At 39.3% G+C, this 72,089-nt stretch overlaps 2 protein-coding genes and 1 pseudogene across 4 annotated transcripts in view; 2 read left to right on the forward strand and 1 right to left on the reverse strand.

Moving 5' to 3' along the window:
• The window catches only part of LOC121329546 (transmembrane protein 33-like), a 15,481-nt gene extending 12,985 nt beyond the window's left edge, over nucleotides 1–2,496 (forward strand). For both annotated transcript variants that reach the window (XM_041275186.1, XM_041275177.1), the window contains exon 8: nucleotides 989–2,496. In XM_041275186.1, the coding sequence (XP_041131120.1) occupies nucleotides 989–1,118 (130 nt within the window). In that variant the 3' untranslated portion in view covers nucleotides 1,119–2,496. The remainder of the gene's footprint in view (nucleotides 1–988) is intronic.
• Nucleotides 2,497–8,342: 5,846 nt separating this feature from the next.
• LOC121328765 lies at nucleotides 8,343–21,830 on the forward strand (annotated as a pseudogene).
• Nucleotides 21,831–30,019: 8,189 nt separating this feature from the next.
• LOC121327469 (BEN domain-containing protein 4-like) lies at nucleotides 30,020–59,157 on the reverse strand. Of its 2 annotated transcripts, none has more exons than XM_041271550.1 (5): nucleotides 58,680–59,157; nucleotides 39,550–40,104; nucleotides 38,276–38,367; nucleotides 32,285–32,525; nucleotides 30,020–31,053 (listed from the first exon to the last, which is right to left on the reverse strand). In XM_041271550.1, exons 1-5 carry the CDS (start codon nucleotides 59,104–59,106, stop codon nucleotides 30,833–30,835), a joined length of 1,536 nt encoding a protein of 511 aa, XP_041127484.1. In that variant the 5' UTR covers nucleotides 59,107–59,157; the 3' UTR covers nucleotides 30,020–30,832. The 2 variants fall into 2 exon arrangements, with proteins under 2 accessions (XP_041127484.1, XP_041127474.1); XM_041271540.1 differs by having other exon boundaries at nucleotides 38,255–38,367.
• Between the last annotated feature and the right edge of the window lie 12,932 nt (nucleotides 59,158–72,089).

Genomic DNA, 72,089 nt, shown 5'->3' on the forward strand with positions numbered 1-72,089 from the left:
ATTTTGATTTGGAAAATAAATGTGTGTATATATATATATATATATATATATATATATATATATATATATATAGTAAAATATGCTTTTGCTGTTCAGATGTTTGTGCCGTACTCAAAAAAAACAAACAAACAAAAAAAACCAATTACTTCTGATTGTTTCTCCTTTCTGCTGTGGGGCTTCTAGGTATGAGTATATCTCCGGTCCTTCTAGTGTTAAAGTAGCTTCTTATTTCTAGCACAATACCTGGGTTGGTTTACATTCAAGCATTGGATTTTTTCCTATTAATTTTTTTGATCATTTTGTTGCAATATAGAAATTAAGACATGCATACATGCATGCATGTTTGCTGAAGTATTCACCCCCTACCAATAACGTCACATTTTGTTGAATTACAACAAAAAAAATCTTTGCGCCTCTACCACTTTATCCCTGACTTGGTCTTCATGGTTGCTTTGTTGGATCACTATGTGAGTTGCAGCTTGAAAGTATTTATATACCTGAGGGAAATGATCTACAAGTTAAACCACTTTGAGTATACACAGGCTGAAACCATTTCACTAATTTTGTGACCTTTTTAAACAAATCATTTGCACCTGAGCTGATTTAGGGCTGCAGTAATAAAGGGGTTGAATACAACTGAGATTAATCTGATTTTTCTCTGTAAATCTTATTTATTTATATTCTGTATGCATTTTTTAACTTTGTCAATGTGGAGTAGTGCTGCTGTGATGACTTAGCAGATAGTGATAGAATAAAGGTCTTTAGCATGTTCTGATAGAGTAAAGGTCTTTAGCATGTTCAAACCTTGTTTCAATTTTGGTCTTCACACAGATTTTATTCTGGAGGTAGTTTCTGTAAATATATTTCCTCATGTGATTCACAAAATGATTACATTATCACAAGCTTAAACACGACTTGCTTGCAAAGGTGTATTAATCCTAATTTTGACATTAAAGAAAGTAAATAAATGTTTTGTTTGTTTTTGTAGAACTCTTTTCACTGAGATGAGGATCCTGATTGAACACCTTACAATGAAGCCTGCCTGCCCCGTGTTCCTAAGAAGAATGTTTCTCAATAGCATTGCCCTTATTAGCCGGTTGGCACCAACAGGGGCATAATGAGACTGGGATATTGTCTGGTTATGGAAAACATCCTGAATGTTTCCAGCAGCTGGTCCTTCTGCTAAATACTGTATTGCTAACAGTTTATTCCATAATGCACTGAATCGTTGTTTGAGTAGGAACCTTTCAAAATACAGGTCTATATTGTTTATCTCTTAAGTCTTTTAAGGTTTGTAATCCTAAATGCTATGATCCCAATCAGCCCTAAGGATTTTTTAGTTTTTATAAATCAGTGGCAGTCCCCTTTTCTTTTAGGTATGAGGGAAACAATAAAAATCCACTGTATCAGTAGTTTTTTCTTAAATGTGTGTTCTGCATAAATGCAACTTTTTTGTTTGGATAATTGAGTTTTGTTTCCAATGTACAGTAGCAACTGAATGATATATTGATTTAATCATCATTATACTGTATTATACCAGCCAAAATTATTTCAAAGGAGTCAACATATTAATATTTTGCCATGCCAATAACACAAAATATGAATTTTTAATCAAAGTTAGAAATACAGAAAACATTGCACACCATTTTATCAACAGTAGTTTCTTCTGAAATATTCTTTAAAAAAATCTTTAAATACCATTTGAAGAATTTTATTTTTCAACGGAATGTGCGTGATCTTTGATGTACCATATATTTAAACTGCATTTCAATATCCCCTTTCATCTGTGTTCAGCATGTGGTTTTCAGGAATTAAAATAAATACGTGAATGTGTGATTACAAGATGTACAGCCATGGAGTCAGTATGTGGTCATGTAGCTGGACCATACAAAGACTTTGATAATAAATAACTTGTATTAAAACAAAAAAGGTTAAGTACCCCATTAGATTATTGATGGCTTTATTTTAATGTGTTGGCGTGGTTATGATAACATGATTTAAGTTATATAAAGCGTTCTGTATTTCCATGTTGCTGTTATAAAAAAAATCTGCATAGCCAACATGAAGGAAGCTTTTATTACTTATAATCTGGTACTATCCTACAACATGAAAAAATTAGCAGTTACGGTTCCATTACTATACAAGAAATTCAATAATTTCTGTATATCTGTCTGTAGTGCATGTTAATTGTTGAAAGCATCCTTGTTACTTAAATATGGGTAGCAATGTGTTCAGTGTAGAAGCCTTGAGCTCTAGGTACACATTTAGAAATACTATTAAATCTATTTCAGTTTGGTATTTATTTTCCATATATTAAAACTTTTTCAAAGCTTGTTATTTATCAGCTTTTTAATGAGCTATTTCTGCTGTTGCAGATATAGCGGCTTGAACTTCTGTCGTATAATTTTCCTTGGTTCAGGTGTATTCTATTCTGCATTGTGTCATGGGATTTTATATTGGCAACGGTTTCTAATTGAATAAAGTATATGGCTGGGACTTGTTTCTGAATGTTTGAACCATTTCACAACTGTTTTTAGGAAAATTAAGAAGACACACATCATTTATTGTATATAGAGTGTATACGTGTATTTAAAGGAAAAAAACATATAGTACGTATATAGATAAAATATAGAGAGAAAATGTCATCAAGTTTATACCAAGTAATAGAAAATGGCTTTTGTATCTTGGTAAGTTCTGTGGTTTCACCAAAATCGAAAGTTGTTGAGACCTGAGTGACTATATGGAATTATCCTGGCATCACTTTCTAGGCTATAGGTAAGATCCATGGTGCCAGGCTCATTACTTACACGTCTGGTTTCACCTAATGAGGTCTTAGTTAATGCAGAACAATATTAGTGGTATTTAAGGTCTATGAAAACATGTTTCAGTGAAAAACAAGCAACATAAGGGGACCATGTTCAAATCAAGGGATTCTATACTCTTCACTAAGCATATTTTGAGATTGTTTTGTGCTTCGAACTGAAGAGTCAGAACAGTACACAAGCATTTGTTTGACATTCAGTTTTAAAAAATAAAAAGTGAATGGGTTGGTAAATAAATTGCAACGCGAGACTCATTCAGAATCTTTAAATATAAGTAATAGATTTGGTAGTGAATCTGCAGCAATATATGTTTGTCTGAGATTGCATCCCTTTTCCAGTATATTCTTGGCTTGAACTTGAATTTCTTTAAATGTCTACTTCATGCAGTGCTGGTACAGTGTTTGACACTAGGGGTGTGTGAACGTGAGAGAATGAATCTGAGCTGCAAATCTACCTCCTGACCAGGAACACGCCAAGTAAGTTTGGTGGTATGCCTTCACAGGCATAGAATATATAGAACTAGACCCTCCATCAGCTGAGTTTGATTGAGCAGTTGTGCCACCAGTAATTGATAATAAGAGGGAGAACAGCAAAGAGACAGGTAAGTTTTACAAATATATTTTTTAACTAGCTGAAATATACATACCCTTGATGAATAAAAGTTGATTTAGCAAGAAAATGCAGGTGTTCTAAATACACTGTTCAGATTTATTCATACCCTGTAAATATGTCAGAAATACTTTCAATTTAATCCTGCCATGCCTTTTACTCATCTGGTAGTTTAAAAAAACATCAGGAAGGATATTCGGCCACTGTGTGTGTGTGTGTGTGTGTGTATATATATATATATAGGTAGAAACAGAAATTGCAGAGTAACAAGCTTACATACTGTATATGTTTTGACTTTTGCTTTCACAGCTGAATAGACACTAACTAGACACATCAAGAGTTGGAGAGTAATTTAATACTATAATATCAAAGTTTAAAAATACCCTTTTATTGAAGTTAAATAAATTAAACCCTGGAAACGCTGCATGTATCTGCATGTATCTGCAAGTTTACTTTGGTTACAGCACTCTCAGCAGCATGATTATTATCACCCAAGATGGCGGGCAGAAATCTCACAAAACTGGACTGTAAAGTCATCTTATTGGTAGTCTAGTTCTAGATATGGCTATGGGGCGTAGCTGTAAGATTGCTGCACAGCTCTATTGTGATCACCTGTGTTGTGCGGCGATTGGGTAGAGAGTGGTGTCACACAACACTCACGGGGAGGAGTTTGGCAGTACAAAAGGGACACAACTATGTGAGTACGGCCGCTTACGCTAACACGCTGACAAGCCAGAGCATTGCTTGCTTGCTTGCTTGCTTGTTTTGTGTTGTATTTGGCAGACGAACACCACGGGCGCTGAAGCACGGAGCCTGGTTACAGCACCACGGGCGCTGAAGCACGGAGCCTGGTTACAGCACCACGGGCGCTGAAGCACGGAGCCTGGTTACAGCACCACGGAGCATAAGCACACTTGCACCCTGGAAACTGTATTTATTGTTTTATTGCTTTTGGGATCTCATTGTTTAAATCCCCCATAACATTGCTGGTAGAGGGGAGAGTTGTTGAATAAATGGGACACTTACTGTCAGCTGCCTGACGATGAGCAGCTTGGTCTTGAAATGAACAAAATAGATTGAAAAATGTATAATATTCTTATATTACAGATCACAGCACATAGATACTAATTTAGGCCTCAGTGGGGAAATATAGTCCTCTTGCATATTTCAGAAAAATGTGAAACCCATTCAATAAAATCCAATAAACATAATAATCACAGCCTGCTGACACTAAGAAAAAGGGCCTCATTTGCTTCTTCTTTTAAGCAGCGATTTAGTGTGTCCCTGTAGGTTTTCAAATCAGATCAGCACAGTAATTTAGCCTTTACTGCGCTGGTAAATGAAAGCCCACAGATCCATATGTGTTTTGTGTTCTGCTAAATCAGCAGGAATGATAAATTTGGTGGTTTGAAATTGGACCCGTCTAGGGCTTGCTGCAATGGTTGTGTGCGATAATGTCTTCAGCTGTAATTTACTGTGACCTTTTGCATGTGTGCTTTGTATGACAACTATAGTGTAATTCCAACAAAATTGTTTTGGGTTTTGTTTTGACAGCAGTTTTATATGTGTTATCTGCAATATAGACAAATAAGCCTTTCTTTTCTTGAGTTGAATACATTGTACACTGTTCCCTATTGAAAGGGACAGCACTTTCCCTGCATTGTGTTTGTAACATAAACAGCATAGTTCATGAATGAACACGGAGAGCTGTGGTGATTTCAATGAAGATAGCCGGGTGTAACAGGGCGTTCCCAATAAAGTTGCCATATCATAAATTCCTTAAGATTCCCTGTGCACCATTGTGGTTTATATAACTTGCTACCTGCATTCTGTTTTTGGATTTCCTAGTGACTTTCAGACATTACAGTCCTCTGCAGCTGTCATCTTCCCCTTCAGTCTCCAATTGTCTCCGAATGGATTTTCTGGGGTGTTTGCCATTCCTTAACGATGCATGACTCAGTGCTTTTCATTTGCCTCTTGCAGAGCAGTTACAATTAGACACCCACTATCACGCTCCTTTCATAAACAATTTTTTCCTTCTACCAGTTTTACATCCAACAACCAAAGGCTTTAGGCATGGTATTACACATTTCATTACTTCACAAAGATACTTTCCTATAACTACCTTTTTAAAAACTTTGTTTACTAGTAATTCCTCTTAATGTCCATAGAGATGGGCTAGCACAGATATTCTTCAGATGTGAGCAATGGGTTTCTGAAGTGAGGGCCAAAATAAGTAACAGGAACAGACATTTCTCTGAAGGGAAGGAAGTTGCACCTGTGTAATAAAAATGTAAATGACTTCTAAAAAAAAAGACAGCTGCAAAATATACAATGGCTCTCAAAAGTACCACAGCTTGGACTTTTCCACATTTTAATGTGTTACAACATGGAATCAAAATGGATTTGATTAGAAGTTTTTGCCAATGGTCAGCACAAAAAAAGTCCATTGTCAAAGTGAAAAATAAAATCTACAAATCGTTCTAAATTAACGTTGGTTCCAGACTCCTACAATTTTCTGTGGGAAAAAAATAAAACTGCCTCCTATTTTCTATTCTAAATGCTCCTTTATCTAATCTCCATTTGTGACCCCTGGTCCTTGTGTCTTTTTTCAGGTCGAAAAAGTCTCTTGGGTCGACATTGTCAATACCTTTTAGAATTTTGAATGCTTGAATCAGATCGACGCATAGTCTTCTTTGTTCAAGACTGAATAGATTCAATTCTTTTAGCTTGTCTGCATATGACATGCCTTTTAAACCCAGAATAATTCTATTGCAAAGTTTTAACATTACTTCCCTTGATTTAAATTCAACACTTTTCACTATATATCCCAGCATTCTTTTTTATAGCTTGCCCACATACTAGTATGCTGTAGATTCTTTGGTGGACTGAAGCATATTTGTTCTGTGCAGAATTTTAAAAAAGCATGTTTCTCTATGTGAATATTTACCCTACTGTGTTTAAGACAGCCATATTCATGGTGGCTGTTCTAAATACTGTATTACTTTGAATTACTGCCGCCCTTGAATAAGTGGCACAATCAGATCTCAGATTTGTAATAGACACCGCCCTCAATAATGAAACTTGTAAATTTTTTTTTTCCTTACCCTAGCTCAAATAAATGCAACACTTAATAAAGAAACACATTCAAAACATAGTATGGCAAAACATTACAAATAGAAACAAAATCAATTGAATAAACTTGAATAAAGTATATTTCAAAGAATACAATTACCCAAGCAAAAAATTGAATCGCGCAGTTACACAGCACTATATACTGATACAGCAGCACTAAAATAAATATATGTATATATTTAAGAATTAGCAAAAGAAGTAATAGATTTTAGTTGTAATGCAGGAGTGTTGTCTCATCATTTAAGCTTCTTGAATGCATTTGTGTTTTGGTTGTATGCATTGTATTTTGGCTAATAAGAGGTGCTGCAGAATCCTGATCCAGCCAGGAAGTTCGGAGAGTGGGGGGTGTGGTGTTCTGGGGTGTCGGCAGGCTAGTGGCTCTTTCACTGTAGCGTTGCTGTTTAGGGGATAACCACGGGATGAATTCATCTTAATATATATTAGAGAGTTCAGCCCTGTGACTTGTAGAAACTGCTGTAAGAAAATAAAGGGAAAATAAACCGACCTGCTCGGTGTCGAATTGACATTTGTCTCGTTATTATTTCCCTCTCCACGCTACACTGGTATGTGTCCTCACCTATTCAAACACTGATCTGCGAGATCAACAGCTTTCAGTTGAAAGTTATAGAACTTCTTCACCGTCCTGATCAAGTTGTATCCGCAGAAATAAACTTCAATATACCCCTCCGTCAAATACCGCAAAGTTTTGAAAACCATAGTACTTCTAATTACCGTCGCCCTTGAATAAGCATTGCAGCTGTTTTTAGCAATTTAAAATAAATGCTGCAGCGTTAATTCAAAGTAATATGGTAAGCATTGTAATGATTTAATTCTAGCTTGTGTTTGATGTACCGTGCTATAGAAATGGGAAGAGCTTGTGGAAGGGTGGTGGGTAATTTACTGACACAGGAGACAGACAGGTGAATTTGGCAACACCGCACAGGTGCCCAGTTTTATTTCAGGGTGCTATTTTTTCTTTAATCCGGCAGATGGCGCTGTGGGTTCGTTGTCTGATTTACCAATGATGGTAAACAGAACCACGGGCATACCAAGCGATGGTACACAATACCGGCGCCCTTGCAGGTGCTGGAATCAACTCCCCAGTAATGTTGTTGAAGCTGACACCCTGGGATCCTTCAAGAAGCTGCTTGATGAGATTTTGGGATCAATAAGCTACTAACAACCAAACGAGCAAGATGGGCCGAATGGCCTCCTCTCGTTTGTAAACTTTCTTATGTTCTTATGTTCGAAACAATAATTCAAAACAGAAGGCACAAGGAAACAGGGAAAATAAAACAGTAACAAAACTACAAAGAAAAGGTGCTGCACTTTGCAGCGATATCCTGGTCGCCGCTGCCCGTGCGACCCGGATCACAGTCCTACACTGCCGGCTCACTAGCCTGCTCTGATATACTCATCAGGGGTCTGCCCAAGACTTCCCCGCCCTCAATGTCTCGCTCTGAACCTCCGTTTCTTTCTCTCCCACTGGTTCTCGGTCCTGGACCAGCCCTTCCGCACTCTCGGCATGTTTAACAGGGCAGCCCTGAGGAAACAACGGAGCGTTAATTTATAGGGCTAACAATCTCCCAAGACGCGCCTCTCAGCCATTCAGAGATGGGAAAAGTCCACACACCCACTTTCCCACCTCCCCGTGTCACTGCCATGACTCACAGGTGGTTGTTGGGCGACTGCCGCCCTCTTCCTGCAGCCCTGTGAACACGTCAGCAGAGTCAGCACAGATCTCTCCGTTACAGAGCTGTTAAAGCAAGTGGAATTATGATTTCTGTGTATTGCTTTAGAGAGCTGGAGGTGAGGGGAAGCCATGAGGCGCTTGGCAGAGAACACAAGCTGAGGAAAGAAGTGGAAAGAGAGTATAAAGAAAGCAGGTCCATTACAGAGATCCGAAATTCCTTTAACCCCAGTTAATCATTTTATGTAATAACAAACCTGTCTTTGGAAATGTATATGCCTAGATGCAATATGGTTCATTTCAAAATCCTAGACTGAATTGGTACTTTAGGAAAAAAAGTTGAATCATTGGAAAAGATTTGCATTTGAATTGTGTATGAGGCTTCTATGTAATGTGCTTGGTTGTGATGGTGAGTAAAGAATGCAGAATTTTGGTGTGGTTCTAGAACACAGTCATCAGAATTGTAAATGTACTCTTCTCCTCTAGTAGGGATTTATGTTTCATTGAATACCCTGCTGTTCTAAGGAGTTTTTTTTTTTCTTTTCAAGGCAGATTTGTTTCAAAATCAGAAGCTGCCAAAGGAGTACAATGATTTTTTAGGCGACACTAAGGTAAGGTTCTGTGTCTTTGTTACCATGATAATGAAATACTTTATTTCTTTTGCTTTGTGAAGAAAGTTTTTATAATGTATATTTAGTTTTCTTCATTCCCACAGCCTCGTTCTGGCAAGAGGTTAACCTTTTTACAAGGACCAGGAAAGGTTATGACGGTGGCTATATGCATGTAAGTTATATTCAGTACAGCTATTGATTTAAACATCTTCTTTTGCAGTTTGTACCATTTAGATGTGAAAAGGAAAACCAATAGCAAGTAATTCGAAACTGTAAGAGAACTAGTGTTAATATCTAGATGAGTGTAGCCAGGTTCCTGTGTAATTTGACAACCACTGATCACAACACTCATGCCTAAGCTGAATGGGCACCTCACAAAGTGATGCTGCTTTTAAAACTAGGATATCAAAACACAGACAAAAATAATGAAAAACATCACTGAACGATTCCCTCCCTTAAAATAATATTCCTGCTTTGGGTTTTTCTCTACAGAGGAATTGCTTGCATTGGGTATCAGTCAGCCTGTCAGGAAGGAACCCAGACCCTGGCCATCCGTAAGATGTTTTTTTTTTTTCTTTTCTAGTTACAAATTCTTATTCCACGAGCAGGCAAGAATTGTAAAGCAAAGTTAACCAATTATTGGTTTCTAAATATACCATTGCATTAAGTCATTATCGTTATTCATGAAAAGAAAGCATGTTGGCATACAGTACCTGTAAAACCGGGTCATTTTTAAAGTAATTGCAGCCATTCTTACCACATTGGTACTTCCATTAACTACATAGGTCTCTAACATGCACTTCTTAAAGAATTTTCTTTTTCATTATAAAACCAAGACAGCTAGTAGTACATTAAGTTCTCAGTTGACTTGCCTTGCTTTCCAGGAAGTCTGTTACTGCCTTGGTTACCGCAGCAGCATCTTCAGGGTCAAATTCTATAACTTGTGTTCTAGATTAAAGTGACATAGGTTTGAAATGAAGTATGTTTTATGGTTCATAGGTTTGAAATGAAGTATGTTTCTGAAGTGTCTTAGGCACCCTGTCTACAAAATGTATCGCTAGTATTCTCTGTCTTTTAGGTATGTTTTTTCAAACATGCACTACATTGCATCCCTCATAAGTGGTGTTTGCATCTTCATGATGGGAGCTGGCCTTACGTGGTACCATGGGATTATAGGCCTAACGAACCCTCAGCCTATCGAATCTTTACTTTGCGTAAGAGCAATTTAGTCATGGTATTGTATTTGAGCCCATTTGTCCCTGCTGTTGTGTTTCCTCTTTGAATACCTGGCAGCAGCTTTGCTTCTTATAATGTCAGTGTACCTAGCATTTGTATTCATGGGAGCAGTTTGTGTGGGGCTAGTAGATAATGCCCCAACTCAGTCTTTGCAGAGAGCTGAACATAGTTCTTTAGTGTGCCGCTTCAGCTGTTCGTCTTCCATATTGATCCAGATGCATGTTGCAGAATGATGCTTTACAGTTAAAATAAGGAAATCTGCTAAACACAAGCCTTATTAAAGAGGAAGGTCATATTCTGGCTTCAAGAAATAATTTGTGGATCCCAGGATGAATGAAATGAACTCTGCCTGAAAGTGGGGGTACAGATAAGGCACCCAGGGATCTGCTTCAGCAGTTTCTTTTTTTGGACAAACTTACTTAAGGAATTTTGTATTTACTTTTTATCTTCAGGCATATTGCATTCTGGCGGGGTCACTATTCTCAGAAGAAGGTATGTAAAGATGTATTGTATTACCTTGTTAATCCCATGTGAAATATTCTTTCAGGTGACTTTGATAGGCACTTCAAAAAAGGTTTTAATAAAGCTCAAAGTATTGCTGTTCTTTAATAGTTTTTTTTCTTTTCTTTCAAACAACATTTTGTGGCGATCAATGAAACCAAGAAAAGTGCTGAAATCAGAGGAGTCTCATTTTATGAATATGGTGTGTGCCTGTTTTTCAGAAATTGAAGTAAAATATTCAGAGTGGCTCAAGATACATTATACATCTGTAAAAGCTGAATTTAGTTTATTTTAGTTTTGGTTCATAGCAGGGCACAGATAATGCTCAAACATGCTGATTTGATTGTGATGAGCCCTGTTCACACTTGCATGTTTATACCGGTGTCGTCGTGGAACAGTATCACAACATCTGTTCACACTGGAGTTGTTATTGTTGTGGTAACGGTATAACTGTATCGAAACAAAACCCAGACAACAGCCAGTTTCATACTGACACAGCTGCGATGTGTCTCTGAGTAGTGAAGTGTGACAGGTGGATCTGTACGACAACAGAATGTATTACCAAGATTCTCAACTCTGCCTTTACTTCTGTCATGCCACTTTAATTAATGTATCGGTTGTCTATATTTACAGATAAGTTACACTAGTAAAAATATATACAAACTGACAACTAATACCAATAAAGCTTTATAATTGCACCCATCTGCTTTAGTACTGTGTAACAGGCTCGTCTCTGTTTTCTGCACATTCCCCATCTGTACAGAAAAGTACATTTTTCATTCCTACGGGTTGGGTTTTTCGTCGAGACATCCTGGGCAAGAGTAAACTAGACTTCTCAATTTTTTTTTTTTATTTTTAAACCTGGAGATAATATAAGTTCAGTCCGACACGACTCCATTGACAGTCAATAGAAAATCTTCTCCCGAGCTCTCTTTATCCCACAACCCTTTGCGTACAGTGTGACTGAGCTCCATCGAGTCTCTTGAGTTTAGTATCTTGGTGTAATACAGAACGTCTTTGATATAAGTGTATCGATGTAAATCAGCTTACACGTGGACCAGTATATTGCAACAGTATTGGTCTTGTACTGGTGTTGAAAAGTGAGTTAGGACAGAAAGTGGCATCGTATCGGTATATTGTAAATGCAAGTGTGAACAGGGTAATGGAGAGTAGGGATGGGAATTTTAAAAGTGTAAAATCTAAAGAAGTGGTCAAACGTTTAATAATATGCTAGACATTTCTGTATCTGATGCCGAGAGACTAATGCATGCCTTTGTTTAATCTAGAATGGATTACTGTAATGCACTTCTCTCTGGTATCCCAAAAGGTGTGGTGTCTTCTTGCAGCTCGTTCAGAAAACAGCTGCTAAAAAATAGTGACCAGGTTAGCCCTGTTTTAGCCTCCTTACACTGGTTCCCTGTGCAGTATAGATTAGGTTTTAAGATTTAGCTGTTAACCTAAAAGGATTAGCACCTAGTTATTTGCAGGAGTTACTGACCCCGTATCATCCAAATCACACTCTGAGATCACAGGATGCGGGGCTGCTGGTTATGCCTAGATCAACAAAATCAACATGGGAGGAAGGGCTTTTGCATGCAGAGCCCCTAAATTACGGAATGCCCTTCCTTCTTTCATCAGGGAAGTTGGGACTGACAGTTTTTAAGTCAAGACTGAAATGCCCTGTTCCCTTGTTTGTCTCATGTTACAGTAACTATCATGCTATTTGACAGTGTCAGTCTTCCAGCCGGACTGGCTAACCTGGAATTTCCTTTTTTGTTTAGTTTACCACCAGATGTCATTGTTTTGCTGAACTTACTTCAAACTGCTTCTAAAGACACAGCTGGTGGGAGAAATTATATTTAGAGTACCTATTTTTCACTTACATTCGACCCACGTATTAAGTAACTTAACCAAAGGGAACCCCTGTTGTGATAGCCTGGGGTTTCTGGGTGTGGGAACACTTTTAGGAGCAGTGTCTACATTCCTAATATACACCAATACCGAGGCACTTCTGGGAAGACCTGTCCAGCCAGAGCAGGTACAGAAACTCACTGAGTTCCTGGAGAGCGACCCTGCTGTAAGGTAAGCACGCCACATAGGGATACTCTACTTACTCCGTGGTAGGACAGCTTCTCAAACGATGCCGATAACTAGAAATTAACAACCAACAACAACCTTGTTTCATCATCTCTCGAATGTTAAACAGTGGTCAGTTTTTATAAATATTACCTTATTTAGGGTCAAAAACAATACATTGAAACAGGTGCCTTATTGGTATGCTGCTGTTCATTTTTTGTTGACTATTTTCCCTTGCATCCTGCTACAGTGCTGTACATTGGCTTAAAGCACTTTTTAAATTTCTTTTTTCAGTCATTTCATATGTTGCAAAATCATTCATTTCCTATATGCAACCCAACATGGGACTATTAATCTCCTATTACTGTACATTAAAACAGAATGTGAACTCGTTGTCCCTCTAGTCAAAGTGAAAATAAAGTGAGCCTTCAATGAGTGCTAAGCAAGGTTTTAAAATTCGTTTTATCACCTCTGATTATCAGTAGCAACATTTTACACTTCAGCTTTGCATTTCAAAAGCGAGGCTAACAGAGTTAAAGCTGCTGCTGCTGCTGCTGCAGTTGGTGTCATATCCGGTCCTGTTCTGCAGCTGTATTACTCCAATGCCCAATAAACTATACTGTATTTTTTTACTATTTATATTAAATTTAAATACATGAGTGCATCACTGTAGTGGTACCTCGAACGTATAGAAAAGCAATAGGCTAAGTTCAGAGTGCATCCCTATTATAAAAACAAGCTAGGGGAGGCTAGTTATTTAACTGGTCACTTTCTTCGTTGTACATTTGAACAGTGCTCCTGCAAGGTCGCTTGTTCATCTTAACTGTTTCTTTGTCGATGCTTTTGTTTGTTCCAGGGCTGTGCATGATGTAAAGGATAGACATTGGGTTGAGCAAAGTACGCTTCAAGGCAGAAGTAGACTTCGATGGGCAAGTCATAACCAGGTCCTACCTAGAGAAGCAAGACATTGAACAGATATTAAATGTATGTAAGTGTTGTTTGCATGTGAAGTAAAATATAATTGTAAGTATCAAACTTGTTTAGTTTATACAGAAACAGAAACAGGAGTTTGAAGGTGAATGAAATGGAGTTTCATGTTTTCACGGTGTCAGCATTCAAGATTCCTTATCCACACCCTCATTTGCAGCTCCAGGACCAAAAGGAAGAGACAGCCTATTAGCTTTGCCTATTGCCCAGTCAGTCCTTTTTATTTAAAAGCCCAACCCATCATGCACTTCAGGTAGGGTTGGACGATAATGACATTTTCAGCTATCAATTATCGTCTGTAAATTATGACGATAATCATGTTTATCGGCAGCATAGTTGGCAGTCTAAGTCACTGCTTTTAGAAGAAAAATACTAGACAGTATATGCACAGTTCCTAAATTTCTGGTGGGTGCCCAGAACAAATGTGAATATAAAAATACACCTATTGTAATTTGTCTATTAATAAATTATGTAGTTCATGTTTTAATATACATTTTAACAATATATATATATATATATATATATATATATATATATATTATATATATATATATATATATATATATGATATATATTATATATTATAAGAAATTTGTGCACAATTGTTAATTTAAATGACATTTACTTTCATAATAAGGTGCCACCAAATGTATTACATAACAAAACTAAATTGATATTGTTACCTGGAAGCATTTGTTTTCTTTACTATTGTGGCGAATCTTCCATTAAGAGAATCACACTAGGTTAAAAAAAAACCTGCGTGTGTGTGTGTGTGTTTGTGTGTGTATATAGTTGTATAGGAACATATTGAGTTTTGCACATCACTGCTTGTATGCAAACAGTTAAATCAAATAAACCGCCTCTCCTTCCATCCTTCCATTAAAAGTTAACTCTCTTCTATTTATGCAACTACCCTTTTACAATAGCAACAGACCATGTAAATATAACTATATATATATATATATATATATATATATATATATATATATATATATATATATATATATATATATACTGAGTGTATAAAACATTAGGAACACCTTCCTAATATTGATTTGCACCCCACTTTGCCCTCAGAACAGCCTGAATTTGTCAGGGCATGGACTCTACAAGGTGTCGAAAGCGTTCCACAAGGATTCTGGCCCATGTTGGCTCCAATGCTTCCCACAGTTGTGTCAAGTTGGCTGGTAGTGGATCTCTACTCCGAATAGCTTGTTCCATCTCATCCCACAGATGGGCAGGCCAATGCAGTAAGCTGAATTCACTGTCATTTTGGTGGAACAATTCCTGGACAATCCTAGCCCTGTGGCATGGGGTATTATCCTGCTGAAAAAATCCATCCATACACTGCTGCCATGAAGGGATGCACCTGATTGGCAGTGATGTTCAGATATACTGTGGCATTCAAACGTTGCTCCACTTTTATCAAGGGGCCCAATGTGTGCCATGAAAACACACCCCACACCATCACACCACCACCACCAGGCCGCAATGCTGACACACGGCATGATGGATGCATGTACTCATGTGGTTTTCTCCATACCCTAGACCTCCCATCAGCAAGAAACAGCAGGAACCGGGATTCATCAGACCAGACAATGTTTTTCCAATCCTCCAGTGTCCAGTGCTTTCGTTCCTTAGCCCACTCCAACCACAGTTTCTTGTGTTTTGCTGAAAGAAGTGGAACTCTGTTAGGTCATCATACCCCATTCGTGTCAAGGTATGACGAGTTGTGCATTCTTTTATGGGTCTTTCGGCACCAATGTTGTACTGGACTGTCAGTTGACTAACTGTAGCTAATCTGTTGGTCTGCACAATTCGTGTCAGCCTCCTTTGGCCTCTTTCATCAATGAGCCGTTTCGACCACTGGCCTGCCATTGGCTGGATGTCCTTTGGGTGGTGGACCATCCTTGATAAACACGGGAAACTGTTCAGTGTGAAAAACCCAGCAGCGCTGCAGTTCTTGACACACTCAAACCGGTGCGCTTGGCACCTACTACCATACCCCGTTCAAAGGCACTTAAATGGCACTTTTGTCTTGCCCATTTACCCTCTGAATAGCACACATACACAATCAATGTCTCAATTGTGTCAAGGCTTAAAAATCCTTCTTTAACCTGTCTCCCCTTCATCTACACTGATTGAAGTGGATTTAACAGGTTACATCAATAAGGGATCATAGCTTTCACCTGGATTCACCTCATCAGTCCATTTCATGGAAAGAGCACGTGTTCCTAATGTTTTGTGCAGTCAGTGTGTGTGTGTGTGTATATATATATAAGAACATAAGAACATAGGAAAGTTTACAAACGAGAGGAGGCCATTCGGCCCATCTTGCTCGTTTGGTTGTTAGTAGCTTATTGATCCCAAAATCTCATCAAGCAGCTTCTTGAAGGATCCCAGGGTGTCAGCTTCAACAACATTACTAGGGAGTTGATTCCAGACCCTCACAATTCTCTGTTTAAAAAAGTGTCTCCTATTTTCTGTTCTGAATGCCCCTTTGTCTAATCTCCATTTGTGACCCCTGCTCCTTGTTTCTTTTTTCAGGCTAAAGAAGTCCCTTGGGTCGACACTGTCAATACCTTTTAGAATTTTGAATGCTTGAATTAGGTCGCCACGTAGTCTTCTTTGTTCAAGACTGAACAGATTCAATTCTTTTAGCCTGTCTGCATATGACATGCCTTTTAAGCCCGGAATAATTCTGGTCGCTCTTCTTTGCACTCTTTCTAGAGCAGCAATATCTTTTTTATAGCGAGGTGACCAGAACTGCACACAATATTCAAGATGAGGTCTTACTAGTGCATTGCACAGTTTTAACATTACTTCCCTTGATTTAAATTCAACACTTTTCACAATGTATCCGAGCATCTTGTTAGCCTTTTTTATAGCTTCCCCACATTGTCTAGATGAAGACATTTCTGAGTCAACAAAAACTCCTAGGTCTTTTTCATAGATTCCTTCTCCAATTTCAGTATCTCCCATATGATGTTTATAATGTACATTTTTATTTCCTGCATGCACTACCTTACACTTTTCTCTATTAAATGTCATTTGCCATGTGTCTGCCCAGTTCTGAATCTTGTCTAGATCATTTTGAATGACCTTTGCTGCTGCAACAGTGTTTGCCACTCCTCCTACTTTTGTGACATTTGCAAATTTAACAAGTTTGCTTATTATATCAGAATCTAAATCATTAATGCAGATTAGGAATAGCAGAGGACCTAATACTGATCCCTGTGGTACACCACTGGTTACCACACTCCATTCTGAGGTTTTTCCTCTAATAAGTACTTTCTGTTTTCTACATGTTAAACACTCCCTAATCCATGTACATGTGTTTCCTTGAATCCCAACTGCGTTCAGTTTGAGAATTTATCTTTTGTGCGGGACTTTGTCAAAAGCTTTCTGGAAATCTAAATAAACCATGTCATATGCTTTGCAATTATCCATTATCGATGTTGCATCCTCAAAAAAATCAAGCAAGTTAGTTAGATACGATCTCCCTTTCCTAAAACCATGTTGACTGTCTCCCAGGACCCTGTTACCATATAGGTAATTTTCCATTTTGGATCTTATTATAGTTTCCATAAGTTTGCATATAATAGAAGTCAGGCTTACTGGTCTGTAGTTACCTGGTTCAGTTTTGTTTCCCTTTTTGTGGATCGGTATTAGGTTTGCAATTTTCCAGTCTGTCGGTACCACCCCTGTGTCAAGAGACTGCTGCATGATCTTGGTTAGCGGTTTGTAAATTACTTCTTTCATTTCTTTGAGTACTACTGGGAGGATCTCATCCGGCCCAGGGGATTTGTTTATTTTAAGAGCTCCTAGTCCCTTTAACACTTCTGCCTCAGTTATGCTAAAGTTATTTAAAACTGGATAGGAACTGGATGACATGTGGGGCATGTTGTCAGTATCTTCCTTTGTAAAAACTTGTGAAAAGTAATCATTTAATATATTTGCTATTTTTTTTTCTTCATCTACGATTTTGCCATTTGTATCTCTTAAACATTTAATCTCCTCTTTGAATGTTCTCTTGCTGTTGTAATATTGGAAAAACATTTTGGAATTGGTTTTAGCTCCCTTAGCAATGTTCATTTCTATTTCTCTCTTGGCCTTTCTAACTTCCTTTTTGACTTGCGTTTGCAGTTCTGTGTACTCTTTCTGCGTACTTTCTTTTTGGTCCTTTTTTAATGCTCTGTAAAGTGCCTTTTTTTGCTGAATATTTTTTTTAATTGATCTATTAAACCATTTTGGCAATTTAGTTTTACATTTAGATTTGTCTACTTTAGGGATGTAATTGTTTTGCGCCTCTAGTACTACATTTTTGAAGAACAACCATCCTTCTTCTGTGGGTGTTTTCTCTATTTTACTCCAATCTACTTCTGTTAGTCTCTGTTTCATACCTTCATAGTTTGCTTTTCTAAAATTGTAAACCTTAGCTTTAGTCATTACTTTTGGGGTTTTAAAAAACACTTCAAATGAGACCATGTTGTGGTCTGAGTTTGCCAGTGGTTCTCTGACCTCTGTTTTAGTTATTCTATCTTCGTTATTTGAAAAGACTAAATCAAGGCATGCCTCCCCTCTAGTCGGTGCCTTGACAAATTGTGTTAGGAAGCAGTCATTTGTCATTTCCACCATTTCTATTTCATCCTTCGTGCTACCCACCGGGTTTTCCCATTTTATATGGGGGAAGTTGAAATCCCCCATTAGTATGGCTTCTCCTTTGCTACACGCATTTCTAATGTCATTGTATAACAGATTATTTTGATCACCATCTGAATCTGGCGGTCTATAGCATGCTCCTATTATTATGCCCTTTGAATTTTTGTCCGTTATTCTGACCCATATTGATTCGGTTTTATTTTCTTTGTCCAGGTTTAACACCTGGGCTTCAAGACTGTTTCTTATGTATAGCGCTACCCCTCCTCCTCTTCTGTCCTGCCTATCTTTCCTATATAGTGTATACCCACAAATATTATATTCGTCCCCATCACTCTCAGACAACCACGTTTCTGTAACACCTATCACATCATATTTACCTGTTAGTGTAGTAGCTTCAAGTTCTAGAATTTTGTTTCTGATACTTCTAGCATTTAGATAAATACATTTAATGGTTGTCTTACCTGAGTTGTTGTTCTTGTTTTGATGCGGTCTCCCTTCTGTTTTTTTGTTGATTTCTTCCCCCTTCCTTTCTAGTTTAAATGCTTCTGAACCTGCTCGAGGATCTTTTCTCCAAGTAGACTGGTTCCCTTGTTATTTAAGTGCAGTCCATCCCGTCTATACAGATAGTCCTCATTGTAGAATGTGGTCCAATGATCAAGATAGGTGGAAGCCTTCCCGTGTGCACCACGTCTTCAGCCATGCATTTTGATTAATGTCCATATGGTCCTTTGCAAGGTGCCGGTAGTATACCAGAAAATATCACAGTTTCGGTTTTCTCTTTTAATTTCCTTCCTAGCTCTCTGAATTTGTTTTTGGTCTGCCTCTTCCAATGTTGTTTGTACCAATGTGGACGACTACTGCCGGGTCGTCTCCTGTTCGTTCCAGGAGCCTGTCCACGTTCTCAGTGATGTGCTTGACCGAGGCTCCCGGAAGGGAGCACACTGTTGTAGTAAGGGGGTCCAAACTGCGAATTGAACTTGCTGTGTTTCTCAGTATGGAGTCCCCAACAGTCCTGGATGTTGTTCCTTTCATTCTCTTGTTGTTGGTTCTGCTCATCAAAATTCTGAAGTGACTCAAATCTGTTGGTGTTTTGATTTCTGGTGGTTGTGTTTGACGAAGTTTCTTTTTTTCCCTGCTTCTGCCTACCTGAACCCAGCTGTTCTGACCTTCTATCTCCCTGGTAGCTTTCAGTCTGGTAGCTTTCCAGCTCCATTTCTAGCATACTTACTAGTTTATGCAAGTCCTGGATCGCGTGGCACTTTACGCACACTTGGTTTAGCTCCGCTGGGTTTTCTCGGATTTCCCACATCAAGCAGGTGTCACAGATTACTGGCTTGAAGACCATGTTGAGGGTTTTTTTTTTTTTTGAAGTTTAGTTTCTTCTGCAGCCGTCAGCCTGCTTTCAAACTGCTTCTAAACTGCTCTGTACTTTTCCACGCCTGTACTTCTCCCACTCGCTGTCGCTGGGAAGACTGCCTCGTTTAACTGCGTTGTTCTGCTGTGCTGTTGGCTCCTCCCCTCGCCCATGTCTCAGAACGGCGCTGAATTTGAATCAGCTGCTCCGAGTTTCAGCTTGTTTGTTATCAGAAAAACACACGCGGCTGTTAGACTTTGAGCTGCTGCTGCTGTGTTTCCCCAGTGTCCTCTGTTTTCTGATTAAAGCAATTCAAGATGCAGTTTCTCCTTACTGCTTCTAAACTGCTCTGTACTTTTCCACGCCTGTACTTCTCCCACTCGCTGTCACTTCCACTCGCTGTTGCTGGTGCGATACATTTATCGCTGCAAAAAAATGATTGTGATTATCGATATTTTCGATTATTGTTCCAACCCTAACTTCAGGTACAATGCATCTTCATTCAGCACTTCTGCTATTCTTTATGGACACCAATTATTTCCTTGCTTCATTCCTGATAGTCTTGTTTTACCAACTCTGATCTGTTCTTCTTTGATCTCATCCTTGCACATTTTCACATTTCATTATATGTTCGCCTCCTGTGCCAGGTTATTCCTTTCGCATTCCTGTTCTAGTCTCTGCTATGTACCTAAGGAACAAACACATCTCTAATAACTGGTATTTGTTTTTGGCATTTTGACTTTAGCTCTGCATCCCCAAATCTAATAATCTATCACTTTTTATGCACTGAAGCACCTCAGAGTGCTGTGTGATTCCTTGAAACAGTACATGCTGCAACAATTGTATCAGCACACAGCCGTGAATTCCTTTGTGTTGATCTGTATATGAGTGCAAATTGTGGACCAATTTCATAGCTCAGTGTTCTGTAATGTTTTTTTGTGTGTGTGTGTGTGTGTGTTTTTTTTTATATATATAGTGCATTAATGAAAGTGCATATGTCTTAATTGAAGGACTGGGTTACATTCTGGAAACAATGTGGTCCTCAATTGTTGTGTAGTGTTCAAGGGCTGTAAGGTATTTTTATTTATTTTTTCTGTCCTAACAACTTATTGATATGAAAGGACTCAAATATACTAACCTTGTTTTTCTAATCGGTCGTTCATGTTCTTAATGTCTGCTGTTGGTACATACGTGTGTGTACATACATTAAAACTTGATAAGTTATCTGCTCTTGTCAGGTAGCATACCCCTGATTAGACTGAATTGTTTTTTTTTCACTACAAGAGAATGCAAAAGGCAGCTTGAAAAAGCAACAGCTGCAGTGATTTTAATAAAAAAAAAAATTAAAAAAGGGTTGTTTTCAGTATTAAGTAATGTTGCTCCTCTTTTTTTCCCCCAGGAAATTCAGCAGGTTAAAACTCTAGAGGACTTTGAAAACTTAATTTGAAGCATGGAGAGACTATTATCGACACCCTGGGGGCTGAATTAGACAGGCTTGAGAAGGAACTTAACGTGAGCTAGGACAATTTATCTTCTAACATTTGTATTTAACTGTAGCTCCTCGCTCTCCAAGAATAACAGACCTTAGAAGCCACGTCAAGTATATTTACACTCAGAAGATTAAACATAAAGGGCAGTTTGTTCAAAGAAAATAGAGGCAGAGCAGGTCTGACTAGTTGCTGTGTGCTGGCTGCACGGGTAATTCCTTCTAAAGATAGGAATGTAAACACAGGCAAATAACGATTAATGGGTTTCCACAAAAAAAACTAGATTTAATAACAAAGTTGGTTATGATTTTTATCAAGCAGAATCTGTTTTTTAACTTGATTTTAGTATGCGCCATGTTTTGCAATGTAGTTTTACCTTGGATCTTCAGTAAAAGAAGGTTGATTTTATTAGTGTCCAGTAAGCAAACATTTTAGCTTCTGATGGCATTAGTTTGTCTTCTTGATTTTCAGTTTCTTAGATTTTACCTCAATTATTTAATTATTGAAGGATATGGACACTTTACTAAATTGTCCTTAACCATTTAGGCTAGCTCTGTGTACCTCACAATGTGAGCTCTATTGCAAAACCTCAGAGATTATTGTGTTCTGTTTCGGCAATGTAATCCAGATGTCCGACCCGTATGTCTGGAGATCTTTTAATCTGCCGTGGAGCAGCTGAACCCAACCTCCAGTGCTGGAACTACCAGGATACAGAACTCGCTGACGCACTAGACTTGAATACTCGTTATAAGCATGTGTTAGGCTGTCAGAAGGGCGTACCCTGTAGCTTGTTCCCGGTCATACGTCTTGCACCCTATCACATACTGAAAACACTTGACATCTTTGCTGTAGTGGTAATACTTGTTGACGTCGATTTGTGAATTGCTTGCCCTTCTATTTTAATGTCGAAATCCGATAGAGACTCCGGAGGTAATAAGATACTGTTTTTGTTTTTTTAAATAAATGTAGGTGTCCAGTAAGAATCCAAGTTAAGTAGAAACAGTAACAACTAAGATAAAGACAAGTTTCGACCCCTTGATGAAGTCTGTCAGTTTTAACATGAGTAAAAATAAAGGTTGAAAACGGTAACAGGGTTATTGTTCTTTAGTCAATAGGTCCAATTAGGACAGCGTAGCGAGCAGAGGTTTGTCTACCATAGCATACGACGCAGTGCAAGACAAGGACTGCTGTAACATTGAATTTCTACCTGTAACAATTATAAAAATACTGAGTCTGTTTGCTAGTCAATGAGAGACTACTGTAAGATTTAAAATAAGAAACAATACATGCTGCAATCATATTTATGTGTATTTTAGCAGATACCATTGTCACATTTCCGATTAATTGATTACCCCATATATTGTAAATGACACTGCCCCTTTCAAACAATCTGTCTTTATTTAGAGTTGCTGGTTATATTTATATTCACACACACATAATTTTGCCTAGATTTCTTAATTTGTCCTATTTGTTAAAAGTAAACTTTAGTTTTATTATTATTTAAATTAGGTGGTGACATTTTGGGTGTAATAAACACTTGCTGCCGAAAAGAAATGGCTGTACAGTATTAAAAAAATAATAATTATATTTGTGATTAAAAACAAAGCATTTTTGGTCTTTAAAAAAAAAAAAAAAGGCTTGGTGTGTAAGTTTTATTTAGATACCCTTTTTGTCTTTTCTTGAACCCTTAAAAATGATATGATGGAGTGTATAGGTATATTCTAATAATTGACTAAAGTAATAATAAAAAAAAAGTATTATGTATTACAGTTTCCAGATTCATCATACATGTTCTTTTTTCTGAAAAAAACATGTTTCTTTTTTTCCACGAGGGGCCCTTGAGATGGAACTTTATCCATTCATTAAAAGCAGTCACCTAAAATCAAATCACTTTTTGAGCTTCAGAATAGTTTAATATGGTAATAGGATTATTTTAAGTGTTGCAATAACACATACTAGTACTATAACTCTGAGAGTACCAATATTTCAATGCTTACTTCATCGTGAAGGGGCAGGACAAGCAAATTAATATTTTCCAATTTAATTTTCCAGTATGTCAGAAATGCTGGATTCTAACCTTAATTATGTATAACTGTTATATACAATGATCAAGTACTGCTATTTCTTTGAATTATTTTTCTAATCCTACTATAGATACTGTTGTGACGTTTCTAACACAATTTAGAAGTCTGGAAATGTATAAGGGCTGAAATAATGAAAAAGAAACGGTCACCCAAAAAGAGGACATGTACAAGGTATGTAAATCTATAGAGTATTTCTGCAAGTAAACATGCAAATCGACAGAGAGGGTCTTACTAATACCTCTTTTCCACTGAAAACTGAGCCCTCACAGTGTGGTTAAGGAGAGTGGGTTGTTTTTCCACTGCAGAGACCAGCTGTGTTACTGACGTCACATGCAGTGAAAGACAGTTGTTATTAATTATTGTTATTAACTCAGTTTGTCAAAAGATGCGCAAACAAATGATGGTAAAGACATTAATAGACCAATGGTATCGCTATATTTTGTAAATATATTTAGGATATATTTATATCTTTGTAATCCACAAATTTTACTGATTATATCTACTTACTATAGTTCTGTTGAAGGGGGAAAAAGGTTTTAAAAACTAAGATTTGCCAAAGATACTCCGTTTTAAGGATAGTTGTGTTTTCTAGTTGTTTTTTTGTTGGGTGCTGTGACAAAGTGCCCGCCCCTGTGTATATTATCTGTTATGTGTTGCGTGTGGTGTGTTTAAATGTTGGTGTATAGACATTGGTACACGGGATATAAACGGGTCTGTAACACGAGTGTTTAAAAATGTATATGTGTATTTAGGCACGAGGATTGCACAGCACTTCACGTGCAAGTAAAATGTAGTAATATGTGAGCACGAGGAATTGCACTTTAATTCACGTGCTGGGATTCAAGTGAATAATTAATTGGTAATTGAATCCCAGCACAACAGTATATACAGATGCACGTTGTCACATACTCGAGGTTGGGTGTTCGGTGAGTGGAGAACGGGAGTGTGTAGGAGAATTAAATATTTCAATTGCTATCACGTGCTGGTGGGACCAGCACGATACTTGTTTATTTAAAACTCACCTTGTTTGTGTGTCTAGCTGCTCACCGTTTTTTGTTAAGTATTAGTCCGTTTTTGTTTGTCTGTTTTATTTTGGCTACCAGTGCCGTGTCCTGTTTGTTTGTTTGTTTGTTTAAACCTTTTATTTTCCAATAAACCGGTGCAAGCAAGCGTCATCATCATTTCACATCATCTGTCTTTGTGTTCATTCCTTTTCCTGGGTCTGACATCGCCCACTTCGGCCGTCTCTGTGACACGTGGTGCCATGCGTGGGATAATAGCGCCTCCAAGCGTCAGACCAGGAGAGGTGTTTTGTCAAAAAAAAAAAAAAAAAACATGGAAGGCTGGGACTGGAGAGATGGCTGCCAGGACCTGGAGGAGTTCCTCGGTGGTCTGGAGGACCAGGGCTGGTGCCTTGCCTGTGGGGAGTTTGGGCACCCGGTGGTGCGCTGCCCCTACCAGGAAGGAGAGGAGGAACTGCCGCAGGAGAGGAAGGGGAGGAGGTGGCAGAGAAGGGGAAAGGGGAAGAGGAAGGCAGAGGTCCCATCGCTGTCTCCAGAGCCGCACCAGTCTCCTGCAAGGGAGGGAGAGCCGCACCAGTCCCCTGTAACAAGGGGAGACTACATGCCGCTCCCACCTCCACCGCCAGGAGACTACATGCCACCTCCCACCACCACCTGGCAGAGCAGAGCAGGAGCTGCCACTGCCTCCGCCACCTCCATCGGCAGGAGCAGAGCAGCAGGAGCTGCCTCTGCCTCCGCCACCACCGCCAGGAGCAGAGCAGCAGGAGCTGCCTCTGCCTCCATGGCAGAGCAGCAGGAGCTGCCTCTGCCTCCGGCCTACGCTGCCTCCATCCTCCACCGGCAGAGAGACAGGAGCTGCCTCTGCCTCCTCCACCGGCAGGAGACTACACGCCTCCTCCGCCTCCACCGGCAGGAGACTACACGCCTCCGCCTCCTCCACCGGCAGGAGACTACACGCCTCCGCCTCCTCCACCGGCAGGAGCTGCCTCCACCGGCAGGAGACTACATGCCTCCGCCTCCTCCACCGGCAGGAGACTACACGCCTCCGCCTCCTCCACCGGCAGGAGACTACACGCCTCCGCCACCTCCATCGGCAGGAGCAGAGCAGCAGGAGCTGCCTCTGCCGCCTCCACCAGCAGAGGGTGAATGCCTGCTGGGTCCCTGTCCCTCAGCAGAGGGTGAATGCCTGCTGGTATCACTTCCCCCACCAGCAGAGGGTGAATGCCTGCTGGTATCACTTCCCCCACCATCACGAGGAGAGGAGCTGGAGCTTCCTCTGCCTCCACCTCCATCAGGGGGAGATGAGCAGGAGCTGCCTCTCCCTGCACCAGAAGGACCAGGACTAGATGCTGGCGGTCCTCAGCAGCCCTTGCAGCCCCAGCCCTGAGCACCGGGAAGGAACCTCGTGGCCGAAAAGGGTGGGGCCAACCCTCACCGAACAGGACTTGTCCGTGAGAGCCAAAGCTCATCGCTTGCGCTAAGGATGCCACCGCCCGCCTGGGGTTGCCCGTCGCTCCGCATCACCTGGGGTTGCCCGTCGCTCCGCATCACAGCCGGAAGTACTGTGGCCGGAACCCCACCAAGGGGAGCTGCCAGCACCGAAGAAGGGGGAAGGTCAGGAGACCACACCCCAAGCAGCCTTTCCGCTGCCAGGACTACCCTGGCACGAGAATACTACCCCGCTGTCAGCATTACGACGGGTGGGGTGGGGTGGGGGGTATATGTGACAAAGTGCCCGCCCCTGTGTATATTATCTGTTATGTGTTGCGTGTGGTGTGTTTAAATGTTGGCGTATAGACATTGGTACACGGGATATAAACGGGTCTGTGTAACACGAGTGTTTAAAAATGTATATGTGTATTTAGGCACGAGGATTCACGTGCAAGTAAAATGTAGTAATATGTGAGCACGGGGAATTGCACTTTTTAATTCACGTGCTGGGATTCAAGTGAATAATTAATTGGTAATTGAATCCCAGCACAACAGTATATACAAATGCACGTTGTCACATACTCGAGGTTGGGTGTTCGGTGAGTGGAGAACGGGAGTGTGTAGGAGAATTAAATATTTCAATTGCTATTACGTGCTGGTGGGACCAGCACGATACTTGTTTATTTAAAACTCACCTTGTTTGTGTGTCTAGCTGCTCACCGTTTTTTGTTAAGTATTAGTCCGTTTTTGTTTGTCTGTTTTATTTTGGCTACCAGTGCCGTGTCCTGTTTCCGTTTTCGTGTTTAAACATTTTATTTCCAATAAACCAGCGCAAGCAAGCGTCATCATCATTTCACATCATCTGTCTTTGTGTTCATTCCTTTTCCTGGGTCTGACACCGCCCACTTCGGCCGTCTCTGTGACACGTGGTGCCATGCGTGGGATAATAGCGCCTCCAAGCGTCAGACCAGGAGAGGCGTTTTGTCAAAAAAAAAAAAAAATGTAATTGTTTGACTTTTTTTGTAAATAAGTTTAAAATTGTTTTTTTATTTTTACGTAATTGTTTTATTAATACAATAAAGGTCAAGGATGAGAAATTTGGTAGAATGTTGTTTTTGTGCGTGTGAGTTAAATGTACCCTACCCACGGTTTATATTTATTTGCTTCAAATCGTCAGAAACAAGGGCATAAACTTTTTCATTTCACGACTCCAGATCTTTCTGAACACTTCTAACTGCCCACAGAGAAACTAGAAGCAGCACTTCCTCAGCGTCCCAAGGCTCTACTTTTCTCTCATCACACTCGCTGCCCGCCATGTTTGTTGTTTTTTCTTTCTGGAGTGTACTGACTGATGCAATGTACTGATGAAAATCCTTAACCCCGCCCCTGGCTCGACTAGCAGCCGGATACAGATGTCTTGTGAGGCTGGAGTTCCACGGTTTGGTTCTCGCTCGGCTGGACAAAGAGCCAGTGGAGAAGCACCCACACCCGTGCCGTACCCAACCCTCATGGGTCAGGTGTGCCAGTGGAGAAGGGGTATAAATTATTTAAAGGGAGGCAGATCAATGAATACATCTCTATGTGCTTAACATGAAATGTATTTTTGAAAACTAAATGTGCATAAGGTATTTTCCATGCAAATATTGCTAGCTGTTCAGTTGGACAATTTTCTGCTAAACTATAATGACATTTCCATCCCATAATTTTACATTTATAGAGAAACAAAAAACTTTGGGAACAGGACTTAAAGCACTTTTAATGTTCTTCCTTGAAATGCAACAGTTTTAAAATATAATGTAAGGAATTCTTCAGTTCAATACAATACAGTTTGTGTAACTTTTGATATAACAGACAACAGCAAAAAAAAAAAAAAAAAAAAAATCTTGTACAAAATGGCTATCACAATAAAAAAAAATAGATAAGATTACTATTTGCTTCACAGTGTTTACATGACCAGTCACTTGAGCATATAAAATACATAAATTAAGTTGGACAATTCATTACATATTCACTATTTTCATTCTACCTGGTAAGCATTAATACATTTCTTTTTTTAAATTACCTTGATGTTCAAAGGCAAATCACCTTTGCAACAAATAGATTTACTAACAGACAATTATTTTACAAAGGCGTTTCAAATAGTTTGAGATGTGTTTTTGAATGATCGGAGACCTGCATATTATATTATATTATAATATAATGAATGTTTGATGAATGAAGGATTAAAAGTGTAATGCAATAGTGTGCTCTCTTATTTTGGACTCGTAGAGACACACCAATTCTGAGCAGTCTGGAAGACATCTTGAGATGTCTAGTTTAATATATGCCCTTTGAATCTTATAGATGTGTGCTAATGTTAACTTAAGGTAAAGTTTGGATATGTACAGAGCCTATGCAATAATTCAATCAAGCTTATACATTTTTGTAACACACCATTTTAAAGGAAACTTTTAATGCTGATACTTTTCTTTCTGGTTTAATGTCATATCATATGTCCTAGGTTCGTTTAGTGCCTGTCAATTCTTGATTCTAGGCACAGAGAATGATCTCAAAGCACTTCAGTTCATTAGGGGAAGCCGCTGGCTTGTTAGGGAATAAGACAGAAGGAATAGAGAGGATTTCGCAGTCATCATGCAACCAATTATTTATACTGATGTTTGACGTGCTTTGCAGCCAGTGAGACAGATTTCAATAAGTCGCTAAGGTTCTTCTTTCAAGTAGAATCTGAAGTAGCTTAATTTAGAAAGTACAAGTATTACAGACTTGCTTAAATAAGGGCCAATGGAAAGTTATATTTGAACATCTATGACACAGTATATAACTATTATTAGCTCTAAATCAATTTGCTTTTTGTTGTACCTGTACTCCAATTACAAGGCATATTTTTTAGCATCAGTGGTGGTTACATACTAGCTGAGCTTAATTATATATTAATGGGGGGGGGGATTATTTAATTTTTTCAAACAAATGTAGATCTACCCTTCTGATTTTCTCTTAATGAAGACATTCCAGAATTTTAAAGCACCAATCAAAGCTTACTGTGCATTCCAATGCATTGTATTACACACAGTAGATGTTGCTGTTCCTTTCAACAGAATTTGTATCTCCCTTGATCTTTGAATCTTTCGGTTTTATTTTATTTTGATGATGAAAGCATTGACGTCCTTTATTCTTGCATTTGGCACTTAATACAAATGTCACCTGGCTTTTGAAATGAGTGCTACATTGGATCAATGAATTTACTGCACATTGAAACTGTCTGCTTTTAATTGATGGACTTTTTTCCTCATTTAAATTAGTTTTGCTGAGAGGAATTGTTATTAAATCAATTTAAAACTTTTAATTTCCATACAAAAATCTGTGTATATGTTACACACGGGTTTCATGAAACACATCTTACAGAGTAAATCAACCTATGCACACCTCACCAAAGGCAACCAAGGTAACGTGGAAGAGATCCTCTAGATTTAGATTAAAACAAGTGCTTTGTATGGAGGCAACAGTGGATGAAAACTAAGCAGCTGTGTTCTGTAATAACTGAATACATCATTTCAAATTTAAGTTGCAAACTGAAGATCTTCGTGTCGAAGACACAATGTACCCAACAGTTAGCACTGCTGAACTGAAAGCAGCTTGTGCTGGATGGCACAGGGACAGAAAACAAGATGTGTTTTACAGTAAAGTGCTTCTCTGATAATTCCCTGTTTTCAGGGTGACCTTTCCCCACTGAATCACGAGGAGAGAATTCACCTGGAGATGGCAGGTCTAACGGAGCAGCAAACAATACACTGCCGGGGATACTTCATGAACATGTGTGTCCCCAACACAAATCAGACAATACCGGTTTGTAAAAAGTGCAACTATAGAACACATACTCAGACTGGAAAAATAATAGCAATGGTTTTATGTAAAAATAAAAATAAATTTTAAAAAGGATGAAAAGCCTATTAAGTTATGAAAGCACAATGTTTCTGCATTCTGGTAGCAACCCTTACTCACATACAGCACTTCTAACTATTTGGTCATCCGTGGCTTTCACCCATAAATCATCGGGTGGACTGCATATTGTTTAAGAGTTTAGTTTAGCACACATTATGAGTAATGGCTTGGTTACAGCTACATCATTAGTAAGAAGTAACCATTTGGCAAAACAGTCAGTAATTCTGAGGCAAAAAAAGAAGACAGCATTTAAGAATAGAACTATTGGCAAGTCCAAAAGTATTGTGGTACCGGAGAACACATTGGCCTCTTTTCAAAAAGGAAAGAGAAGTCGGATTAGAGGTCTTGAATAATGACCCCCCCCCCCCCCAAAAAAAAAAAAGAGGCTTTCCGTTATGTTCGGCACTGATTTTGGTATGACTTAAATTCGTCATGGAAAATTTGTACATGTGAAAAGAGGGATCTGGGCAATGTGATTAGAAGTCGATAACATTCCAGGTAAGCAACTGGGTAAGATTGTTGAGATTTTCTGTAGGCCACTGTTTTCGGTAGAAAAGGTTCAGCTGATTGAGTCCTGCGGGTGGTTTTCCTCCCCTTGAAGTCTACAGGAAGTTACAGGGCTTCACATACACATAATGCTTGCTGAGGGCTGTCTCAGCCCGAGACCTCATCCAGACTCAGATGAATGTTACTGAGAGGATGAAGATCGCAGGTGTTTCATCCAGCTCTGAATGATGCAGTCTCTGATGACTCCAACTTAGACGTGCCTCTCAAAAGATCTATATACTGAAGATCCTGCTAGCAGCTCTTCTGGGTTTTGTATTTGAATGGACTCAACAGTTCTGTCTCCTACACAGGCTACAGGAGCCACAAGGCAGTGAGAAATGAGGGACTGAACGTGCAGTGCTTGAAAGCAGCTGGGGACCCCTCTAGCTCTCATTTCAAGACCAATGGCTAGTCACAAAGGGTCTAAGAACAGGCAGAGTTGCAGATACAAAACCAAAAATAATATGACAGACAAGCTTCTAGTGAAGCATCAGTAGACAAGTTAATCCAGAACATATTCTTCCATGAAATATACGGTGCATTGTGCCGCCGAATGCCCAAATAATTGTGTGACTCTGTTTCAGTTTTGTTAAAGGAGAGGAGTGGTGATACTGAACTGCTGCAGAATCTAACTCCTGTTTCAGTCCCCGGACCTGTCTTGGGATCCCTTCAGGAACAAGTCATCCTGTGACAGGTGGCTCTCAAAGCTCTCGTAGTACATGCTGCTGCCACTGCTGAGGAAGGTCCCCACTGCCCGGCCCTGCCGAGCGTGACCGACAGCATCGCTGAACACCTTGTTGATCTGCTCTTCTGAAGGCATCCACCAGTCTGGATTGGAGGCACAGTGCATTCTAATGAACTCTGACAGAAAACAAATACAAATGCAAGAACTCCATTAGGAACACTGCAGCTTGTACAGAAGTAAGAAGTCATTTTGTAAGAAATTATTTTTCACAGATGTCTCTGTAAAGTTAGCCATGCCTCAGTTTGAAAATATGCTGTTAAAACTTCACATTATTTCCAGCATACAGACGTTCCCAATGCTTGTTCTGTTTAAGAATAGTCTTGTATGTTTATTGGGGTTAAGTACCGTGCGTATACAGCTACTGTATATAACCTAAGAATACATACACTATAGGATCATATTACACTACTGTACATTGACAAGTTTAAGGATTGTTTTTAAGGACTGTTTTATGAATCGTGTTTTTAAGGAATAAACAGGGAATATACATTTTTATCAAGCATTGTAATAAAACCTTGCAGCCCTTATAAAAATGGATCATGGTCAATTGCCACTGTAATTTTAAACTTTCAAATGCTCTTCCACTGCATACTGTGCATTTCCAGTGTTTGTATTATTATTATTATTATTATTATTATTATTATTACTTCTTCAGGGTTTTCTAGTTTTGAAGTTAGTCTGCTTGACATGGACTAAACCACTGGTACTCGGCAATTGACCCTAAAAGTTTGTGAATAGCGCACACAGTGGGAAAAAAAAAACCTCTCAAAAGGCAAAATATTTAAAAGGAAACAGCATAAGCCAGTAGACATTAAAAAAAAAAAGGATTCCAACCCACAAAAACGGCTTTGTGTATTTTATAATAAAACCACAGTAACACTACAGGACTATTGAACACTGCAGCGCTTGTCTTTGCATGGTCAGGCACAGTCTACAGCTTTAACACCTACACTATATTCTGAAAATATTGGGGTCAGGTCAGTTGATCTAAAAAAAGAAAAAACAGCAACAGATTCAATTCATTCAAGCATTTAAAAAAAAAAAAAAAGGAAAATTGGGTAAAGGTTAGTGGTCTTGTAGTAGCTTTCTTTTAAAGATTTAACTGGAGACAGTAGTAACTTAACATTTTGTTAGAAATTGAAGGAATTTTCTATTTCGTCTTGTTGTTGCACAACAACCTCTATACTGCAAAACAACAATGTTTTACAGTAGCAGCAGGCGACTGATATTGTTACCCATCAACACTTGTTCTCATTGAGCATTTGTTAATGTGTTTTTAGGTTAATCAAGTGTTGAGTTGCATGAGGCTGCTTGAAACTGAGCCACAGGCCTGTGAGCCTTTCGTACCTCTGAGACAGGTCACTTTAACTGGATTTAGTGGCCGTCTTTCTGGGCCCTGCTCTCCTAGCTGCACAGATCTCTTCCGCTTTCCAAGTCCGCACGAATACTTCAGTTCATCGGTGGTGAACACAAACCGGATCAGGTAGCGTAGCAGCCTGCGGCCGTCTTTTTTGGAAGAGTTCACTGCCTCATCCCACTGCTTGTTGGTGATGTAAACAGGATAGTTGCCAAGCAACTGCTTACTTCCCTTCAAATGAAAACAAGGACTGTTAAAGAAATAACTGATATGACTAAACATCAAAGTCTGCTAAGCAATAAAAAAAAATTAAACAAAAATACAAATAAAAAAGTAAACTAGAATCGTGTACTGTGGTGTATGCGCAGCCTTTCCCTTCCAAGAACGCCAACACAGGCTCACAGAGAGGGTGACAAGCACACCGAGTGAAAGAATACAGTCAAATACAATACAAAGTACATAGCAGACCAGAACTGAATAATACAATTAAAGTTTGGTGAAGGTTGATACAAAGTCAAGGAAGTTATCGTATTCGTTATCGTAGCAGAGTGTTACATGTGGGCCTGTTAAATGAAATGCATCATTTAAATATTAGTAATACTTCAGGTAAGTCATACTAGATACTGTACTTTATAGAACACTGATTCTGTCCATGTAACAGTTTCGGCTGAGATGTATTCTATTCAATGCACCAATCCGAACTTCCTATATACATTCTGAATTGCCTTTGACTATAATCTTTAATTTACTGCACTTGTATTACTCTGTATCTGCACTGGTTTTCATATAAGGTAATGGCTGCTGATACCAGAATACATGATTCTAGTTAAAAAAAGATTTAGATTAATTTACACACACTGCATTAACACACTAGTATGCTATTGTACAAAAACAAACAAATAACAGGCAGGTATTGAGGTTGGCAGGCAGGCATTGAGATTGGCAGGCAAGAAAAAGCAGCTGCAGCACAAAGTATTCATTGTCAAAATTAGATTCATACAGATGGGTATTTCTGCAAGCTAACACTGTACTGAGCCTCTGGAAGTAAGCACTGTATTGAGCCTCTGTAAGTAAGCACTGTACTGAGCCTCTGTAAGTAAGCACTGCATTGAGCCTCTGGAAGTAAGCACTGTACTGAGCCTCTGCAAGTAAGCACTGTACTGAGCCTCTGCAAGTAAGCACTGTACTGAGCCTCTGTAAGTAAGCACTGTACTGAGCCTCTGCAAGTAAGCACTGTACTGAGCCTCTGCAAGTAAGCACTGTACTGAGCCTCTGTAAGTAAGCACTGTACTGAGCCTCTGCAAGTAAGCACTGTACTGAGCCTCTGTAAGTAAGCACTGTACTGAGCCTCTGCAAGTAAGCACTGTACTGAGCCTCTGTAAGTAAGCACTGTACTGAGCCTCTGTAAGTAAGCACTGTACTGAGCCTCTGTAAGTAAGCACTGTACTGAGCCTCTGTAAGTAAGCACTGTACTGAGCCTCTGTAAGTAAGCACTGTACTGAGCCTCTGTAAGTAAGCACTGTACTGAGCCTCTGTAAGTAAGCACTGTACTGAGCCTCTGTAAGTAAGCACTGTACTGAGCCTCTGTAAGTAAGCACTGTACTGAGCCTCTGTAAGTAAGCACTGTACTGAGCCTCTGTAAGTAAGCACTGTACTGAGCCTCTGTAAGTAAGCACTGTACTGAGCCTCTGTAAGTAAGCACTGTACTGAGCCTCTGTAAGTAAGCACTGTACTGAGCCTCTGTAAGTAAGCACTGTACTGAGCCTCTGTAAGTAAGCACTGTACTGAGCCTCTGTAAGTAAGCACTGTACTGAGCCTCTGTAAGTAAGCACTGTACTGAGCCTCTGTAAGTAAGCACTGTACTGAGCCTCTGTAAGTAAGCACTGTACTGAGCCTCTGTAAGTAAGCACTGTACTGAGCCTCTGTAAGTAAGCACTGTACTGAGCCTCTGTAAGTAAGCACTGTACTGAGCCTCTGTAAGTAAGCACTGTACTGAGCCTCTGTAAGTAAGCACTGTACTGAGCCTCTGTAAGTAAGCACTGTACTGAGCCTCTGTAAGTAAGCACTGTACTGAGCCTCTGTAAGTAAGCACTGTACTGAGCCTCTGTAAGTAAGCACTGTACTGAGCCTCTGTAAGTAAGCACTGTACTGAGCCTCTGTAAGTAAGCACTGTACTGAGCCTCTGTAAGTAAGCACTGTACTGAGCCTCTGTAAGTAAGCACTGTACTGAGCCTCTGTAAGTAAGCACTGTACTGAGCCTCTGTAAGTAAGCACTGTACTGAGCCTCTGTAAGTAAGCACTGTACTGAGCCTCTGTAAGTAAGCACTGTACTGAGCCTCTGTAAGTAAGCACTGTACTGAGCCTCTGTAAGTAAGCACTGTACTGAGCCTCTGTAAGTAAGCACTGTACTGAGCCTCTGTAAGTAAGCACTGTACTGAGCCTCTGTAAGTAAGCACTGTACTGAGCCTCTGTAAGTAAGCACTGTACTGAGCCTCTGTAAGTAAGCACTGTACTGAGCCTCTGTAAGTAAGCACTGTACTGAGCCTCTGTAAGTAAGCACTGTACTGAGCCTCTGTAAGTAAGCACTGTACTGAGCCTCTGTAAGTAAGCACTGTACTGAGCCTCTGTAAGTAAGCACTGTACTGAGCCTCTGTAAGTAAGCACTGTACTGAGCCTCTGTAAGTAAGCACTGTACTGAGCCTCTGTAAGTAAGCACTGTACTGAGCCTCTGTAAGTAAGCACTGTACTGAGCCTCTGTAAGTAAGCACTGTACTGAGCCTCTGTAAGTAAGCACTGTACTGAGCCTCTGTAAGTAAGCACTGTACTGAGCCTCTGTAAGTAAGCACTGTACTGAGCCTCTGTAAGTAAGCACTGTACTGAGCCTCTGTAAGTAAGCACTGTACTGAGCCTCTGTAAGTAAGCACTGTACTGAGCCTCTGTAAGTAAGCACTGTACTGAGCCTCTGTAAGTAAGCACTGTACTGAGCCTCTGTAAGTAAGCACTGTACTGAGCCTCTGTAAGTAAGCACTGTACTGAGCCTCTGTAAGTAAGCACTGTACTGAGCCTCTGTAAGTAAGCACTGTACTGAGCCTCTGTAAGTAAGCACTGTACTGAGCCTCTGTAAGTAAGCACTGTACTGAGCCTCTGTAAGTAAGCACTGTACTGAGCCTCTGTAAGTAAGCACTGTACTGAGCCTCTGTAAGTAAGCACTGTACTGAGCCTCTGTAAGTAAAGTAAGCACTGTACTGAGCCTCTGTAAGTAAGCACTGTACTGAGCCTCTGTAAGTAAGCACTGTACTGAGCCTCTGTAAGTAAGCACTGTACTGAGCCTCTGTAAGTAAGCACTGTACTGAGCCTCTGTAAGTAAGCACTGTACTGAGCCTCTGTAAGTAAGCACTGTACTGAGCCTCTGTAAGTAAGCACTGTACTGAGCCTCTGTAAGTAAGCACTGTACTGAGCCTCTGTAAGTAAGCACTGTACTGAGCCTCTGTAAGTAAGCACTGTACTGAGCCTCTGTAAGTAAGCACTGTACTGAGCCTCTGTAAGTAAGCACTGTACTGAGCCTCTGTAAGTAAGCACTGTACTGAGCCTCTGTAAGTAAGCACTGTACTGAGCCTCTGTAAGTAAGCACTGTACTGAGCCTCTGTAAGTAAGCACTGTACTGAGCCTCTGTAAGTAAGCACTGTACTGAGCCTCTGTAAGTAAGCACTGTACTGAGCCTCTGTAAGTAAGCACTGTACTGAGCCTCTGTACTGAAGTAAGCACTGTACTGAGCCTCTGTAAGTTAGCACTGTACTGAGCCTCTGGAAGTAAGCACTGTACTGAGCCTCTGTAAGTAAGCACTGTACTGAGCCTCTGTAAGTAAGCACTGTACTGAGCCTCTGTAAGTAAGCACTGTACTGAGCCTCTGTAAGTAAGCACTGTACTGAGCCTCTGTAAGTAAGCACTGTACTGAGCCTCTGTAAGTAAGCACTGTACTGAGCCTCTGTAAGTAAGCACTGTACTGAGCCTCTGTAAGCACTGTACTGAGCCTCTGTAAGTAAGCACTGTACTGAGCCTCTGTAAGTAAGCACTGTACTGAGCCTCTGTAAGTAAGCACTGTACTGAGCCTCTGTAAGTAAGCACTGTACTGAGCCTCTGTAAGTAAGCACTGTACTGAGCCTCTGTAAGTAAGCACTGTACTGAGCCTCTGTAAGTAAGCACTGTACTGAGCCTCTGTAAGTAAGCACTGTACTGAGCCTCTGTAAGTAAGCACTGTACTGAGCCTCTGTAAGTAAGCACTGTACTGAGCCTCTGTAAGTAAGCACTGTACTGAGCCTCTGTAAGTAAGCACTGTACTGAGCCTCTGTAAGTAAGCACTGTACTGAGCCTCTGTAAGTAAGCACTGTACTGAGCCCTCTGTAAGTAAGCACTGTACTGAGCCTCTGTAAGTAAGCACTGTACTGAGCCTCTGTAAGTAAGCACTGTACTGAGCCTCTGTAAGTAAGCACTGTACTGAGCCTCTGTAAGTAAGCACTGTACTGAGCCTCTGTAAGTAAGCACTGTACTGAGCCTCTGTAAGTAAGCACTGTACTGAGCCTCTGTAAGTAAGCACTGTACTGAGCCTCTGTAAGTAAGCACTGTACTGAGCCTCTGTAAGTAAGCACTGTACTGAGCCTCTGTAAGTAAGCACTGTACTGAGCCTCTGTAAGTAAGCACTGTACTGAGCCTCTGCAAGTAAGCACTGTACTGAGCCTCTGTAAGTAAGCACTGTACTGAGCCTCTGTAAGTAAGCACTGTACTGAGCCTCTGTAAGTAAGCACTGTACTGAGCCTCTGTAAGTAAGCACTGTACTGAGCCTCTGTAAGTAAGCACTGTACTGAGCCTCTGTAAGTAAGCACTGTACTGAGCCTCTGTAAGTAAGCACTGTACTGAGCCTCTGTAAGTAAGCACTGTACTGAGCCTCTGTAAGTAAGCACTGTACTGAGCCTCTGTAAGTAAGCACTGTACTGAGCCTCTGTAAGTAAGCACTGACTGTACTGAGCCTCTGTAAGTAAGCACTGTACTGAGCCTCTGTAAGTAAGCACTGTACTGAGCCTCTGTAAGTAAGCACTGTACTGAGCCTCTGTAAGTAAGCACTGTACTGAGCCTCTGTAAGTAAGCACTGTACTGAGCCTCTGTAAGTAAGCACTGTACTGAGCCTCTGTAAGTAAGCACTGTACTGAGCCTCTGTAAGTAAGCACTGTACTGAGCCTCTGTAAGTAAGCACTGTACTGAGCCTCTGTAAGTAAGCACTGTACTGAGCCTCTGTAAGTAAGCACTGTACTGAGCCTCTGTAAGTAAGCACTGTACTGAGCCTCTGTAAGTAAGCACTGTACTGAGCCTCTGTAAGTAAGCACTGTACTGAGCCTCTGTAAGTAAGCACTGTACTGAGCCTCTGTAAGTAAGCACTGTACTGAGCCTCTGTAAGTAAGCACTGTACTGAGCCTCTGTAAGTAAGCACTGTACTGAGCCTCTGTAAGTAAGCACTGTACTGAGCCTCTGTAAGTAAGCACTGTACTGAGCCTCTGTAAGTAAGCACTGTACTGATCCTCTGTAAGTAAGCACTGTACTGAGCCTCTGTAAGTAAGCACTGTACTGAGCCTCTGTAAGTAAGCACTGTACTGAGCCTCTGTAAGTAAGCACTGTACTGAGCCTCTGTAAGTAAGCACTGTACTGAGCCTCTGCAAGTAAGCACTGTACTGAGCCTCTGTAAGTAAGCACTGTACTGAGCCTCTGTAAGTAAGCACTGTACTGAGCCTCTGTAAGTAAGCACTGTACTGAGCCTCTGCAAGTAAGCACTGTACTGAGCCTCTGTAAGCTAGCACTGTACTGAGCCTCTAGAAGTAAGCACTGTACTGAGCCTCTGTAAGTAAGCACTGTACTGAGCCTCTGTAAGTAAGCAATGCATGGTACCTCTGGAAGTAAACAATGTACTGTACCTCTGTAAGTAAGCACTGTACCTCTGTAAGATGTTCCTCGGGTTGCGGATGCACAAACTGGTTGTGTTGCTGAAGCACTCTTTTGAAATAGTCTAGGACATCCTGACAGGGCACTGAAATAAAAACAGCACTATGAGCCCACGCTGTTTCAACAGCCTTTTACTTTGTGAAAATGTAGGAGGCGTATTGTTTTTCATTCTGAAATAAAATCATGTTAGAAAAGATCATCTTTCCCTTTAATATTTGTTTTTCAGTTCTAAGCAGCCTACATAAAAACATCTACAAAATACCTTTCTTTCTACGGTTCTTTATTCCTCTACACAATGTCTATATTCACATGTTGTTATTGCGACAAAGAAAAGGATGAGCAAAAAAGAGCACACAGGATAGATGAATGCACTCCTAGTTAAAAATATTAAAATAAACCTATGAGAGACACACATATATGCTGCCTCGCCTCACCTTGCACCAGCATAATCTCTCTGATCACAATCTGCTGCAGACACAGATACCAGACTGGTGCAATTAAACACACACACACACTTCTAACCTTGAACATAAAAGAGTGGGGGCTGCTTGTCAAAAAACAGATAAGGCTGTTCTTACCCGAAGATTCACAGGCATTGGTATCCTTCCATAACAGTAAACTATTTTTAGACTCCAAAACACCTGCAGATTTTGAGAAAACAAATCTTTTGTGTTTTTTTTTTTTTTAACTGGTGATGCCCCTATGATTGTGACAGCTATAAAAAAATAAAACAAACTATACTACATATTATACTATACTACATTAGAAATAACAAATCGTTTCTCTTTTGTAAAACTGGTGGTGCCCCAAAATTTCAGTTAAAATTGGTACAGCTATCAAGAAACGCAAGAACAAACACCCTAATTATTGTTTGAAAAAAATCGTTGGAAGACTAGAAGTTTGACGGAATACTTTTGTACTTAAGGTAAGAAAGTGAATGAGTGCACGTACAGGTTAAAAATATTAGTTTATATCCAAAAAAACGTAAGTAACTCTAGCCAAGTACAAACTGAGATGCCTTAGGTGGCTAAGAGTGAATGATAAAAGTCTGGTGAAGCTTAGTGCAAAATCTAGGAAGTTATCGGAAGTTATGTTATCCCGATGACCAGCCCCTATGTAGAAAATGCATAATTCATTTACATTTATTTAGAACACGTAGTATTTTATGTATTCTGATTGGTCCAAATCAACATGCCAAATGGACTCTGATGATATTTGCAGTTATAGTAGTTATGAAGAGCCTTGTTACAATTATATGTTAATATACCTGGCACACTATCCACTTTCCTTCTGAGGTCCTCATTTTCCTGCTGAAGTGACAGGACCTCTTGTTCCAGCTCCAGACACCTGGGGCAGCACCCCTCCTCCTCCTCCTCCTCTTCCTCTGGGAGCGTGGAAGATGGGTGGCCGTGAGACTCTGAGGTGGCTGGTGATGTCCACCCCTCCAGAGTGTGGGCCGGGGAGGTGGGTAAGGGATCCAAGTCGTTGCCATTGTGACTGTAGGTACTCTGAGAGGGCCGGCTCCCAGAGATCAGGTAGCTCTGGAGAGATTCGGTGAAGACGCGGAGGAAGGCGGAGGTCTGGTGCTTCGTCTGTGCGTACTGCAGCTCCATGTCCGGACTGTCTGAAGTCTGAGGTTCCCCATGAGCTCCCTTTGCCAGCTGACACTCACCTGGCCTTTCCCTGTAACACGTTTCTTCTTGTTTTATGAGGGACAGTACTGACTGGGGTGGCTTGGGGTCCAGGAACTTCCCTTTGTTATTGAGGAGACTTAGCACTCGACTGCACTGCTGGGCAAAGGCATCTAAAATCATGCGATTCTCTGCAAGACATAAAGTATAAAACAATATATCAATAAACAAAAATGCTTGCTTCAGTCAATTACCATCCACGTTAAATGACAATACTTCAGAGCAAACAGTCAACATTAAAGCATGCAAGGTTTGCAGTCCCACACAAGTGGTAAACAGTGCTAGTATGGTAGCTCACCGTCACACATGAGACATCTACAGGTACAGATACAGAACTGTCACACAGGAGCAGTTAACAATTACATCCAGCAGCTGACAGTCTGCGTGCATTCTGGTCCTGTTGCAATCCATGTGCGTTTAGATATGTGCCATTTTTATTTTTTAACTTGGTTTTAGAATGTGATCTGAAACTGTATTTTTGCTACACATATTTAGAAGATGTACAATGCCATACATTCAGTAATTACAGTAACATACATCTACTGTACTTTCAATTCCCCTGTTGCATAAAGCACAATCAATTAATGCCACACAAAACAACCCTGATAACTAAGTAATGTCAGAAATAGTATTCTTTTTTCTTTGTTTAAAAGCGTGACTACTTTTTCCATCCCTATGTATGTATTTGTACCCCCATATAAATCTCTCTTCAATTAATATTTTTTTGCTCTTAATTAATGTTCTTCAGTGGTCCAGTCAAAGTCCTGACTTGAACCCAATTGAAAATTTATGGTAAGACTTGAAAATTTCAGTCATCGACGATCCCAACAAACTTATCAGAACTGGAGCAATTTTCCCATGAAAAATGGGCAAAAATTTCACCATCCTACTGTGCAAAGCTAGTAGAGACCTATCCAAACAGCTCTGGAAAAAATTAAGAGACCACTGCAAAATTATCAGTTTCTCTGGTTTTATTATTTATAGGTATGTGTTTGGGTAAAATGAACATTTTTGTTTTATTCTATAAACTACTGACAACATTTCTCCTAAATTCCAAATAAAAATATTGTCATTTAGAGCATTTATTTACAGAAAATGACAACAGGTCAAAATAACAAAAAAGATGCAGTGTTGTCAGACCTCGAATAATGCAAAGAAAATAAGTTCAGATTCATTTTTAAACAACACAATACTAATGTTTTAACTTAGGAAGAGTTCAGAAATCAATATTTGGTGGAATAACCCTGATTTTCAAGCACAGCTTTCATGCGTCTTGGCATGCTCTCCACCAGTCTTTCACATTGATGTTGGGTGACATTATGCCACTCCTGGCGCAAAAATTCAAGCAGCTCGGCTTTGTTTGATGGCTTGTGACCATCCATCTTCCTATTGATCACATTCCAGAGGTTTTCAATGGGGTTTAGGTCTGGAGATTGGGCTGGCCATGACAGGGTCTTGATCTGGTGGTCCTCCATCCACACCTTGATTGACCTGGCTGTGTGGCATGGAGCATTGTCCTGCTGGAAAAACCAATCCTCAGAGTTGGGGAACATTGTCAGAGCAGAAGGAAGCAAGTTTTCTTCCAGGACAACCTTGTACTTTACCTTACCGTTGGCCTCCACCTGTGAACCATTAAAGTTGCTGTCACATTTTTTGGATAAAAACTCCACTATTGAAGGATCATTGATAAGGCTGTGAATCTGAAGGAAAATGAAGACCAAAAAGCATTCTACAGAAGTTAGAGATAAAGTAATACAAATGCATAGATTAGGGAAAGGGTACAAAATAATATCCAAGTGTTTGGATATCCCAGTGAGCACAGTTGGATCAATAATCAGGAAGTGGAAACTGCATCACATCACCCAGGCTCTGCCAAGAAAAGGCCGTCCCTCAAAACTCAGCGCTCAAACAAGGAGACTTGTGAGAGAAGCCACAGAGAGGCCAACAATCACTTTGAAGGAGCTACATAGTTCAGTGGCTGGGAGTGGAGTAATGGTGCACCAGTCAACCATATCAAGAACTCTGCATAACACTGGCCATTACTCAAAAAGTACCATCTGAAAGCACGTCTGGAGTTTGCCAGAAAGCATGAGAGTGACCCAGCTGCGATGTGGGAAAAGGTTTTGTGGTCAGATGAGACCAAGATAGAGCTTTTTGGCCAAAACTCAAAGCGCTATGTGTGGCGCAAACCTAACACTGCCCATGCCTCAAGACACACCATCCCTACAGTGAAGTAAGGTGGTGGCAGCATCATACTGTGGGGATGCTTCTCATCAGCAGGGACTGGGCATCTTGTTACAATTGAAGGAAGAATGGATGGAGCAAAATATAGGAAAATACTGCAAGAGAATCTGCATCAGTCCGCCAAAAATATGAAGCTTGGGAGGAAATTCACCTTTCAGCAGGACAATGATCCCAAGCACAAGGCCAAAGCAACATTGGAGTGGCTCAAGAACAAAAAGGTTAATGTCCTACAGTGGCCCAGTCAAAGTCCTGATCTCAATCCCATCGAGAATCTGTGGCACTATTTGAAAATTGTGGTCCACAAGCGTTGTCCAACCAACCTGAACAACCTGGAGCAAATCTGCCAAGAAGAATGGGCCAAAATCACTCTGACACTGTGTGCAAAGCTGGTACATACTTACCCCGAAAGACTTAAAGCTGTTATTGCAGCGAAAGGTGGCTCTAGCAAATATTAATGTGTGGGGGTTGAATACTTATTCAAGCAGGATATTTCAGTTTTTTATTTTTCTTAAAAATATTTCCCAACATAAAACCAATGTCACCTTACAATAATTGATTTTGAGTTTCAAGTGTTTTAAAATAAAATTTCGAACAGAACGAAATTTCAGTGTACCATTTGTAATTCAGCAATATGAGAAAATTGGTCAGAGGTCTGAATACCTTTGCAAGGCACTGTATATATATATATATATATATATATATATATATATATATATATATATATATATATATATATATATATATTATATAAATTAATAACTTGACTGCAACCTACAAAACAGACAGCTGTCTATCTGCCTGCAGTATGGTAGACAAACTGTTACCAAAAGTATCACAATCCATGTTTTATCCACGTCAAGGGCTGTAAGTAGATACAAAACATCAATAAATATTACAATTCCTAAGAGATGTCAACTAAAGGCACCGACACAGTACAATAAATAACTAATTAGAAGGGGGTTGATGTAGAGTAGCAGGTTAAGTATGTTCATTAATTGTAATGCAATGCACGCACACACAGGTGGCTCAATGTAACTCGTGCTCTATGTACAAAAGGACTCATTCTGCAATGCTTGCTTTCATGAGGGGTACAGCATGTGTTCTATCTGCAAGCTGACAGATCTCTTACCTGTTCCCACAGTGTATTCTGATTGCTATTCTAGATGATATGGTACAGGCTAGTGTGTACGGTACCCGAAAGCAACACATTAATACATGCATACAATCTCATGGGTACGGTATCAACGGCCCTTTGATTAAATGGAGACCACAGGAACTATTCTGGGTGCCTGTGTTAGCAAGGTTTCAACTGTAAGCCAGTGCTGTGGGAGGAAATTAGCTCAGGCCCCAGGTCCTTGTATTAAACAGATGTCTGCCCCAGTAGCTGGTGTAAAGCTGCTGAGGTTTATAGCTGTCGAATGCTACTCTGGCAATCGAATGCTATTTGCAACCTTAAACCCACCCAACCAAACCATCTGTCTACCACAGCTGAAGCACATCTCTTACAGTATGTGTTTCCCATTACCATCACACTGTACTCTTATCTGCTCGCTGCCACAATGCCCCGCCTCAAGTTCATATATGGATCTGTAATTATACTTCATAGTGAAAGAGGGCGCAGTACTGTTGTTTCCGTTATGAAATAACAGGTTTTGCTATAAGACTCTAGTGATTTAAAAAAAAAAAAAAAAAAAACATCTTAATACAGTTCATGGCATCTCAAGTCCTTCTAGTGACTCTAGCCAAGTTAGAAATAGATATATAAAGCTACACAATTTTATTTCTTGTTAAAATGTTATATCCATCTTTATTAAGCTGGACCTTTTCTAGATGTTATAATATCTGTACTGCAGATTTTTGCACTTCTGAAATTTTCTCATCAGTCAGAATGCATCAAAAAAATATTTTCAGCATTTCTTGGGGCATTTCCATCGAGCTTTCCCACTTCTACTATGTGTTTTTACTTACACATTTTCATTTTCCTATAACTTTAAAGGCTCTTAAAATCATGTCAGAACTAAAATGTCTCAGTGTGCATCTTTATCATTTACATCGTAGCAATGTTTTATCAGTAGGGCTGGGATTCATTTTATTGGCAGCGTTACAGCTTTAAAGAAGTACCAAAAAAACGAATGTTTTGTTTTATCAAATGTAACCCTTTTAAAATAACATCAATGGAAATATCTTTTTCACATTGTACAATAAAACAACAGCACACATCATCCACTTTTGGCTGCACATTTTGAATACATTTCAGTTCCTATTAATATTACAGTACCCGTATTAAAAACCCACGCTATAGTGCAGAATGTAAGCCAACTCTTTATTCATTAGTAACAAACTGTACCTTAAAGATTAAATTGTTTCCCACTTCTAAAGAAAAGGCCATTCCTCTTGGAGGCTTTCAGTGCAATTCAGGTGCAATCGATAGCTCCCTTTACAGTGTGTGATACAGAGTTCTTCTTTGATACACAGTTTATATGCACTGCCTCTTCGATACAGTTTATATGCACTACCTCTTTGATACACAGTTTATATGCACAGCCTCTTTGATACACAGTTTATATGCACTGCCTCTTTGATACAGTTTATATGCACTGCCTCTTTGATACACAGTTTATATGCACTACCTCTTTGATACACAGTTTATATGCACTGCCTCTTTGATACACAGTTTATATGCACAGCCTCTTCTTTGAGTTTATGTATACAGTCTCTTCTTTGATAGTTTATATAGACAGCCTCTTCTTTGATAGTTTATATGTGCTGCCACTTCCTTGATACAGTTTATATGCACTGCCTCTTTGATACACAGTTTATATGCACTGCCTCTTTGATACAGTTTATATGTATTCAATGAAAGGAAGGTGTCCTTGATCTTCAAGAAGAGTACCTGTAGTGTATAAAACCGAGTGGACACTAGTGTACATGTTGCTAGAAAAATGTAGAAAGGGATACATTTTTGTAGAAAGTGGCGTGCAAGCTACAAATTTCAGGCAACGTTGTTGCAAGCAACTGTATCAAAGGACTATTGATTTTGTAGAAGCAACATTACGTCATAGAATAAATCAACCTATGAAAGTGGTGTAAAAGTCATGTAACTAGCTTCTTCGCTGAGTCCTTGAAAAAAACTATTATGGACCGTTTTAAACATAATGTTGTGTTGGCATTATAGTCCAATATTTAAAATTAAATGAAAAAAAACCTGGTTCAGTAGCGATGCTAAAGCATTAAAAGTGTTCATGTTAAACTGCAGCAGTGTGTTAACGGGGTGTGTTAACTGGGTGTTAATGGGGTGTGTTAACAGTGTGTTAATGGGGTGTGTTAACGGGGTGTGTTAATGATGTGTTAACTGGGTGTGTTAGCAATGTGTTAGAGGTGTGTTAGAGATGTGTTAATGATGCGTTAACGGGGTGTGTTAACTGGGTGTTAATGGGGTGTGTTAACGGGGTGTTAATGGGGTGTGTTAAAGGGGTGTTAATGGGGTGTGTTAACGGGGTGTGTTAATGATGTGTTAACTGGGTGTGTTAGCAATGTGTTAGAGATGTGTTAGAGATGTGATAATGATGCGTTAACGGGGTGTGTTAACTGGGTGTTAATGGGGTGTGCTAACAGTGTGTTAATGGGGTGTGTTAACGGGGTGTGTTAATGATGTGTTAACTGGGTGTGTTAGCAATGTGTTAGAGATGTGTTAGAGATGTGATAGAGATGTGTTAGAGATGTGATAATGATGCGTTAACGGGGTGTGTTAACTGGGTGTTAATGGGGTGTGTTAACAGTGTGTTAATGGGGTGTGTTAACGGGGTGTGTTAATGATGTGTTAACTGGGTGTGTTAGCAATGTGTTAGAGATGTGTTAGAGATGTGATAATGATGCGTTAACGGGGTGTGTTAACTGGGTGTTAATGGGGTGTGTTAACAGTGTGTTAATGGGGTGTGTTAACGGGGTGTGTTAACGGGGTGTTAACTGGGTGTGTTAGCAATGTGTTAACCAGATGTGTTAAAGGTGTGTTAATGATGTGTTAACGGGGTGTGTTAACTGGGTGTTAATGGGGTGTGTTAAAGGGGTGTTAATGGGGTGTGTTAACGGGGTGTGTTAATGATGTGTTAACTGGGTGTGTTAGCAATGTGTTAGAGATGTGTTAGAGATGTGATAATGATGCGTTAACGGGGTGTGTTAACTGGGTGTTAATGGGGTGTGTTAACAGTGTGTTAATGGGGTGTGTTAACGGGGTGTGTTAATGATGTGTTAACTGGGTGTGTTAGCAATGTGTTAGAGATGTGTTAGAGATGTGATAGAGATGTGTTAGAGATGTGATAATGATGCGTTAACGGGGTGTGTTAACTGGGTGTTAATGGGGTGTGTTAACAGGGTGTTAATGGGGTGTGTTAACTGGGTGTTAATGGGGTGTGTTAACAGTGTGTTAATGGGGTGTGTTAACGGGGTGTGTTAATGATGTGTTAACTGGGTGTGTTAGCAATGTGTTAGAGATGTGTTAGAGATGTGTTAGAGATGTGTTAGAGATGCGTTAACGGGGTGTTAATGGGGTGTGTTAAAGGGGTGTTAATGGGGTGTGTTAACTGGGTGTTAATGGGGTGTGTTAACAGTGTGTTAATGGGGTGTGTTAAAGGGGTGTGTTAACGGGGTGTTAACTGGGTGTGTTAGCAATGTGTTAACCAGATGTGTTAAAGGTGTGTTAATGACGTGTTAATGGGGTGTATTAACTGGGTATTAATGGGGTGTGTAAACAGGGTGTTAAGTTCATGTTCCCAAGTTATGTTTTCATTGGTCATTTTGTCTCAAAAAAGGCTTTCACTTAATACAGCTTAATTAGTAATAGATAAAGTCAGTCCCTACTTTGTTTTAAAGCCGTTTGAACATTGCAGTTCAGCAGACACTAACAAATATTGTCACACAGTTACTGAGATCTGATTTGTAGAAAAAAAATCCTCACCTGGCATAATTAGAATTCTGTTCAAAACAATATATAATATATATAAACTATAACAATAATCTCATTTCAACTTCTCTATTTACAATTAGTTTTATTTACACAAATAAAACAGAAAAACACAAGACAAAAATAACACATTCAGAACAGAAATGATGAATGGTAAATATCACTAATATAACCTTATACATATTTAAGAATAAAGTGCATTTTATTATACTGAAAAAAAAATGCTGGTGCAAATTATGTGGACACTAAAAAAAAATAGGAAAAATAGTCTAGTAAGACCTCATCTTGAATATTGTGTTCAGTTCTGGTCACCTCGCTATAAAAAAGATATTGCTGCTCTAGAAAGAGTGCAAAGAAGAGCAACCAGAATTATTCCGGGCTTAAAAGGCATGTCATATGCAGACAGGCTAAAAGAATTGAATCTGTTCAGTCTTGAACAAAGAAGACTACGTGGCGGCCTAATTCAAGCATTCAAAATTCTAAAAGGTATTGACAGTGTCGACCCAAGGGACTTTTTCAGCCTGAAAAAAGAAACAAGGACCAGGGGTCACAAATGGAGTTTAGAAAAAGGGGCATTCAGAACAGAAAATAGGAGACACTTTTTTACACAGAGAATTGTGAGGGTCTGGAATCAACTCCCCAGTAATGTTGTTGAAGCTGACACCCTGGGATCCTTCAAGAAGCTGCTTGATGAGATTTTGGGATCAATAAGCTACTAACAACCAAACGAGCAAGATGGGCCGAATGGCCTCCTCTCGTTTGTAAACTTTCTTATGTTCTTATGTTCTTATGACTGTTTCTTATGTATAGCGCTACCCCTCCTCCTCTTCTGTCCTGCCTGTCTTTCCTATACAGTGTATACCCACAAATATTATATTCGTCCCCATCACTCTCAGACAACCACGTTTCTGTAACACCTATCACATCATAGTTACTTGTTAGTGCAGTAGCTTCAAGTTCTAGAATTTTGTTTCTGATACTTCTAGCATTTAGATAAATACATTTAATGGTTGTCTTACCTGAGTTGTTGTTCTTGTTTTGATGCGGTCTCCCTTCTGTTTTTTTGTTGATTTCTCCCCCCTTCCTTTCTAGTTTAAATGCTTCTGAACCTGCTCGAGGATCTTTTCTCCAAGTAGACTGGTTCCCTTGTTATTTAAGTGCAGTCCGTCCCGTCTATACAGATAGTCCTCGTTGTAGAATGTGGTCCAATGATCAAGATAGGTGAAGCCTTCCCGTGTGCACCACGTCTTCAGCCATGCGTTTTGATTAATTATTTCCAGCTGTCCATATGGTCCTTTGCAAGGTGCCGGTAGTATACCAGAAAATACCACAGTTTTGGTTTTCTCTTTTAATTTCCTTCCTAGCTCTCTGAATTTGTTTTTGGTCTGTCTCTTCCAATGTTGTTTGTACCGATGTGGACGACTACTGCCGGGTCGTCTCCTGTTCGTTCTAGGAGCCTGTCCACGTTCTCAGTGATGTGCTTGACCGAGGCTCCCGGAAGGCAGCACACTGTTGTAGTAAGGGGGTCCAAACTGCGAATTGAACTTGCTGTGTTTCTCAATATGGAGTCCCCAACAATCATGACCTCCCTTCTTTTTGCTGTCTGGTCACCACTGTCAATAGGGTCCTGGATGTTGTTCCTTTCATTCTCTTGTTGTTGGTTCTGCTCATCAAAATTCTGAAGTGACTCAAATCTGTTGGTTGTTTTGATTTCTGGTGGTTGTGTTTGACAAAGTTTCTTTTTTTCCCTGCTTCTGCCTACCTGAACCCAGCTGTTCTGACCTTCTATCTCCCTGGTGGCTTTCAGTCTGTTAGGGGTGATGCAGACTTCCATGAATTGTGGGTGTGCCAGTTCCTCAAGATCCTGTTGCTGTCTCACTTCTTCCAGCTCCATTTCTAGCATACTTACTAGTTTATGCAAATCCTGGATCGCGATGCACTTTACGCACACTTGGTTTAGCTCCGCTGGGTTTTCTCGGATTTCCCACATCAAGCAGGTGTCACAGATTACTGGCTTGAAGACCATGCTGAGGGTTTTTTTTTTTGAAGTTTAGTTTCTTCTGCAGCTGTCAACCTGCTTTCAAACTGCTTCTAAACTGCTCCGTACTTTTCCACGCCTGTAATTCTCCCACTCGCTGTCGCTTCCACTCACTGTCGCTGGGAAGACTGCCTCGTTTAACTGCGTTGTTCTGCTGTGCTGTTGGCTCCTTCCCTCGCTCGTGTCCCAGAACGACACTGAATTTGAATCAGCTGCTCCGAGTTTCAGCTTGTTTGTTATCGGAAAAACACACGCAGCTGTTTGACTTTGAGCTGCTGCTGTGTTTCCCCAATGTCCTGTGTTTTCTGATTAAAGCAATTAAAGATGCAATTTCTCCTTACTGCTTCTAAACTGCTCTGTACTTTTCCACACCTGTACTTCTCCCACACGCTGTCACTTCCACTCGCTGTCGCTGGGAAGACTGCTTCGTTTAATAAATAATAAAAAAAAAAAAACAGGTCCCACCTAGAGCAATCATTAAAATCTGCATGCAGTGTTTACTAGCAAGGTGACTTTTCTTTCCAAGTGCATTTTATAGTATGTCCTCTAGTTATAACTCTAATTACATGACAAGAACATTTGACCTGCTAGGAGTTTGTCTTCAATTGAATCAGTCTCTGTAACAGGCTGTTGTTTCCAAGCTGTCAATGGACCCCTATGCGAACAGCATGTTTTATTACAGGGTAACATTTAGATTCTCGTTGAAGTGAATGGCAGAGGTGCTACTTGTCATATTACTTACAATAAAAACATATGTGATTAATGGTACTGTTAACATGTATTACATTTGAAACCTCTTTTTCAAACACACTCGTTTTACAGCTGTGTGCCTGAATGCAGGCTGCGGTACAGACTTCATTAATACAAACAATGCACACCAGAGGAAACTATCACAATCTCCCACCCACGAAACACCTTTTAAAATACCGGCATTGCGAAAGTTCTCAACTGAAATTCCACTTGTCGATTTGCAATGACTAGAGATCTGTGAAGACCTCCATGAAAACAAAACAATATTAAAAACAAACAAGCGTGTTTAAGCAACTAAATGCGTGCTCTGGACAACCACAAAACACAATGTAAAGACTTTTGCTCTGCATACACTGAGTAAAAAAAACAAAACAAAAGCAACTTTACAATTATCCATACTGTAAAAAAAAAAAAAAAAAAATAAATATATATATATATATATATATATATATATATATATATATATATATATATATATATATATATATATATATATATATATATAATATATATATATATATATTATATAATATATATATATATAGTATATATATATTCTAACTATATTGATTTAAATTATGATGTGTTGCCCTTAGATTGTGCACTATTTCAGTTTCACCTCTTTTTTTGTTTGTTTTGGTGTGTGTATATCTCTGTTTGGATGGAACGCCAAGAAAGGGACAGAACACCATAGAAAAAGCTACAAAAGGATAAGCTTTGTTTAAAATAAAAACATTAGGTGAATACCTGACAAAAAATATTAACTAGGGAGAGAGACGCAATTAGTGGTAGTTTAAAAAGACAATTGTGATTACAGTAATAATTTGAAACTGTAATTATCGTTCAACCCTAACTGTAGGTAGCATTCTTTCTAATAAACAACTAAGCAGCAATGTAAAATCGAGCAGCCACTACAGTTAAGTGCTCTGAGCAGAAGGCAAAATACAAGGTCAGCTATCTACAGGGATGCTAATGCCCGCACTTCTGGATATTAATGCTATTATGAACCAAACACATGTTTTTGTGTATGAACACATTTTTTTATTTGAATACATTTGTTTTTGGGTTCTAGTATGGTTCACTGAGCATGATAGAAATGCATGGCATTGTTAAAAACATTTCAAAATTCAACTACAAACCTGATAGTATGATATGAACCAAGAGGTTTATAATGTACTGTATAAGCATGACCTGTAATTCAATTATATTAAATATTACTTTTTAGATTTTTATGAATTCCATATTTTGTAAGACAGTATCATATGGAGAACTGATTTATCACAGCTGAAAAAAATCAACATTCTGTTTGTACAGTACTACAGCTGTTATTGCAGGATTGACTACAACCCTTCAAATATTATTTTATTTTAACATTCAATGCACATGTTGCACATCACAATACAGGCCTATATTGGAACACTACTTACTACCTGTTGCTTGCAATGCACATGACAACAGTTGAAGAGAACAATGCAAGATTATTGAACTGTTAATATGTTTGAGCCACTGCTCTGTTACTTAATGCACTTGTTGCGTATGTCCAACCAACGGAAAACCGAGACAAAACTGTTCTTTAACAATGTTTCCATGGCAAAATGCGGGCTTTGCTCTAAGTAGGACAGCAGATGCATTTCACAAGCACATTAGACCCCTTTTTAGCACTGCGAGGTACGCTAGTAAATCAGTTTCCACTGAGGCACACATTACTAAATAGTTATGTCACTACAAGACACGCAGTCAAAGCGAAGGTTGAGCTGTGGTTTCTCCGTACCACTGCACCGGTTTCCTGTTGCTCTGACAGTACCTGATATTAGAGGCTGATAACTCCCAGCACAGCTCAGACGAGCACATTTGATGAATGTTCCAATATCTTCAGCACTGTGTGCTCATATGAACGAAACACACAGGTTATTAAATAAACGATCCTGGGAACAGTTGCTCTTTTACATCTTCCTTCTCTTTTGAGTCATAATTACTTCTGTATGAATGCACCGATGAGCTTGAGGATAGTTAATGACTACATTTATCTAAACTACAAAATGAAGAATCGAGTCAGTCTGTTTTAATGGTCACCCCAAAGCCTAAGAGAAAACACTTGTATAATCCTGAACGCGCTGCGTTAAAGGAGATTAATGCTTCTTAATTAGTCAAAGAAAAAACATCTAATTATCAGGTTTGGCAGAAAACACAGTATGGAAGCATGGTTGGTTATCATGGGTACTGGATTATAGTTGCCATGGTTGCATAGATGTGCCGATTTATGAATATGTATACATCAAGAAATATTTAATATCAGTCTCACTCAGATGCTCATAAAATATCATTAGGAACATGTATTACAGTGATAGATTTTTTTACCACCCTTTATATTATTCCAAGTCTTCGTAAACGCTTTTAAATGCCATGTGCTTTATCACATATAAATACAACAGAAGATTTAGATTTGTTTTGTTTACCAGGATGTTAAATTACAATGCCTGCAATTACTGTTGTCAAGTCATCCCGTGCACTCTGATCATCATAAACACCACTGCTACAGATGCAACTCAGCCCCGCCCTAGCATCTGAAACCATTTTGTCAACATTAATGTATTTACTTCTATCTTTCATGGCCTTGATTTGTCAGTTTGTTGAGGCTTGCTGTCCTGTTTGATTCTTCGATTGGTAATATAAGCATCACTGGGTTCTGATTAGATCTTCAGAGATACTGCTTCTAATTAGCATAATCCTTATACACATAAACACACTAGAAACGTTTTATAAGGCAAAATAAAAACAGGATTGATTTTTTTAAATTTAGTTTATAACAAAAAGGATAAGAACATGTTGTTCGTGCAGTAGAATCCATAATGTTTTTTGCTTTTTTTTGTGACAAAGCTTACTACTTACATTCAGTAAAAGAAACATTGGCATGTATTTATTTTACCACATTTAAATGAAATGTTTTGTTGAAAGATAATAGATGTGACTGTTTTTGTTAGTATGAATACTTCCATCAAAAATCCCTCTCCAATGGACAAAATCCAACTCAACTCGCGAGATTTAGTGACTGATTTCAGGACTCTTATCAAATGCTTGTAAGTACTGTACAGTACCCCTTGAGAACATTCTGTGCCCAAGTACCCAAGACTCACTCTAAACAAGACTGACAGAATGCAAGCTCAGGGGCAGTGTTACCAATTGGCTTACAAATACAGTCACCTGGCATATTATGTTAGTTTCTATTACAGGATGTGTCAGCTGAATATTACTGATCCTTCTTTGGAATGGGCTGTACGGTGTGACGGGGTACACCCGCCCCTGTGTGTATTATATTATTTGTTATATTATTATTTAAAATTGTGACAGGAAAGCTTCTGTGGTAATTTATTAAATAAACAAAATACCAAACACAAAATGAAAAGGCACAAGGGCCAAAACCAGAGGTATAAATGAAACACAAAAGCCGAAGGTCTTCTGGAGGTGCTGTATCCCACAACTAACACCACATGTGACAGGATAGCTTCTGTGGTAATGGCAGGTCTGGGAAAAGTACACAGAACACAGGGAAATGCAGTGCAAAGAGCTGCTACACTCTAATTTATTAAATAAACAAAACACCAACCACAAAGCGAAAAGGCACAATGGCCAAAACAAAAGGTACAGCCTAAATGCAACACAAAAGCACTCTGTCAGGCTGGGTTAAACCTTCACTGACTAGATAAAAAAAACATACAAACACAGGAACAACAAAATCAACACTCACCAACTCCTCTCCTCTAATGGAGCCATGTGCTCTCAATTGATAGGATGTGGCTGCTCCCAATTAGCACCAATTGTTCAATTAGGAGCAGCCACATTCTCACATGTTTTTGGCAGAACAGATACTGAAAGTGAACAATTGCTATTCGTGCTGGCTTTCAACCAGCACGATACTTGTTTGATTTAGTTTTCACTTTGTGTTTTTTTGTCTATTTTGGCCAACGTATCGTTTTGCTTTACAAAAGTGCTTTGTTTTGTTTGTTCAAACTTTTTATTTTGTTTATTTATAATTAAACCATGCAAACAGCGCTTTCATTCACACCTGCTGTTGATTTTCATTCATTTCCTGGTATGATGACACCCACAAAGTCACCTGTCACATTAGGTTAGTATACATTTTTCTTTTTTATTTCTTAAACAAAGACTATAACGTTCCACTTACAACATTTAAAACATTTTTGCAGTTTGCTTGTTTGTTTTCCAAGGTGAAAGACCAACAGACAGAGTAACTGCGTGTTTGCTTTCATAATTTGGAATCCTAATGAAGTTTCTAACAACAGGAAATCTCACAAGGCAGATGATAAGTCTGTGATGTGGTTCTAAATCATACAATCCTGGCGTGCTTTGTCAACGGAGATACTCGTTCTAGGCCATGAAAATACACTCATCTTACAATAATGTCACTCGATGTGTTTTACCATTAATAACATAGTTGAATTGACATCTCCTTGTCCAAGCATCAGGCAGACTACCTGGCCTTAGCAATGTACAATGTCCCATCCTCGCAGTCAACGAATCTGGACCAGGGATCTTATGAAGTATATCTCCATTGACTTTCATTGAATTCTGCTTCCGTATGGTCAGACGTGGCTTCTATCTCATGCTTTTATTTGAATGCTGCTTTTTATTTCTCGTGTTTTGACAAGTACAATATTGTTGCAGGATAGTTTTACTGCTGTTTGATTTTTGTTTTGTTCTTTTGTAATGATATATGTGAAATTTGTAAGCTGTAATGAACAACGTAGCAAGTGTTGTTTGTGTGCAAGCACCCCAGGTTGCTTTGCAAACCAAAAGCAGCCCTGTAATGCTATTTAAGCAAAAGGCACATTATTGAAAAAAATAAGGTGTGAAGAAAACTGGGCAATGCAATCCCCACTCCCATTCTGTACATCATTAGTTGTTTCTATATTTTGTAAGAGTAGTATATTCATACAGATTTATGTGGTCAACATACTGAATTCTCATGTTAACATTTATATATTCTACGGTCAACATATTTAATAGATTTCTATAAATACTGTATCTGTTGATTTTTTTTTTTTACAATAGGATTTCTACAAATGACTATACATCTTTTTTCTTTAGTTTCTATAGATTTTAAGTAGATAAAGTTTGACTTCTGCACTGCATCTGTTCATACATAACTTTAAACACTCAAAATTCTTTAGTCAAGCCGACAAACTTTTCAGCTAATGTCTTCTTCTGGGTTGTTATGACGTACAGCACTTTAAAAACACTAATGAAAGCATTAGCCAGAACATTTCAGTTACTTTTAGTATGACCTCAAAGGGCACTATAAAATATGAGCTTGTTTTTACTGATAAAGATTTGATTAAAAAAAAAAAAAACTGGATTGACCCAAAGATCTCTTCAACACAAGAAAATAAAAACCAGTGTTAATGTAGCTGAATTAGTAATAAGTAAGAACAATTTTCGAGACGTTAAATACCAAAAAAACCAAACATAATAATTATCACTTGTTTCTATATTTACCAGTATAATTGACATTCTAGCAACAATAATGAAATCAGCTACTGTAACACCAGACACATATACCCGATAAATGGGTTATGAAGACACACACTGCTTTTCTAGTAGGACAATGAAAATGAAGCTACAACACTGGAAATATGAAATTGTATGAGCTAGTACATGGATAGTTGCAAATTGCTGAACATAAAGAAAACAACGCATTGCTTCATGGTGACTCAGAAGGTGTTTCTCCTTTAAATTTTTTGTTTTGTGTTCCGTTCAACAGCTAATAAACATACTAACCCTTCTACATGTTGAGTGGCAGAATATGGGGGCCTTAGCACAAGAGAAATTCTTATCACAGAATTTGCAGGTGTTCTTTCTATTTGTCTTAGAATTTACAGCTGCTTTTTTTTTTTTTTTTTTTTTTTCCTTAGCAGTCTCAACAAGGAGATACAAACTGGCCAAAAAAACAAAACAACAACAACACACTTGCACATTTCCAGATAACAATTTTCTTCTCTCTTTTGTGAATACTGTAGGTCCTATTATTTTGCTGTTTAAAAAAAATATAAAAAATACAAATAAAACAGGTGTTTTTTTTTTTTTGTTTTTTTTTAATAGCATCAGGATAAAAGTTGAAACTCGATACTGCAGATTGAATATTTAGTCTGCTTATTAGTTTTGCATTTCAAAAGCAATAAGAAGCTGTCTGCTGCAGGGTTGTTTTCAGTTCAGCTGACATGCTGTACAGTAAATGGTTTAGGATTTATTAAAAACTCACAGTTTCCTTATCAATGTTAGGGCCTGTGTTTGAACATGTTCAGCCTGCACTAAGCCAGGGCATGCATACATTCTACATTCAGCAGTCTTCTTCCTCTACAGTGTACTATTTTGTCCTAAAATTCCATCTTGACAGACGATACACGGTCTGCACACTTTTATGTCTTTGTCTGAAAAGCAACCTCACTGCCACCTGCATAGTGGAGGAAATGACACTGCAGATCTGTAGCTTCGAATAAAAAACCCTGCAAATTCCCTGTCAAGCAACTGCAGTCAAAATTCAGCACGGTTACCCTTAGTTCACTATTGTATATCATGGGAAAATCATAGTGAGGTGTAGTAAAACCTAACAAAGCACTGACCAGCTCTGCAAATAAATAAAAAGTATGGTAAAGCATAGTAAGAATGCACAGCACTATATTTGCACTACACTGGAAAAGCAATGTGAAATGCAATAGCTGCAACAGCAATCAGAATGGGTGCAAACAAATTACTGGGTTCAAAAAGCATTTACATATAATCCTAAACTTAATCACAATTTTATCACAAACATTTAACTACCCTTAAAGTCACTATCAGATTGTAAAGTTAACTTGTGATTCAGAGTGAGACCATTTAATATTCTCCACAGAACAAGTGCTACTCAAAGTGTTGATGCTCCCTGACCATTTCGTAGCGGACGAATCCTGTGCACGTCTAGTCTCAGGCTAATTCACTTTCCATGCACCCAGTCCTGCATTTTAGAAAGTTTCATTGCACTGTTGTAATGCGTCTGCCCTTGGCCTGAGCATGTGCACAGCTGCCTGAATTGCTAGCACCTGATCTTTTTTACATTGAAAGAAATTTAAGTTGACTTGTCCCGCCTTGTAAATGTGGACACTGGCATTAAAAAAATAAATAAAAAAATAAAAAAATAAACAATAAACCTTGCTTTCCAAAACAAGATGGGTCCCATTCACAAAGCTTTCACTCATGAATTATTTAAACAAGTTTTTATGAATGGTTGGTAAAATGTGATACAGCATGTGTTGCTATGCTGGTATCATTATTGTGCTCTTATGTACACAGTATGTTTGTGAACCAATTACAGTAAATAAAATGATGGCACCACAATATGAATGGCCAATATAGTTTTGGTTTGTTTAAAATCTCATTGTGATTGTTATCAGCCAACTAAATGGAACACTGTCATGAATTACTATACAATTGGTACTGAATATGCCACCAAAATCTTACTACTAGCCTGCTCGCATCTATAGTCTTTATAAATGATTCCAAGATCAGCCTACAGCCATATGAAAACAAAAGGCCCTATTTTGAAACGCGCGATTCTAATTTTCTTGTTAGTATGCACATTGACACTCAGCCCTGATCACTAATCACCGATAACTATGGGTCTACCTAAATAGAGGGAAATTTACATATTTCTCACAGGTAGGATATGGAATAAAATTAGAATTTCGCGGACATTTCGCGGATCTGTTTTAAATAAACCTAAGTAGACAATATTTCAGAGCACTATAAATGCCTAAAAATAGTGGTGCTTCCTTACTGAAACAGTGCTGTAATTTGCTAAAGGTAAGAATTCAGCTTCCCCTTGCAGTTGCTGCCGACAGTCTCTGTCTCGTGTGGATTTGCCCATGCATTGAGACTGCAGGTTCTGCATCCACTGAAACGGTTGGAAGTGTGCGGCAAAGCTTTCCCAAGTGAGACAGATGTGGAAATTCATTAGAAATAGTCCCAAAACTTTGTTATCCATGGGCATCTGGCATACTTTAATAAAGCCCATATATGCAGCACGTCCGTTGTCATGTTATTTATCCCATCAAATAATTTATTCCGAGTCAAAGATAACATGCCTATTCCGGTCTAAAATTCTAACTGTTTAAAAAGTAAGTAGCAGGTTGTTTGAAGAGAGGTGGCTTTGCGTGATCGTACCTGTAGTACTGATTTAACTTGGCTACACCCGACAAGAATACATTTTGTCTGCACTGACTTTACAGTTTGTTTTCTGAAAGCTGTTTATTTTCCGTTCTGTTCAGCAGCCTCTAGCAGCCTTTCATTTAATGTGTGATTCTGAAGCTAAACAGCGATCAATTGTACTGTAGCGATCTCGGTTAACGCAGGCAGGCGCATCACACAAGGCGAGGCAATCCACACACTTAAAAAAGAACACGTTTTTACATTAAACAAACGTAGAGGTCTTTACAAAAGAAAATGAAGATCATTTAAATTTAAATGTAACAATCTGTATCGCAGAAAGTTTGTACTAAAAAAAAAAGAAAAAAAGGCTTAAAAAAACTACAAACTGTGTGCTTTCTTAATAGCGTCTTAAAACATGTACAGATAAATAAATAACAAGTTTTTAAAAAAAAAAAAAAAAACTTTGACCAAATATTGAAAAAGACAGACAGGGAGTGAGAGGGCTAAGTAAATACCTGCGCTGAATCCCAGGTTTGAGTCGGCGGTCTCTCGCCCAAGGCTGGCAGTGTACCTGGAGGTGAGATGACCCGCTGGGGCGCCGGTGATCCTTTGCCGAGTGCCGAGGGATGCTGAACTAGGGGATGTTGCTGCTCTGGGCCCGTTCTCGTAGTGGAAACGCTGCTGCTGCTGATGACTTTCGCTGCTGCTGATGATGGAGGGCTGGTGATGCTGTTGTTGTTGCTGGAGCTGATGACTTGGATGATGTTGGTGGTACCCTCCCCCGGCACCCATCAGCGGGATCTCCACCATGGTCGGTCTGTCGTACCTCTTGCCAACTGGCCTCTTGCTGGGGAATGTTTTGAGAGCGCTGTAGGGGCTTCTCTGCCTGCAAATTTTGGGCACGCAGTATGCCACCTCTGCCTGCTGCATCTCCTCCTCCATCGCTGTCTCTCCCTCTCGCCTTTCCCGTCTTCAGTCTTCAGTCCTTGTATGTCGCTCTCTCTATGGCACCTGAGTCGAAGACTGCAACGGGCTCTCGCTTACTGACAGGCTGCCCGGCCAATCCCCAGGCGAGCGACCAGAGTTAATGACCGCAGTGTATGACAATTCTACCAACAGGGGGACATGCGGGCGGGACCTGTCGTAGGATTTATTTTTTATTTTAAATGTCTGTGTTTTAAGAAAAGGGGGTTTCCTCCACCTTAGTCCCTAAGGTAACATGAAAATATGATTGCGAGAATCACAGTTTACAGCTCAGAAAAAAAAAAAAAAAAAAAAAAAAAAAAAAACACCGAGGAAACGTACAGTCTGTATTGAGACAGGCGCACACAGGCTGGCTTTGTTTAAAGCCAAATAAACTGGAGAATCAGTGTGATAACTAGGTGAGAGTTGGCACACTGTCCCTGCCGTCTTTCCAGCCTGGATTTAGGACTGTATATTTAAATGTGCTCACATATTTAATAGTTTGGTACATATTTACTATGTTTTTACCCCTTTCCAAAGATTGCAATTTTTGTTTTTAGATATTCTAGTGCATCATTGTTCTGTGAGATGTGTTAAACCTGAAGCCATTTGGGTTCTTACAAAAACAGATAGAACACATTAACACTGGGATTACCCAGTTGACCTACACAGTTGGAACACTATAGCAGGACAGTTGCCCCTCGGGTAATGCACCCCCCTGCTCTGTTAATAGCATCTTCATCTCACAGATACTGGTCGCTGTTTAGGCACCCAGGCACAGAGTGGTTTTGATTGAGCCACTTGTATTTACCCAGACAGGCGTGCCACTCTAGTCATAATGAGCACCTGCTGTGTTTAATCAAAGGATTGATCAAATTTACTTCATCCTCTTGTGCCACACTCTCAACCTAACTTAAATGTGCAACTGGACCCTACTGCCACTTAACACTCAACCAGCCCTCTTTGAACAGGACAAGCTAAATGCCTTACCCAAGTCTGAATATGGCTACATAGCAGCTTTATGTGCAGCCTGCACCAGGCAGGTTCAAACACCCTCTGTGTAGTAATGTGCCTCAAGAAAGATGAAATTCAGTCAATATTAAATAAACCATCCAATTAACATCAACAGAGACAAGCACAGTGACCTCTGTTAGTGAAGCAGAATGCTACTTACAGTTTGATCACCAATTTGCTATGGATTCTCTGTGATAATACTGAAGATGAACAGGCAGCAACGTGACCCTGAGACAGAGGTGGTGAATAATTGATGTTGACTTAAAAGCAACAGGCAAGCTTTCAGTTAAATACAAAAAATACACAATTGTGTGTACCTGTGAACTTCTGCAGTGATAGGTGTGTGGAAACTGCTGCATTAAAAGGTCTGTTTTGTGTCACGCACAGCCACATTATTAGTTAGACATGCAGAGCTGTTTTCAACGGTTAGTCCTTATTATAAGCAGTAATACAAGACAACCACGCCTTTATTTGAACAGTTTGCACAGCTACGTAATGTATTTTAAAACATATTGAAGTTTGAATTGGAACTATTTATTTTCCTAAATCTCTGGATTACTGGTGACTATTTATTTGTTTTGATCATGTTTTTGTATAGTTTGTAATTGTTTGTCATGTTATGGTACAGCAAACATGGCTTATTTGTTTTAAAAAGCAAATAAATGCAAGGCAAGGTTTCTGTATAAAAGCAGCTGAACCAAAATGTGCATATCAGTAAATGCAGTTTGCCAGCAGCACCTAAGTGCATGTGTGACCCATATACACAGAGTCCTGTAAGTACAGGCCTGAGCTCTGAAAACTGTTATCCCTGTGGTTTTTTGTCTCAGAACTATGTGGTTATGTTGCAGGCTTTTACAGCTCTGAGAGGCTCTGTGAATTGGATTTTAAAGCTTTTGTTTTTAGCAAAAATATTCTTTAAAAATAATGTTCAAAATATGCCTTATGTATTACTGTTACAAATGAAATATAAGCAGCACATTTTACTTCCTATTTAAACTTATCTATTTTGAAAGGTGCTTCTTTGCTCAGAGAGTATTTTTAAAGTGGCAAGACAAAATCAGCTTTAGACTACCACAGTGACCTACTTCTTCATTCGATCAAGACCCTGCGCAATGACCTACTACTTAATTTGATCAAGACCCTGCGGTCGATGGGACTCAAAACTGAACTCTTTCTGAAAGAGGCTCAAGTAAAAAAAAATCTTCAAAGGGTTATACTCTAGCTAGTAGAATCATTTCACAATTACCTGTTGCACATTTAATTTCACTAGGGGTCTCACAAGTGCACGTTTTGAGAATCAGTTTCCACTTTACTGTATGCTATAACAAATGAGCAAAAGAAAAACTTTCCAACAGCTCAAAAAAAAAATACAAGAATATGGGAATACTGCAGGATAGCCAATAGCATCTGTGAACAACCCACCCCTCACCCCCAAAACCCAGCAGTGTTAATATTATGATTAGCATAAGGTTGGTCCTTCTACTCACACTTCTTATGTAATTTCACCTAATGACTGACATGCTTTGCAGCTGTTGACAATCTTTGACTCCAAAGACATTGCTAAGGTAGGAAGATCAAGGGGAACAGAAAGTAAGGCATGCAGGCTAAAAACCTTCTTTAACCTAGCCTGGTATTACATTTTTGTTATAACTAATGTCCCTTGAAGCAAAGAATTGATCACTGGGGGGCTTGTCCTGCAGCCTGGTTAGAATGAAACCTCACCTCAGGTAAAATTCTAAACAAAGGACTTCATCAATGCAGTCTATGTACTGTAATAGATTGGACTCTCAGCCAATTAAATCGAATAGAGAGGCAAATGCAGGACATTAGCTGCTAAATTCACTGTTTAAATACAAGCGTCTATACTAAAGAACAGGTTCTCTAGTCGAGAGGTAAGGACATGTCTCATGCTGATGTGTGCATTATTAACTCATCAGTTGCTTGGAGGAGATCCATTACAGTACCAGAGAGCGAGAGAGTGCTCAGTACCTACAATAAACACTAAATACTTCACTACTAAAAAGTGTTTTTCATTTTGTTGTGTTAAAGTGCGCGCTTATAATCATGTTTTATAGCAGCGCTATACCACAAACACCTCCCCAGAAATGATATGAGGACAGTGGTACCATATTGAATATGTTATCTTAGAACTAGTATGGTACCAGATGCTTACATTCTCTTACTCTTTTTTTGTGAGATCAATGTAAATACCTATGAGCTGCTTAACATTTTCTATTAGTTTTTTCTAATATGGGCATTGACTTGTTCAAATCTTCTCATCTCATTTGGTTCTATACTATATTGCAACTGATGGAACTTTGTGGATAACTCCATACAGCTGTGCTTGATTATGTGCTCTCCTTATCAATTGCCTGAAATGTGCTCCTTACTGTTTATAGTCACCTTCACCCCATCGATCCATTATCTGATCTGTGTCTTTACTCACTCGCTCAACTGAGCTGAATGCTGTCACGAGGCCTGAGGTATTTTCAGCTTCACTGTCGGCAGCCATGTCATCTGTCATACTGGAATGTTAATCCAAACCCTTTACTCACTTTTTACATTTTTTTTTGCATTACAGTAATGCAGTTTACTTAACCCCCTCAGCTCTGAATTATTTTTGTTGAGCTGAAGAATACAAAATTAAGTTATATAATTAAAAAAGGAGCTCCTTTATTGAGTATGCATTTTTTTTTTTTTTAAGGTATAATTTTGGTAAATGGGACCTTAAGTCCTGTTAATACCTTAAAAACTCTAAACGTCCCTAAGACCAGCCATGACTGAAAGGGTTAAAGAAAACTTGACTACTGACATATCACCAGTTTACTAGTTTATTCTTTTTTCTGTATTAAATGTCTCTTCCCTGGAGAATGACAGGTACAGTTATTAAAGAAAGACTGCCATGATTTGGGATAGTAGGCGACTGGAGTAAACCCCAATGTAAATTCCTTTTTTCTATTGGCTATCGCTAATATACCTCTCCCGTCCTCAGTTGATGAGACGTGACCCTTTACAACGCCACCCTCACTAGTATCATTGACACTGTTGCCCTGCTTGCAACCAGAACCGTCAAGAAAGATCGAAACTGCCCATAGTACACCCTCGAACTTCGACTGCTTAAATCTGCCTGCCACAAGCTCGAGTGCAAGTGGAGGTCATTTGGACAGACCATCTTGCAAGCTACAGACGTGCGTTTGCTGTGGCCAAGGTGAAATACTTATCTGAAATCATAAATGGGACACGGTAAAAGCAATGTTCTCTTCAAGACCATTGACCAAATCCTACATCCAGCCACCAAGCGATCCAACTCCCGTCCATCCTCCTCTCTTACCTGTCATGATTTCTCCTCTTTCTTTTAGAACAAAATCAACAACTTCTATTCCACGTTCGACCAGCACAAACCTACTATCTACTATTTGCCCACCTCGACGCTCTTCCGGCTGCTCCTCCTGCCCTCTCCTCCTTCTCCCCTCTCCATTGCTGATGTTTCCGGCTTACTGTTGAAATAAACTACTGCCACGTGCCTCCTGGACCCCTGGTTGACTAACCTTGTCTGTCTCTATGCTTCTGATCTTGCTCCCTCCATTATGCACTACTATCATGTATTATGTACTTTCCACTGTAAATCATGTATTATGCATTTCTCTATCTGAAGTAATATGGATTCTCTTGTATTTATTGCATTTTGTAAAGCACTTTCTGATGGTGTTCCACTATGAAAGGCGCTATATAAAATAAAGATTGATTGATATACGTTTTAATGACAATTTGATTTGCTTCCTGAAAACTGCTGAATAATCACAGAAGGAACTTTCCAAAGTATAACTTGATGTAAAGAAGCTGAAATCTAAAGACTTGTTATTGAAATGCTAGTCAAATAATTGAAATGCTTTCTCGAGACGAATGAGCACGCTGTATGGCTTGTTTCATTAAAAACAGGTTTTCAAAAACTAAAGCCCAGTTTCAAGTAAAAATCAAATATGGACTATGTCTAGCCAGGCTAAAATTATACATTTCTTAACTGTTGATGTTGTGTGGTGTCTTGGTTGCTTTGTGTAATCGTTTGCAATAAGAAAATTCCAGTTTTTCAGCACATTTTGGTTCATTAATGAATGCAACATAAAATGAGGTATAAGTTATAATACATAGTGCCCATCAACTTTTTCAAGCACACCACTATTTCAGATCTCACCATTTGTTAGCCAATTAACACACTGCATATTTTCTTTGCCAAACACATCACTTTATACACCTTATACAGCAAATATGAATTTAGAATCCTTCAACATGTTTGAAAATACTAGACAGTCGCTCACTGATTTCTGTAATAGAAAGAGTGATTTACAGAGATTCAGGAGTATATCCTCAAAACGCAGATAATGGTACAATGTTCTTCATACCATTTGAATTTAGAACACAACAGTCCATCTAAGATAAATACTCGTTTGCTCTTCAGTTATAAGAATACACAGAGGAGGAGATAATAGTATTTCCACTGTAGCTGTGGACTCGCTGTTTGTTTATTCAAACTGAATTGTGTCGTATTATTGCAGTACAACAGCTACATGTGTAGTTTTCAGTTAGATTCTATCTATCTATCTATCTATCTATCTATCTATCTATCTATCTATCTATCTATCTATCTATATATATATATATTTTCACATTTTGTTGGTGCATGGACACAAAGCTTTCAAATTAGACTTTACATGTAGAATCTACACAAACTACTCCACATTAATAAAGTAAAAAAATAAATATATATATATATATATATATATATATATATATATATATATATATATATATATATATATATAGTGCTGAGGTAGACGATCACCACGTTGCATGGTAGTGGAGGTAAAACCATTGTCCCCTTTGTCCTAGTACCTGGGCAGAACAGGATCATGGACCCGTCTGCTCCTGTGGTGGTTCTACATAGACACACACCATGCCTATAGCATGTTATGGGGTCTTGATTTACAAATGGGGGTCCCATGTGTGTTTTTCGCAGGTTTAATATGGGATTATGATAGGAGACTGACTCTTGTGTGGGCGGGATAAGGGAATGATTATATAGGGGTGCGCGGGGTTAATTTTCGTTGTATCTGAACACTGTGGTCTGGAGTGCCTACCTCACGGAGACGTGGGGAATGCTACAACACATATATATATATATATATATATATATATATATATATATATATATATATATATGTTGGTACCAATAGGCATAGGTTTATATATATATATTTAGTATATCTATTTTTAGTATAAAAATTGTAAAAACAATGTATTATGTTAGCCCCCTAATTTTTCTAATAAAATGCAATAGGTTGCAATATTTTAGATCCAATATGTTCTCTGACCTGTTTGCCTCTATATATACTATTGAAGCTTGCAGATTTTACTAATTGTGCCTGTTCATGTTAGCCAAGCAGGACCGCACATTTCCTGATGATATCTGGCTTTGTAAAGGTCTGAATGAAAATGGCTTCATGATTTGGACACATCATTTTCTATGACTACTGCATGGTTATGCCTTTTCCATGATTGATTTTTGGGGGTGCTAGAATGGAGAGATCAGTTACTATGCAGGTGACCATAGCAACAACACCACATAAGGTCAGGATGAAAGAAGCTGGTCTATCGGTGCTTCAACATGGTTCAGTGAAACATACTACAGTGACTGACCAATAAACTTGCCTATTCAGGTCTTTGAGAGCAATCTTTTACCAGGGGGTGTATATTCATTCTTATTGGTTGTAATTCTTTAACATGGCCAATCAAAACTTTTGCCTGTCAAGATCTTTTGACACTAATGAAAGCAAATGTAACTACAGTGATAGGACTGCAGAACAGGTTTTGCATTTTGTATTTGATACCTGCACTGTTTGGCTGCTACTCAGGTAGCTTCCAGTTGAATTATGATTTACTACCTGACTTCATTTCAAGGGGAGACGATTCTGCTCTTTTTAACACATGCATTGGGAGCTGAGTGGACAGTTTTGTTTGTGTGTTTTACTTTATCACCACACTTCCTCCAAATTGATGAGCCCCCCTAAGAATGCTTCCTAGTTCCTTGCCAGGTGTATCCTGTGGTGAACTTGGCAACGTTGATCGAGTTGGTTTAGTTTCTCAAGCACTTGCTGGCTTTCCACTTTACAATAGGGAGCAGATAGTAATAGTGTGAGATGCAGGAATTCTAAGAATCAGTTTGTAAGGTTTATTATAAATTGTAATAATTGTATGTGCACCTTTAAATGGTAAAGAAGTGAGAAACTCTCTCTGAACATTGTGATTTTCCTGTGTTTAATGTAAAGTTTTTTGCTGCTTAGCGATGCCCTGTCCTTGTAGCTATGTACATTTGCACCCAGCTCAAGGTGTCCAGAAACAGTTTTTTCATTACTCATGACTGTACATGCATGAGTTGTTTTTACTTAAAATGCCTGTTTTAATCATAGGTGTGAACCACAATCAACCCAACTAAAATTTATTGTAATACACAAAATTCTGCTAGAAGTGGCGCTCTGTGCCTCCAGGCCCGCGTCTCAGAGCACTGGCTGGTGCGCCTCCAGTTAAGGGGGACCAGCTCTGTTCATTGGTGAAAGTAGGAGCTTTCCACTTCCTGTCGGATGTAATCTGCCCTGTATATTAATGTCTATAACCTGTATTTCGGGGCTCGAATACTACCTGTCGAGACCTGTTGGTTTACCTGCAGCTTCTGCATGTGATAATGTTCTGCACTGTCTTTTGGATTTGCTTTGTTCCTTAATTAAACTCTTTTGATTGACGATTACCTGAAGAAGACTGACTTATTATTTTTAAGAAAACAAACTTATTACAGGTTGGAACCAGCAGTGTTCAAATGTTACCTTTCTACTGCTACTGGGAAAACCTAAAACCCTCCTACACAGAAGAATTGAATTATTTCATTATTCTTGGGAATAAGAAGTGTATTCTAATATATATATATATATATATATATATATATATATATATATATATATATATATATATATATATATATATATATAAAATAAATATATTATAGGTACAGCCTAGAGCAGGGGTGTCAAACTCAACTCCTGGAAGGTTACAATGTGTCTGGCTTTCCTTCCACGAGCTCTCAATTACTCAATTGGCCTAATTATTTCATTAATTAGACACATTTAACACTCTTTCCAGGCCTCAAAATGTTCCATAGGCGGTGTACCTTGAATCAAGTGCATGTTTTAAATCATCAACTATAAAAAACTGTAAAAAATATGAAATATGTCCAATTGAACAAATAATTAGATCAATGATGTTAATTGACAGCTTAAGCTGGAATGAAAATCAGAAGACCATGCGGCCCTTGAGGACTGGAGTTTGATGCCCCTGGCCTACAGAATCCATTGCAGGGACCAAAGAACTATAACAACCAGTACTACAGTTCCAACAGCTCTTTTAATGAGGATACCGCTCGTCTTGTGTGGCAAACACTCATTTTTAGCTTTGCTGTGTTTTCTTTATTAAATCTGACACTAGGGCTGCCACTGCTGGTACCCTGGTGGCAGCACCTGTGTGCCTGTGCGGCGTGTCAACACACAATGCCTTGTGGTTGACATCTTATTATTATTCATGACGACCCACGCATGTAACAGATCCCCCTGTTGCAATGTCTTTATATCTTTGGGCCTTTTCAGGTATTGATAGTTTCCAGTTTAGTTTGTTTTAAAAAAAAACGTAACTGATGACTTTGTTGATCTGTATGATCCAGATCCAGATCCAATGTAAGCATTTCCTGTTTAGACTAGTCTTGCTGACTATAATTAGGAGCACTTGTGATTTTTTTCCGCCAGATAAGTTCATCTACTTTTTGTACTCTGGCTGGGTTAACTGTATTCCGAGAAACGTGCATCTGATAGTAGACCATTTTAAAAATGGTATGAATCGAAATGTGTGAGATTGTATGTCCCATGATGGCTTTGAGTTATTCCAGGTGTGTACTAGTTTAATTGAAGAATGAAATCATTGTTTATACACATTTCTAAATCAACACTTATCCCCACCCCACAAATTAAGAATGAAGCCAATGTCCAAATGAATAATAATAATAATAATAATAATAATAATAATAATAATAATAATAATAATAATAATAATAATAATAATAATGTGTGTCCAACATTTGCAGTCCTAAATGCCATGCCATTTCTGTGAAGAACATTCAGAGATTAAAAAAAAAAAAAGTTTTCACTTAAGAAATCTTCAGAATAGTAAGTGAGGTGAGCATGTTTCTGGTCTTAACAACCTGTAATGTGCTTATACAGTTAGATTACTGCTATTCAAATCACTTGGGACTGAATCCAACCAAGACCACCCTTACTGTCTAGTCAAGCAAAATTCATTTGGGCGATTTTGATCCAGATTTTGACTGGGAGATCTCAGTTGTTAATAACTGTGAAAGATTAGAAAGGTGTGGATGATGATTATGATAGTCTTTAAAATCCTTTGGAACAACATGAATGAAGAAGCATTGCATGCCTCTCTTACAGAACATTGTTTTACTTGCAGTGCTTGGTGTCATCCTGGCTCTTGTATAGAACATTCTTTTACTTGCAGTGCTTGGTGTCACCCTGCCTCTCATATAGAACATTGTTTTACTTGCAGGGCTTGGTGTCATCCTGGCTCTCGTAGAGAACATTGTTTTACTTGCAGTGTTTGGTGTCATCCTGCCTCTCGTATAGAACATTGTTTTACTTGCAGTGCTTGATGTCATCCTGTCGCTCTCATAGAACATTGTTTTACTTGCAGTGTTTGGAGTCATCCTGCCTCTCGAATAGAACATTGTTTTACTTGCAGTGCTTGGTGTCATCCTGCCTCTTGGATAGAACATTGTTTTACTTGCAGTGCTTGGTGTCACCCTGCCTCTCGTATAGAACATTGTTTTAACAGTGCTTGGTGTCATCCTGTCTCTTAAAGAACATTGTTTTACTTGCAGTGCTTGGTGTCATCCTGTCTCTCTCATAGAACATTGTTTTACTTGCAGTGCTTGGTGTCATCCTGCCTCTCGTATAGAACATTGTTTTACTTGCAGTGCTTGGTGTCATCCTGCCTCTCGTATAGAACATTGTTTTACTTGCAGTGCTTGGTGTCATCCTGTCTCTCGTATAGAACATTGTTTTACTTGCAGTGCTTGGTGTCACCCTGCCTCTCATATAGAACATTGTTTTACTTGCAGTGCTTGGTGTCATCCTGCCTCTCGTATAGAACATTGTTTTACTTGCAGTGCTTGGTGTCATCCTGCTCTCTCGTATAGAACATTGTTTTACTTGCAGTGCTTGGTGTCATCCTGCCTCTCGTATAGAACATTGTTTTACTTGCAGTGCTTGGTGTCATCCTGCCTCTCGTATAGAACATTGTTTTACTTGCAGTGCTTGGTGTCATCCTGCCTCTCGTATAGAACATTGTTTTACTTGCAGTGCTTGGTGTCATCCTGCCTCTCGTATAGAACATTGTTTTACTTGCAGTGCTTGGTGTCATCCTGTCTCTCTCATAGAACATTGTTTTACTTGCAGTGCTTGGTGTCATCCTGTCTCTCTCATAGAACATTGTTTTACTTGCAGTGCTTGGTGTCATCCTGCCTCTCGTATAGAACATTGTTTTACTTGCAGTGCTTGGTGTCATCCTGCCTCTCGTATAGAACATTGTTTTACTTGCAGTGCTTGGTGTCATCCTGCCTCTCGTATAGAACATTGTTTTACTTGCAGTGCTTGGTGTCATCCTGCCTCTCGTATAGAACATTGTTTTACTTGCAGTGCTTGGTGTCATCCTGCCTCTCGTATAGAACATTGTTTTACTTGCAGTGCTTGGTGTCATCCTGCCTCTCGTATAGAACATTGTTTTACTTGCAGTGCTTGGTGTCATCCTGCCTCTCGTATAGAACATTGTTTTACTTGCAGTGCTTGGTGTCATCCTGCCTCTCGTATAGAACATTGTTTTACTTGCAGTGCTTGGTGTCATCCTGCCTCTCGTATAGAACATTGTTTTACTTGCAGTGCTTGGTGTCATCCTGCCTCTCGTATAGAACATTGTTTTACTTGCAGTGCTTGGTGTCATCCTGCCTCTCGTATAGAACATTGTTTTACTTGCAGTGCTTGGTGTCATCCTGCCTCTCTCATAGAACATTGTTTTACTTGCAGTGCTTGGTGTCATCCTGCCTCTCGTCATAGAACATTGTTTTACTTGCAGTGCTTGGTGTCATCCTGCCTCTCGTATAGAACATTGTTTTACTTGCAGTGCTTGGTGTCATCCTGCCTCTCGTATAGAACATTGTTTTACTTGCAGTGCTTGGTGTCAACCTGCCTCTCGTATAGAACATTGTTTTACTTGCAGTGCTTGGTGTCATCCTGCCTCTCGTATAGAACATTGTTTTACTTGCAGTGCTTGGTGTCATCCTGCCTCTCGTATAGAACATTGTTTTACTTGCAGTGCTTGGTGTCATCCTGCCTCTCGTATAGAACATTGTTTTACTTGCAGTGCTTGGTGTCATCCTGCCTCTCGTATAGAACATTGTTTTACTTGCAGTGCTTGGTGTCATCCTGCCTCTCGTATAGAACATTGTTTTACTTGCAGTGCTTGGTGTCATCCTGCCTCTCGTATAGAACATTGTTTTACTTGCAGTGCTTGGTGTCATCCTGCCTCTCGTATAGAACATTGTTTTACTTGCAGTGCTTGGTGTCATCCTGCCTCTCGTATAGAACATTGTTTTACTTGCAGTGCTTGGTGTCATCCTGCCTCTCGTATAGAACATTGTTTTACTTGCAGTGCTTGGTGTCATCCTGCCTCTCTCATAGAACATTGTTTTACTTGCAGTGCTTGGTGTCATCCTGCCTCTCGTATAGAACATTGTTTTACTTGCAGTGCTTGGTGTCATCCTGCCTCTCGTATAGAACATTGTTTTACTTGCAGTGCTTGGTGTCATCCTGCCTCTCGTATAGAACATTGTTTTACTTGCAGTGCTTGGTGTCATCCTGCCTCTCGTATAGAACATTGTTTTACTTGCAGTGCTTGGTGTCATCCTGCCTCTCGTATAGAACATTGTTTTACTTGCAGTGCTTGGTGTCATCCTGCCTCTCGTATAGAACATTGTTTTACTTGCAGTGCTTGGTGTCATCCTGCCTCTCGTATAGAACATTGTTTTACTTGCAGTGCTTGGTGTCATCCTGCCTCTCGTATAGAACATTGTTTTACTTGCAGTGCTTGGTGTCATCCTGCCTCTCGTATAGAACATTGTTTTACTTGCAGTGCTTGGTGTCATCCTGCCTCTCGTATAGAACATTGTTTTACTTGCAGTGCTTGGTGTCATCCTGCCTCTCGTATAGAACATTGTTTTACTTGCAGTGCTTGGTGTCATCCTGCCTCTCGTATAGAACATTGTTTTACTTGCAGTGCTTGGTGTCATCCTGCCTCTCGTATAGAACATTGTTTTACTTGCAGTGCTTGGTGTCATCCTGCCTCTCGTATAGAACATTGTTTTACTTGCAGTGCTTGGTGTCATCCTGCCTCTCGTATAGAACATTGTTTTACTTGCAGTGCTTGGTGTCATCCTGCCTCTCGTATAGAACATTGTTTTACTTGCAGTGCTTGGTGTCATCCTGCCTCTCGTATAGAACATTGTTTTACTTGCAGTGCTTGGTGTCATCCTGCCTCTCTCATAGAACATTGTTTTACTTGCAGTGCTTGGTGTCATCCTGCCTCTCGTATAGAACATTGTTTTACTTGCAGTGCTTGGTGTCATCCTGCCTCTCGTATAGAACATTGTTTTACTTGCAGTGCTTGGTGTCATCCTGCCTCTCGTATAGAACATTGTTTTACTTGCAGTGCTTGGTGTCATCCTGCCTCTCGTATAGAACATTGTTTTACTTGCAGTGCTTGGTGTCATCCTGCCTCTCTCATAGAAC

The sequence above is a fragment of the Polyodon spathula genome, chromosome 2, assembly GCF_017654505.1.
Source record: "Polyodon spathula isolate WHYD16114869_AA chromosome 2, ASM1765450v1, whole genome shotgun sequence".
Lineage (NCBI taxonomy): Eukaryota > Metazoa > Chordata > Actinopteri > Acipenseriformes > Polyodontidae > Polyodon > Polyodon spathula.

Excerpts from the sequence above, each read along its gene's own strand:
- LOC121327469 (XM_041271540.1), bottom strand. The coding sequence starts at position 59,106 with ATGGAGGAGGAGATGCAGCAGGCAGAGGTGGCATACTGCGTGCCCAAA. Across the intron at positions 38,368-39,549 it reads GAAAGTGGATAGTGTGCCAG|TGCCCTGTCAGGATGTCCTA; the intron begins GTATATTAACAT and ends TTTTTATTTCAG. Across the intron at positions 32,526-38,254 it reads TACAGTGCTTACTTACAGAG|GGAAGTAAGCAGTTGCTTGG; the intron begins GTACAGTACATT and ends TTTCATTTGAAG.